General features: G+C 55.7%; 1 protein-coding gene and 1 long non-coding RNA gene across 2 annotated transcripts in view; one reads left to right on the forward strand and one right to left on the reverse strand.

Annotated features, from left to right (window-relative positions):
* Positions 1–7678, reverse strand: part of LOC133766427 (uncharacterized) — a 16385-nt gene extending 8707 nt beyond the window's left edge. The window contains exon 1 of the long non-coding RNA XR_009866707.1: positions 7610–7678. This is a non-coding gene — a long non-coding RNA (uncharacterized LOC133766427). The remainder of the gene's footprint in view (positions 1–7609) is intronic.
* A 4887-nt stretch (positions 7679–12565) lies between these two features.
* EFCC1 (EF-hand and coiled-coil domain containing 1) lies at positions 12566–48454 on the forward strand. The gene is made up of 8 exons (XM_062200548.1): positions 12566–13240; positions 14595–14881; positions 40571–40728; positions 42046–42193; positions 42749–42902; positions 44214–44354; positions 46115–46184; positions 47055–48454. Exons 1-8 carry the CDS (start codon positions 12575–12577, stop codon positions 47189–47191), a joined length of 1761 nt encoding a protein of 586 aa, XP_062056532.1. The 5' UTR covers positions 12566–12574; the 3' UTR covers positions 47192–48454.
* The last annotated feature ends 4159 nt before the right edge of the window (positions 48455–52613 follow it).

Raw genomic sequence — 52613 nt, forward strand, 5'->3', positions numbered from 1 at the left:
GGGTGCCGGATCCTATCCCACTTGTCCCTCTTCCAGGCCAGCTCTCTGCTATGGCCCGGGAAGGCAGTGGAGGATGGCCCAAGTGCTTGGGCCCTGCACCCGCATGGGAGACCAGTAGAAGGACCTGGCTCCTAGCTTCGGATCAGCGCAATGTGCAGCACAGCGGCCATTGGAGGGTGAACCAACGGCAAAAAGGAAGACATTTCTCTTTGTCTCTCTCTCTCACTATCCACTCTGCCTGTCAAAAAAATAAATAAATAAATAAAAAGAATACCCATGCTAATATCAGACAAGATAGTCTTTAACACAAAAACTGTTAAGAGAGACAAAGAAGGGCATTAGGCAGTGATCAAAGGATCAATTCAACAGAAGATGAAACTGTAGTAAATGGATATGCACCCAGTGCCACAGCACCTGGCTATTTAAAATAAATGTGAATGGACGTAAGGGAGATATAGGCTCCAATACACTAAGAGTAGGGACTTAAACACTCCACTTTTATAAATGGACAGATCAGCTAGACCAAAAAATCCGGATCAACAACAACAAACAGAGCTAACCTATACTACAGACCAAATGGGCCTAACTGGCATCTACAGAACATCTCATCCCACAGCTGCACAATGCACATTCTTTTCATTAGTGCGTTGAACTTCCTCGGGATAGACCATATACTAGGACATGAAACAAACCTCTAGATGGACCATATACTAGGACATGAACCAAACCTCTAGATGGACCATATACTAGGACATGAACCAAACCTCTAGATGGACCATATACTAGGACATGAACCAAACCTCTAGATGGACCATATACTAGGACATGAACCAAACCTCTAGATGGACCATATACTAGGACATGAAACAAACCTCTAGATGGACCATATACTAGGACATGAAACAAACCTCTAGATGGACCATATACCAGGACATGAACCAAACCTCTAGATGGACCATATACCAGGACATGAAACAAACCTCTAGATGGACCATATACCAGGACATGAAACAAACCTCTAGATGGACCATATACCAGGACATGAAACAAACCTCTAGATGGACCATATACTAGGACATGAAACAAACCTCTAGATGGACCATATACTAGGACATGAAACAAACCTCAAGTTCACAAAAGCAAAAATCCTACCATGTACATATTCTGACCACAAAGGAATGAAGCCAGGAACTAACTAAAGAAACTCTAGAAGATAAACACATGGAAACTAAACGGTGTGCTCCTGAATGAATAATGTGTCATCGAAGAAATCAAAAGGGAAATTAAAAAAAATTCTGAGAAATGAATAAAGATAGCAGTACAACGTAACACAACTTAGCTGATACAGCAAGAACAGTGTTAAGAGGGAAGTTTATACCAATTAGTGTGTACACCAAGAAATTGGAAAGGAATCAAATAAAGGATCTAACAGTAAACAAACCAAACCAAAAATTAGTAGAGGAAACAAATAGCAAAGAAATTTTAAAAACTGAAACAAAAAATACATAAGATTGGTGAAAAAGTGTTGGTGCTGTGGCATAATGGGTAAAGCTGCCATCTGCAGTGCCGGCCTCCTATATGGGTGCCCATTTGAGTCCCAGTTGCTCCACTTCCAATCCAGCTCTGTTATGGCCTGGGAAAGTAGAAGTAGATGGCCCAAGTCCTTGGGACCCTGCACCTGTGTTAAAGACTCAGAAGCAGCTCCTGGCTCCTGACTTCAAATCGGCCCAGTTCCAGCTATTGCAGTCATTTGAGGGGGTGAACCAACAAATCGAAGACCGACCTCCCTCACTCCCCCATCCCCACTTCTGCCTCTTTGTAACTCTGCCTTTGAAATAAGTAAATCTTTGGGGAAAAAAAAAAAAGACTGGTGAAATGAAGAGCTCATTTCTTGAAAAAACAATATTAATACATCATTGGCCCTACTAACCAAAAAAAAGGGGGTGGGGAGAGAACAAATAAAATGAGAGGTAAAAAAGGAGCTGTTACAACAGATACCACAGAAACAAAAAGCATCGGGAATTATCAAAAATTATATACCAACAAATTGGAAACCGATAACCTATCAAAGGATCATTTACCATGGTCAACAGGGGTTTATCCCAGGGATGCTAGAATGGTTCAACATAGCAAATCAATAAATGTAGCACTTAACATCGACTGAATGAAGGAGCAGCATTACACAATCATCTCAATAGACAGAAAACGCCTTCAATGAAATCCAGCATCCAGTCACAGTAAGAACCCTGAGCAAATTATCTGCTTCAACGTATAAAAGCTATAGACAGCCCACAAACAACATCATATTGAATAGGATGGGACAAACCTGGGAATACTTCCTCTAAGATCTGGAAGCAGCAAGGATGCCCACCCTCATAGCTCTTATTCAATATAGTACTGGAAACATTAGCCAGAACTAGGCAAGAGGAAAAAAGGGCAAATAAATAAGGGAGGAAGTAAAGTTATTCCTTTTTTCAAATGGTATCATTCTATGTATTAAAAAAAAAAAAAAAAAAAGAGAGGGGCCAGCACTGTGGGGCAGCGGGTTAATGCTCTGGCCTGAACCACTAGCAACCCATATGGGCGCCAGTTCGAGTCCTGGCTGCTTCTCTTCCGATCCATCTCTCTGCTGTGGCCTGGGAAAGCAGTAGAAGATGGCCCAAGTCCTTGGGCCCCTGAACCCGCATGGGAAACCCGGAAGAAACTCCTGGCTTCGGATCGGCGCAGCTCCAGCAACTCTGACTCTCAAATAAATCTTTAAAATATAAATAAATAAATAAATAAATAAATAAATACAAATCAACACACAAAAATCAGTAGTACTTTTATATACCACTAACTTGTTGAGAAAGAAATTAGAGTATAATCACATTCAAAAAGACTACAAAAAAATCTAGGAATAAGTTTATTCAAGAACGCAGAAGGCCCTATCATGAAAATTGTAAAACAATGATGAAAAAAGTAGAAAAAAAGACATACAGAAATGGAAAGACCTCCTCCAAGTTCTTGGACTGGAAAAATTAATATTGTTAACATAGCCATACTATCCTCAAATTATTTACAGAGTCATTGCAATCCCCATCAAAACATCACTGGCATTTTTCACAGCACTAGAGAAATTCTAAGGTTCATATGGAAACACAAAAAATCCTTGATAGACAAAGCAATCCTGAACAGAAAGAAGAAAGCTGGAGCTACCACTGAGAGGGAGCGGCTCCTCCCACTTTGTACCCTCCGCACCTTGCTAGCCTCACCCTGGTCCTGCCACCTAGATTAAGAAGATAAAATGGCAGCACAATGAGATCGTGTCACAGAAGCAGGAGCCAGTTTTGAGGTGCAACAGAGACTGCAGGAGTCAACTCTGCCTGGGGAAGATGGGAGAGGCCTCCCGAGGGCCCCTCTGTAGAGTCCTGTGGAGGCCAAGCTGGTCTCCTGTGGAGGCCATGCAGGCAGAGGGCAGAGCCTGGCACACACTCCGGAGTAAGCTGCCCAGCAAGGGGGAATGGGATAACAAGATGCACTGGAGCAGCTCAGGGTTTAGCCAGAGGCCGGGGGCTGCTCCGGAGCTCACACTGAACCCTCCAGGCTGGAGCCTTGCACACAGGAAAGTGTCATAGGAGCACCATCAACAGCGAATCCACATTTCATTCCATGAAAATATCACTATCTCTAAGGCTGTACATTTTTGAAGTTCAAGATTTTTCTTTCACTTGAAAGGCAGAATTATAGAGACAGAGAGAGATAGATCTTCCATCTGCTGGTTCACTCCCCAAATGGCCACAATGGTGGGCTGGGGCTGGGGCTGGGTCAGGAGCTTCATCGGGACCTCCACGTGGGTGGCAGGGGCCCAGGACTTAGGCCATCTTCTGCTGTTTTCCCAGACACATTAGCAGAGAGCTAGACTGGAAGAGGAGCTGGGACTCAAATCGGTGCCTACATGGGATGCTGGCATCGTGGATGGTAGCTTAACCCATTGAGCTACAACGCTGGTCCCAAAAACCAGTATTTTCACACCTGGGGCCACCGTTGTTACACGGTAGGCAGTTGTTGCCTGTGACAATGACATCGCATACGAGTGCTGGTTCGGGTCCTAGCTGCTCCTCTTCCAATCCAGGTCCCTGCTAATGGCCTGGGAAAAGCAACAGAAGATGGCCCAATTGTTTGAGACCCTGCCACCTATGTGGGAGACCCGGATGAAACTCCAGACTCCTGGCTTTGGCCTGACACAGGCCCATTTGGGAAATGAACCAGTGGATGGAAGCTTTCTCTCTCCCTCTAACTCTTTCAAATAAGTAAGTCTTAAAGAAGGTTTAGTCCCTGGTGGGCATCTGCTGCATTCATTGTGTGCTACAGAGACAGACAGGATTTGTGCAGAGTAAGGAATAAAAAGCTCCCGGGGAGGCACTGGAATTTCTCCCAACAGTGCAACTCGCCCACGAAGCCTGCAGCTCTTCATGGGTCTGTGCGCTCAGCCCATCCTAGGTGGGCCAGCAGGCAGGCACACTGGTCTTCTGTCCACAGCAAAGACAACTGTCCTAACCTTTTTGAAGGCATTTGACTGCATTCATCAAAAGGGTTAAATGCATGCCATGGGACTCAGGCTACAGAAGTAGACACACACGCACAAATCAGTACAGGGAGAACGGCAGAACTCCAACAGAAAGCTGGAAACAGCTATCCATCAGGAAGAGGTAGGGCCAATTAGAGACAAGGGAACAGCGCAGAGTTTGAACACAACCAACTGAAAACAAGTAGGTACTCACTTCCATATTGAAGACATCAAAAAAAATTTTAATTTGACAGGTAGAGTTCAGACAGTGAGAGCGAGACAGAAAGAAAGGTCTTCTCTCAGTTGGTTTACTCCCCAAATGGCCACCACGGCCGGCGCTGTGCTGATCCGAAGCCAGGAGCCAGGCGCCCCCTTCTGGTCTCCAATGAGGGTGCAGGGGCCCAAGCAACCGGGCCATCCTCCACTGCCCTCCTGGGCCACAGCAGAGAGCTGGACTGAGGAGCAACTGGGATTAGAACCCGGGGCCCACATGGGATGCCAGTGCCGCAGGTGGAGGATTAACCAAGTGATTCACGGCGCCGGCCCCAAGTCATCAAATTTTTAAAAGGCAACTTGTAGGATGCATAAAATGTCATTTTTGCTAAGTAAGCAATTTATATCAAAAGAGAAAAATTCCTTAGTCCAAATATGTCTAGTAAAATCTGAGTAAAGAACAAGACAAAGCAGGATTCACAAATGGGCAGCTCCCAGAACCAGAGCAGGTCCTGAACCCCAGCCAACAACGTGATCAGACAGCGTGTGTAGGACAAAGAAGATGACATAGAGCAAACAACTCCGCTGACTACAGCCTAGTGATCCAGCCCAGCAGTTACAGCTCAGCTAGGACAAAGATGTACAGAATGACAGGTCACTGGCTCTGGGGCTCTCTCCAGCAGGCCACGCTCGGTCACCACGATTCAACTCTGCTGGGGCCCTGCCCTCATCCACAGTCTCCCACAAGTTCCCGTCAACAGTATCAACACTACTGTTCTATACTTCTACAGCTATCTATAAATATTTGGGTCTTGAAGGCCGCACAATGAGCCTCCACTGTTGTATCCAGCCAAAGCCATTTCGTTCACAGTTTGGCCACACCCAGATCTACACTGCAGATGCGTTTGGAGGCAGCACACAGACAGGAAAAGCAAGTCTGTGAGAGGCAGCAAGAGCCATACGGGCTACAGTTGACCAACGGAGCGCTCGCTTTCCTCCGGTGGGGATTTGCCAGGTGCCTTTTGCCAGGCTCTCTTGCTTGATACCAAGAGACCTGATAAATGAAGCGTCATTATGGCTACAGGTCGTCAGCACACTGCAAGTTCAATTCACCCAGAGGATGGGTCCATTCTAAACAGGCTCTGTATGTACCTAACCAGTAGTCTCCCAAATATCGGAACAAAAGGAGAGAACTACACGGAAAAGTTCCAGTCAGTCACCAAGGTGGGATATTTCAAGGAGATGAAAAAAACTTCATTCTATCAGAAGGTGCAGTGTTTTCCTCTGGCCTTCGTGTTTGGGATTCAACCACATCTCAGCTTTGGCCAAAAAAAATGTTAGCAGATACACCCACCGCAAGACCTAAAGAGCGCTTGTGGGATGGGGCTTGTCTCCATGTCTACCCTTCCAGAAGAAGGCTGGGGGCTGGCCCACGCCAGGATGACAGACACATGAGCCACTGTCCCAGAGCTCGGCCTACCAGAGCGAGCTGCACAGCCAGAACAGGGTCCTCATGGTGGCCTGCGGGGACTACTGCCCAGCATTCTTGTGGCAACAGCAAACCGGTACACCCTCACACATTCAGACTGATTCAATAGACCCGAGACAAGCCAGTAAGATGCTGCACAACCAATGCTTCAGCCTCTCCACGGGTTCTTCCAGACAGAACCTCACCTGCTCCTTAGAGTGACTCAGGCTCAAGCCTCCACTTAAGATGCCCGGCCCAAAGGTGGATCACCTGCAATTGCTTCTCATCACCTGGTTTACTCCCCAAATGGTCCCAGTGAGCCTAAGCTTGGGCCAAAGCCAAGAACCCAAATTCCAACCCAGGAGACCAAACTCTTGAGCCTTCGCTGCTGCCTCTCAGGCTCTACGTTAGCAGGAAGCCACGGCGTGACCAGGTACCCAGCCCAGGCACCCTGGGACACAAAATCCTTACCCGCTAGGCCAGATACCTACTCCCAGCCAATTCTTTCAGAACAGTACTCCTGGCTGGCCTGAACCAACCCACTGGTGTTTGAGGGGCAGGGGCTGAGCATATGTGCCCTGCACTCCTGGGAGCCCCCCCCCCCCAGGGCATCTCCTCTACCTGGTACCTCCCTGATTCAGGGGGGAAGGGCAGCCAGGCTGACTTTCCAGGGAAAGCCATGGGGCACAGAGGAGCTGCAGGTGTAGGTAGGAGGCTCAGCTTAGGGACTTGCTGCGGTCTTGGGGCTGAGTCCAACTCCAGGGCCCCCCACCTGGGCTCTCAGGTCCCCCTCCACGTGACACTGGCGGCCACGGGGGAGGTGCTCCCTGTCCCAGGTGTGCAGGGACCCGCTGCAGGGCGCCCCACCTGCTGCTCTCCTGGCTGCGGGAAGACAAAGGCCGGCACCACCCTCTGCTCCCCCGGGGAGGTCCTGCCTCTCCCAGGAACACTCACCCTCTCCTCCCTCCCCGTCCGGGCCAAGGCCGCATCTCTGCCTGCCTGGCACACGGCAGGGCTCCCGGACGCAGAGGGCGGCGGCGGACGGCGTTCTCGGGCAACAGCAACCCCAGCTGATCCGGCCCAAGCCCAGCTGCTGCTCCTCTCACGACCCGGAGTGGGCGTCCGCGTGCTGCAACGCCTGCCCCAGGTGGGCGCAGTTCCCGGGCAGCACGGGAGGGCGAGGGGCGGGGAGCCGCGGCCACAGCCGTCTGCGGTCTGGGGGAGGGCCCGCAGGCCAGGGCCCCGCCCCTGCACGCCCCAGGCGCGGTCAGGACAAGACGACGGGAAAGGGCCCTGGGGTCAGTGCAGGAGGCCGGGGAGGAAGGGACACCTGGCTGGGCAGCCGGGCTGGGGGCGGGGCTCCCGGGCTCCTGAGCTACCTGCGAGCGGCCGCGCTGGGCGGCGAGGGGCTCGGACCGCGGCGACAACCCCTGGTCCGCTCCGCAGCCGCCTCCGGAGTGAGCGCGGCCCCGAGGCAGCCGTTTAACGGTTGCCGGGAGATGGGCGGGGCTGCGGCTGTGGGCGGGGCTTCTAGTGGGGGCGGGGCTTCCCGCCTCCGCGGCTGCTCTGAACGTCTATCAAGCAGGTGCCTCCAAATTCGGAACCCAGTTGCGTTACCTCGTGCACTCGTTCAACGATTCGGTCTTGCAGCAGCTCCAGCTCTGAACGGCAGCGCCGGCTGTATACGCCCGACCTTGCCCTGCAGCGTGAGGAAGAGGAGTTCGCTGGCTCCCCGCCTCCCTTCTGGGATTCAGCAGGGGAAGGGCTGGGCGCCCCCAAGTCAGATCGCTCACTGCCGCTCTCCTTGGGCTTAATGCTTCTGTCGCTGATGTGCTTAGAGAGGGCCGGAATTCCCGGCATAGAGCATGAGCCCAACTCAGAGAAAGCACACGGCTCAGAGAGGTGAAGCGATGGCCCAGGGCCACACAGCAGCCGCACTGGAGGGGAACCAAGACTGCCTGGCTCCAAGGGCTGGGCTCGCCTGCAGCACCCCCCCACCCGCCACCCACACACACGGAGAGCCCGGCTACTGCTCTGACTCAGAGGAGCACACACAGCAAAGAGCCAAGAGGCTGGGGGGGGGGGGGGAGGGCGGGTGCTGGTTCTCCGGCACAGGTGACTAGAGCCAAAGGTCGGGGTTGCCAGGCAGTGAGGGCCAGAGAAGGCGTACCAGGCAGGGCAACAGCAGGTGCAAAGGCCCGGAGGGAGGAAGCCCAGGGCAAACACAAGGAAGCAATGATGAGGCTGAAGGCGTGGGCCAGGCCCCTGCTACACGGCCCTGGAGGGCAGGCAGCCCGTGGGCACTGGGGAGCTATGGCAAGTTTTCTGTGGAGGGAGAGTGGCCCCACTCGACTCTTGGCTCAGGGTAACAGGAGCTGAGGTTGCACACCCACACGGCTGTGGGGAAAACTGATGCTCTGGGTTCTTACAGGATCCACTCTGGGTCCCAGAGCTCAGTGGTGGAACCCAGGGCCTGAGCCTCCCAGGGACACCTCCCAGGCCCGAGAATGGGACGGCCCCTTCCAGAATCCTGCACACCCGCTGGGGCCTTCCGGTACTCCTCGGGCTTGGCCAGTGTGAAAACCGGGCAGAGAGCAGCTGTGCCAGGACAGCACGTCCCGTGGGAGGGGGCTCGGGCCAGAGACAACCATTGCCACTCACCTACGCCCCAGCCCCAGCAGCCTGGGGACCGCTATCTAGAAACCCAAAGTGCTAAGAGATGCCCATGGAGCATCAACTAGGATGCACCTGCCCCTGGGCCCCTCAGCAAGGGCAGTCAGGGCACCATCGCTAAATATGCAATCACTGTTGTCGGCTCCAGTTCCCTGACCGTGCTACAAAACACCAGAAGTTACTCCTCCTGACCGATTGCATCCCTGTACCCATCAGCCATCGCCCCTCCTCCTCCCTGGCACACTGGACCGGCCAGGCCAGTTCTGTTTCCCCAACACCTACAGGACTTCAGCCTTAAGGATCTTGAATTTCATCTTCAAGGACTGTAGGAGAGGCAGTGCTTCTACCCTTCAATAAACAAAAAGCCAAGCGGGACTAAGATATTTTCTGAATTGTTCGGTTTACTGCAGTCCACGCAAATGCAGGGTAATGAAAAGGAATATAGGAAAAGATAGGGAAAAACAGGTAAGTTATTGGAGCCTCAGAGGGCTAGGGATAAACCAGACACTGAGCACCCATGGAGAAAAGGTGACTCTCCAGGGGTCCAGTGGCCATCCTCCCCCAGTGGTCAAGGAAGGGGCTTCTCACCCCAGCACAGCCTCCAGCAGCCAACACCTTTTCAGGGCAAATTCTTGCAGAGTAGAGTCACAGGGAGATGTGATTGGGTCCAAGTTCCTGTCTAGAATGCAAGAAAGAACTCAAGGATGAGACATAGATGAAGGTCAGCTGAGAAACAAGGTTGATTTGCATGCAAAGCAGAGGCACCCACTCTGGAGTGAGCTTACTCCAGGGTGAGCTGCACTCAGAGGGGGCCCAGGGCCATCTCTTCATAGGACCTGGAGGCACAGAGAGGGGTGTGTGGGCGGGGATTCATTGACTACTCATGGGAGGTGTAGTTTGGGTATTGCCCACTTCCCGGTCCTATTCTGGAAATCTCAGAAGTGTGACGGTGTTAGGTGCAGGAAGAGGGTAGGAGTGTCAGCCGTGGGAACTGTATTATAATAACAACATAATTAGCTAAAGGTCATTGCAGGGACACAGCTGGCAGCCACGTTGGTTAATTTTGGCCAGCACCGGCTCTGAGGGAGTCAGGTTTTGGGAGTGCAGGAAGAGGTACAGTCCGGGGTGGGACTACAGAGAGGGCCTGGAGACCCCCTTGCCACATCAAAACGGCAGCTTGAAGGCACGAGTATTTATTGCCCTGGAAGGTGTACTGTCTTAGCTTCCAGATGTCACCGTGCAGGGAGAAGTCCTAGACCCAAACTGTCTCACTGCACACGGGTGCACGGTTGTCCAGTGGCTAGCAGTCGGCCAGGGGCCGTACCCAGCTTCCTTGTTCTCTGCCAGCCACGTGGCTCAGGGACAGCTTGTGTTACAAGGATAAGCTCAAAATGGATTGAGGGATGTCAAAGGACTAGTCTTAGTACTCATAATTAAAATACCAATTGTCTTGGGTTCCCCAGAGTCACAGCGCAGTGAAAATACACATGGCAGCACCCTCCCCCACTCCACAGCCTCCACTAAGCACCATTGCACTCTCTACTGTAGGATGAGAACTTCTGTAGCTTCCACCAATCAGTGAGGACATGTGGGAAGGCGGATCACCCACTTGGAGACTGCATCATTTGTCTTCGTAGGATTGAGTTGAACAAGTTTATTATCAACTCCAACACAAGTCCTTGATGTGCCATATGTTTTGTAAATGTTTTCTCCCACTAACCTTTTTCTCTTTTCATTTTTTTATTGTCTTAAAAGCTTTATCTCATTTGAAAGGCAGAAAGACAGAGAGAGACAGAGACAGAAACAGAGACAGAGACAGAAACAGAGAGAGAGAGAAAGATATTCCATCCATCCACTGGTTCTCTTCCCAAATGGTTGCAACTGCCAGGGCTGGGCCAGACTGAAGCCAGGAGCCTAGAACTCCATCCAGATCTCCCTCGTAAAAGGCAGGGACCCACGTACTTGGGTCATCTACTGCGGTTTTTCCAGGCACGTTAGCAGGGAACTGGATAGGAAGTAGAGGAGCTGGGATTGGAACCGTCCTCAGATGGGATGCCAGGATTGCAGGTGTTGACTTAACCCACTATGCCACAACACCGGTCCCAGTCTTTTCATATCTTCTCCAGTGTAAAAGTCTTAAATATTGATAATGTCTAATTTAATTCTTTTTTCTCTTTTGGGCCATACAATTGGTGTTGCACCTAACAAATCTTCGCCTAACAGAGGCCCATTTTAATAGAAAGAAGTAAAGCTTCGTGTCTCAACATAAAACAAATCCACTAATCAAGTCTCCCGAACATCCAAAAGCTTGTGACACAGAATAACAGGTCAAGGACATTCCCAGACACATCTGGGGACTGCGTAAAATGATGCAACTTTCAGAAAAACCATCTGGCAGTAGCAAGAGCCTACAAAAAGTCCCCACTCGCAAATCACTCAGGACGTGGAGCAAACAAACGGTCCCAGGGTGGATTTACCTCGGCACCTCCGCGTCCAGCCAGGAGAGGGCGCCGCGGAGCAGCCTCAGGTGCGCGGGCTGCGGAGGTGCTGGCCACCGCGAAGCTGGTTAGGAGCAGAGCTGTGTTGGTTGATGTGACGTTCAGTGCCAGGCACCTGCCACACTGTAAGATCTGCGCCTTTTCCGTGTTTCGGCGGACACAGTCACGTCCCTTCCACCCCAGAAAGGGCATTTGCATCACCGGCAAAGTTCCTTCCTGCCCAAATGCATGGAACAGTCTGGAACCAAACGCACCAGAAGTGCACCGCCGTCCTCTCCAGGTGGCAGGGAGGCGGATTTTTTTTTTTTTTTTAATTTCCCCAGACTCTGGAAACTCTGTGAACACAGCGCGTGGCCCCGCTCCGACCAGACTGAGCAGCCCTGGGCCACTCATTTCCAGCCCCGGGCCCGGACTGTCCCCCTGCACCGGCCGCCTCCCCTCCCCCAGCTCAAACAAAGGACCGCAGGGAGACTTCTGACTTTGCGCGCTCTGAACCTCAAACAAAAACCTCCTGGATCCAGCCGGAATAGTTCCACGGGCGCCTGGTAACAGGCCGGGCGTGCACACGGGCCTGACGGTGCCATTGTCAACCCCGCTGCCCCCGCCAAGCGCGGGCGGCCGAGGCAGCCGGGGGCCCCTAGCGGCGCGCCCTGCCCCCCTCCCCCAGCCCGAGCCACCCAGCCCGAGCCCCGCGCCTGCAGCACCACCCCGACTCGATTGGCGCTGCTGGGCCCGCCTCGAAGGGCTTTCCGAGGGCACGCGAGAAGCGCGAGGGCGCAGCGCACGCACCCCGGCCCCTCCCAGGCCCCGCGTCCCGAGCGCACCCGGCGTCCCAGGCTGTCGGCCCCGAAAGGAGCTGCCCGCGGCGGAGCGGGAGGGAAAAGGCCGATGCGGAGCAAGCTGAGAGCGGACACCAAGGCGGGCTGAGCACGGGCAGGAGCGGAGCCCGGGGGATCCCGAAGACTCCAGAGCCCCCTCTCCCGGCACACCGCACAGAAGCTCGGTGCGAAGCCAGCGGCCCCGGCGCGGCTCCAACCCGACCGCGACTGCTAAAGCCCCTCCTTCCGAGAAGTTCTGGAGCCGCCCCTGGGAGTGGCAGGACGGAGGGCCCGGAGGAGGGACCCGCGGCGCGGCGCGGCGCTGGAGCCGCGCGGTCCCCGCGCGCAGGCCGGCATGGAGGGCCCGGCGGGCGACCCGTACCGGCGGCCGGCGCGGCGCACGCAGTGGCTACTGAGCGCCCTGGCGCACCACTACGGGCTGGACCGCGGCGTGGAGAACGAGATCGTGGTGCTGGCAACCGGCCTGGATCAGTACCTGCAGGAGGTCTTCCACCACCTGGACTGCCGCGGCGCCGGCCGCCTGCCCCGCGCCGACTTCCGCGCGCTCTGCGCGGTGCTGGGGCTGCGCACCGAGGGGTCCCCGGCAGGCTCGGAAGCCGCCGAGGACGCGGCTGGCGGAGGCGCGGACTCTGGGGATGTGAGCGCCGGGGAGGGGGACGCGGACGTGGAGGAGGAGGCGCGGCTGGCGCTGTGTGCCGAGCCGCCCGAGCTCACCTTCCGCCAGTTCCACGCGCGCCTCTGCGGCTACTTCGGCGCCCGGGCGGGGGCCCGGCTGCCCCGCGGCGCCCTCAGCGAGCACATCGAGACGCAGATCCGCCTGCGCCGCCCGCGCCGCCGCCGCCGCGCGTCCCGCGAGCCCGGCCCCGACGGCGGCCCCGGCGGCGGCGCGGACGGCGAGCGCGTGGCGCGCCTGGAGGAGGAGAACGGCAGCCTGCGCGAGCTGGTGGAGGACCTGCGCGCCGCCCTGCAGAGCAGCGACGCGCGCTGCCTGGCGCTGCAGGTGCGCGCCGCCGGCCGCGGGACCGCGTGGTGGGGAAGGCCGGGGTGGGTCGCGGGGGTGCACCTGCGCGGCCCAGATTGGCGGAGGATGGGGAAGGGGGCGCCGAGATCCGCCCTCCGCCATCCCACCCCACTTAGACCCGCTCGTGTGCTGTCCCTGTCCCTCCTTATTCCACGCGGGTGCCCATCTCCCTAGCCTTCTCACCTGTTTCACTTCCTAAAGCCTCGGTCGCACACGGACTGCCATCCCACGCCTTTCTCCCCCGCCCCTCTAGTCTTGCCTCCTCTGACCTCAAGATGGAAGCCATAGGGTGTCTGGGGGGTCCCCACATATTCTGTTATTTAGCAAGCACCCTTGGCTCTACTTCCTGCAGGACTAATAGGGGATTTAGGTTGAAGAAGGCCCCATCCCCACCCTTAACCCAGCCCTACGGAGCTCCCCGTCTGTTGGGGTAGATGGACAGCTCCTTCCGTCATTCCTCAGATGCTTATGGGGCTGCCGTGGGGCCAGAGCTGGAGCCCAACTGGGAAATAGGGTGGCTAACGCTGTGGGTCAGGCAGTCGCTGGCCACCAAGGGCCATAAAGAAGGAGCCCTAAGGGCAGTCTTGGGCCTAGTTCCAGCCCCAGTACCCGGAATCGGCCCACACACACTTGTGCACTATGTCCAGCCACGTGCCCGTGCCGTGCTTTGGCCACGACTCCCGGGAGGCAAGCAACAGCCCTGACCACAGGAGACCCAAGTCCAGGAGGGAGCCGACTGGGTTAGCCCCGTCACCCGGCCCCAGGGGGCAGAGTGCAGAGGGAGGCACGGTGTGATCTTCAGTAGCTGTGAGTGTGGAAGGGGCGCGGGCTGAGGCCAGAAAGTGGCCCCTTGGTGTGGAACGGGAGGTTCCGGGACGTGAGCTGAGATGGTGGTCTGAGATGACGCGCAGGTGTCTCCTGAGCACCGACTGTGTGCCCGGCGTGTTTCAGGCAGCAGGCACCACCTAGCAGCAAGACAAGGAACCAGGGCTGCCCGTGTCCAGTTTGGGACCGAGAAGGCAGGACAGTTGAATGCCCCAGTGCGGGAGGGAGGCTGAGCAGAGCTGTGACGAGTGGGGACCACCGGCACCGTGCAATGAACACGGGAGGGGCGGGATGGGCAAGTGGAAGTCGTGGCTCCTGGCTCCTCAGGGCCACTGCCATGGGTAACTGAGTTTAGACACAGCGGGCCCTGCCCGCAGGTGCGGCTACGGGTGAGCAGAGCGCGCCGTCACCTTGCACCTCTGCTAGCGCGCTCCTGGCTGCGCGGGGAGGGCGGAGCGGCCGCGCCCCTGCCGCTCACCTCCCGCCCCCTGCCGCCCTGTCCCCGCAGGTCGGCCTTTGGAAGAGCCAGGCGGGCGGCCACGAGGAGGGGCTCGGAGGGCCCGAGGCGGCGGCGGCGCGGGAGCTGCGGCAGGCGCGGGGCGCCCTGGCGGCGGCCGAGGCCCGCGCGGGCAGGCTGCGCCGGGGCCAGGCCGAGGTGCGGCGACGCGCGGAGGAGGCCCGGCAGGCGGTGCTGCGCAGCCTGCGGCGCGTGCGTGAGCTGGAGGCGCTGGCGCAACAGGTGCCCGGCCTGCGGCGCTGGGTGCAGCAGCTGGAGGCGGAGCTGCAGCGCTACAGGTGAGCTGCGGCGCGCGGAGCAGGCGGCCCCAGGTGCCCCAAACAGGCGCCGGTTCTCCCAGCCCTCTGGCGCGCGCGCCCTCGCCCACGCGATGTCGTGCCCTGCCGCTTTCAAAAGCTCGTACGCAGGCGGCTCTTCCAGTCCCTAAATCCTTCGTCGACTCCATTGCTTCTTCTCCCACCACCCCACCCATCTGTCCTGTTCGCCCACTAGCGGGTTGCAGTGGAGTGGGCTCATTCCTGCTTACACTTGGCTTTGGTTCTGACGGTCACAGCCGTGTGCAGGCTGGGAGCTGAGTGCTTTTCAAGGCTGACCTCATTTAATCCTCACCACAGCCCTGTGAGGTAGATGCCTTCATGCCTCCTCTTGTACGCTTAAGGAAACGGATTTATAGCGAGCCCCTGCTGCTGGCTCCCCCGGGACAGGAAGCTGGCCTTGGGACGAAGGTTCATCCCCTGGCAGAGTCTCTGATGTGGGAATCTGGGCAAGTTGCTGGCTCTCTGCTCTGGAGTGGAACAGATCGCTACCCCTGCCTGCCAGAGCCGCTGCCTGCCCGGTACACGCCCACTCCCAAATCGCATAGCACCTGTGCCTGCCCGCACCCGGGCAAGGCTCCAGGGATGTGACCATGACCAAGACAGGCCACCAGCGAGTGCGCCGGTAGGGTGGGCAGATGGGGCCCTCCTCATGCTTGCACCAGGCTCAGCCTGCCCCTGAAGAAGCCACTGCGACGGCGAGAGCTGAGGATGGGAGGTCGCCCGGCGAGAGGAGCCGGGGGGCCTTCTAGAACAGGGGAGCAGTATGGGCCAAGCCCTGAGAGAGGACCTGAAAGGAGGCGGCAGCTGGAAAGGCTGGCAAAGGCCGGTCCTTAGTTTAGGGCCGGGAAGAGGCGGCAAGGAGCTCAGTCCAGCCCTGGAGAGAAGCCGAGGCCATGGAAAAGCACGGAGCAAAGGGGGCCGCAGGGCGATTTACATCTCAATAAAGAATTACCCGGCTCCCGCGGGGACTGAGAGACGCAGGAGGGGGAGGGGCCCGGGAGGGGCCGCCGCCAGCCTCTCCCAGCGGGGGTTGGCAGCCAGAGGGGCGGCTTGGACCCCTGTCCTCAGAGGCTGGCCTGCCCTTGACTTCTGAGGTGCTCACAGCTGGCAGATGACAGGGAACCAAGCTGCAGGGAGACCGGCCCTGGCCCAGCCTCCTGCCGCTGCAGATGTTTGGACAGTCACTTCCTGTTTGCATAGCTGACCGGCCAGGGAGTGGGGCTGGCTAGCGCGAGTCCCGCGGCCGGCTTGGAACTTTGTCCAGGAGGAGAAATAAAGGGTCTCTTCTCTGTTCGGCCCTAAAGTGACCACTGGTACAGTCGGTAGAGCAGCTGCAGACCCTAGGCAGCTGGTTACCCTGGGGGAAGTGGGGTCTTATCCAGGCACCACTCAGTCCTCACAAGGCGAGCAAGGTCAGGGCTTGATCCCCATTTTAAAGACTGCAGGAGGTCAGCTCTGAGAAGTCAAGTAACATCCCCGAGGCCACACAGCCAGAAAGTGGTAAAGAAGTCTGCCTGCCCACACAGCCTGTATTCTTTCTTTCTTTTCACTTTGCCTTTGTTGTTGATTCATGGTGGCAACAGGGTTGCTGCCCCTCCAGGCCTTGCAGCTGCTGTTCAGGCATAAGAAGTCAGAGGGGCAACATCGGAGGTGGGGAGGATTTTCCCTCTGTGGTCCCCACCAGGGCTCACACCTGCATCTCACTGGCCAGAGGGGATCTGGTCACACTGGTCTGTCTCCAACAAAATGGGCTCTACTAGTCAAGACAAACAGGGAGCAGCTATGGCAGGTACTCCCGAGCTGACGCCCAGAGAATGAGGCATGGGCAAGGACCACACAGTGATAAGATTTTACATGTCGCTTGCTCCCCGACCCTAAAAAAAAACGCGCCCCAAAACCTTGCCCAGACCTCCTCTGCGTGTGTCCTTCTTCTAATTAATCGTTATTTATTTTTATCTCATTTGAAAGGCAGAGAGGCAGATCTTCCACCCACTGGTTCAGCTCCCAGGTGCTTGCAACAGCCAGGGCTGGGCCAGTCCAAGTGAGGAGGCAGGTGCTCCATCTGGGGCTGCTGCCTAGGTGGCAGGGACCCAGGCTCTTGAGCCATCTCCTGCTGCCTCCCATTAGCATTAGCAGGAAGCTGGCTCAGAAGTGGAGGTAGGACCCAAACTTGGGCTCTCTGGGACGGGCATCCCAAGTGGCAACTTAACCTCTGTGCCAAACGCCTGCCCCCTGCTCTGCCCATTTTCCCTGGCCAGGGTTTGCAGGTTCATGGACGACTTAGCCCAAAGCCCTCGCTCTTTGAGGGCAGAGACGGGGAAGAGACAGAGCGGCCATGGCATTTACCGAGCATGCACTGTGTTCCAGGTGTGATGCCACGCACTTTTCCCATTAGCTCCTAGGAAGCCCGAGAGGAAAGTAGCACCTGCAGGCCTCGGAGGAGAAAAGCAAGGCCGGGGAGAAGCAGCGTGCAGCACAGCGAGCAGCGAGGGAGGGTTCGCAGCTCAGCGGCACATCCCCCAGCGAGGGAGGGTTCGCAGCTCAGCGGCACATCCCCCAGGCTGGGTTTGGCGACACGCACGGGGTCGCCTCTGCTGTTGCCTGGCAAGGGTTAGGAGCTCCCATGTCCTGGGAGTGTTGCGGGGACCTGCAGGCCTGCAGTCGGGAGGAGGAGAGGGTCCCACACCGAAACTTGGAGCCCCGTGGCTCCCTCTGTGTGACCGCGCTGTGCAGTGCCTCCAGGTGCTCAGCAGATGTGTGTGTGTTGGGGGTGGGAGGGGGAGGTGCTGTGGTGGAATTCCTGTCCCTGCCCCAGGAACTGACAGCTTGAAGCCATCTGGTTGGAACGAATGACCCGGCTCACACGTTCCCAGCCTCTAAGCACAGTTCAAAGCTTCTTTTCAAAGCCCTTTCCCAGACACCGACTTTGTGACCTCCTAATCCTGCCCACTCTGAGGGTGACGGCGTGTCACCTGCCGGGGCAGGGGCTTTCACCCAGCCCCTGGACGTCAACTGCACGGGGACTCGGGTGGAGCACCCCAGCTCTGAGCCAGACTCTGCCTCCTCCCGACACAGCCGTCTCAGCTCCGTGTTCTGCTCTAGGACGTCTGTTTAGCTCTGGGTCAAACCTGCTGAGTCCCTGGCCTGTGCATTCCAGCCCATGCTTAGCTCTTTAAAATTTAACTACAACCAGCCCTCGGCATCCACCGGCTTAGCTTCTGTGGATCCAACCACCATGAAAATACTGGAGAAACCAAAAACGTCTGTACTGGACATACACAGACCAACACAACACAGCGACCACTTGTATTGGGCATTACAAGTCAACCAGAGCTGGTCTAAAGTATACAGGAGAGCGTGTGTGGGTGGAACCTGACTTTGGTGTGGCTATGGAGGGACGGCTGTCCTTACTGCAGAGCCCCTGTTGCACTTCGCAGTATCTGAGCTCCCTGTGTTTTCTATCAGCTGTCTGCCGTGATGACGATGATGATGGTGGTGGTGGTGGTGGTGGCCATGACCCTGAGAGTCCCCCTGAGACGCAGGGCTGCGGCGCTGTCTCAGACCAGACATGTCCACTGCCTTCAGAGGGGGCTCCTGGACCCGAGGGGCGCTGGCCATGAGCGCGTTGTTAGGGCTCAGATGTGCAGGGTGCAGAGGGATCACAAAGGAGCTACTGCTACTTTCACGCTCGCAGGAGGGAGAAGCGCCCCAGGCGCCAAAAGGAAGCCTCAGGCCCCTGAGAGCTCGGGGACAAGGGGAGACCCTGGCGCTCACCTGGCCCAGCCCTGCCCTCCCGGGAGGTAGTCCAGGCCAGTCAGAGCCGAGGCAGCCTCTGAGGCCTGCTTCCCCGCAGCTGGTCTCTGCCTCACACCGCCTCATCTGAGACAAGAAACGCCGCGTCTTCTCATCCCACCAAACAGTCCCTCCCCACAGCAGCCTCTGCTGACGGGCCAAGGGGGAGGTATGTTGCAGTTCTGCTCACCTGCATAACTGCACCAGCTCATTTGAATATCATACATCTCATTTAATCCCTGCTCAACCAACATCTCTCGCTGGCACATCTCCCAACTTTGGCCCCAGGCCACTCTCCACTTTTCTAGCCTCTGTCTTCTCTTTCTTTTCTTCCTCTCCTTCAGCCAGGTCTCTGAGCTCAGTGGCTTAAAGCCCCAGTCAAACTGGCTTGGGTGAAAAAGAAACCGGTTCTTTAAGAAGGCTGGTCATGTCCAGCTTCAGGCCTGGCTGTATCCAGGAACTCCAGCAATGTCACCAGGACATTCAGAATTGCATTTTCACTCTCAGGCAGGTTCTCTCTCCCAGTGCCCCCTGGGGCGCCTAGTGAACCTCACCAAAGCTCTAAGTCCAGGAGAAAGGCCACCTCCTGTCTGAGCCATGCCACTGAAGCCAGGGACCTGAGCCTCACTGGGCCAATCAGAACACTGTCATCCCTGAACCTGTCATGGCGTCCAGGACACTCTGATGCTCTGACCTCAGCCACGCACCCACCAATGGTGCCAGAGCGAGGCCTGTCAACCCCTGGAACCCGGGCCCTCCCAGGAGAATGGGGGGGGGGGTCCTCCTGGGTGTGTTGATATACACCCCTCGCTACTCCGTGGGAGCTGGCCACCCTTCTTGTCCTGCAGGCCTAGGAAGGAAACCCGGCTCGGCATGGGCTAGGCTTGTCTCCAAGTCTGCTATTCCCGGCTGCCGAATGCCTCCGGGTCATTTGGCGGACTCTGTCCCCGCACCAGGCCTTGCTGCTGAGGCACTGTGGTACTTGCTGGGGAGAAAGAGCTCTCCCTCCCCACCCCCTCACCCCTGGTTCCTTCTCTAGGCCCGAGCCTCGCCCCCTCCCCAGGAGGAAGTACCACACACAGCCTGTGGCCCAGCCCACGGCAGAGCGGGACACCTGCTGAGGCTGTCATGGACAGAGGAGGGACAAGTGTGCCTTCAGAAGGTTGCTGGCCACCAAAACATCTGGGCAGAAGGGGCCCTGGCGCTTCAGATCCCTGAGTGGCCCGAGGATGTGGCTTCTTTTTTAAAAACTGATTTTTAAATTTGTTGAGAGAGAGAGATCGTCCACCTGCTGGTGCACTGCCCACATGCCCACAATAGCAGGACTGAACCAGGGCGAATCCAGGAGCTCAGAAGACAATCCGGGTCTCCCACATGGGTGGCAGCGACCCGAGTGTTTGTACCATCCTCTGCTGCCCTCCCAGGGTGCATGTTAGCAAGGGAGCTGGATCAGAAGCAGAGGGGCCCGGACGTGAACCCAGACACCCCAATATGGGATGCAAGCTCCCTCAGCGACAACTTAACCCCTGTGCCCAACGCCCACCCATGTTCCTGAGAAGCAATCCCCTTGTCCCTGGGTGGGAGGTCTCTGGGGGGTTCCTGCAGCTCCTCCATCTCTTGAAGCTTGCCATGTCTCAGCCGCCTCCCTGTCCTGGGCCAGGGTTCAGCTGGCCCCCTTGGCGGGACCCTCAGAGGCACCTGAGCAGGCAGCCTCAAACAGCGAGGACAGAGGACCGAGCTCAGCTCAGCTCAGCTGCAGCGGGAGGCGGGCGCCAAGCCGGCCTCTGTGGCTTTGTTGTGGGGAGGATGAAAAGGCAGGAGGGGAGAAGGGAAGGGTGGAGGGAGGGAGGCGGAGGGCCGTTTATTCTGCCGGCCACCAAGGAGGGGACACAAAGGCAAGGCCGCCCAAGGGCCACCTCGCCTGGCCCCGGGGGACTGATGTTAGCAGGTCAGGAGAGGGGGGTGCAAGGGCAGGGGAGGGGGGAGGCAGGCAAGGCAAGGCAGGCACAAAGCACCATCTGGAGCTGGGAGGCCCCGGATTCCATCAACCCTGGAGACGGGCGTGTGGGTGGCCGGTGGCGAGAGCAGATGCCCCTCTCCCAGGGACAATACCCAGAGCTCACAAAGGCAGGCCAGCTGGGCACCCACCCCAGACCCCAGGCCCAGGCCTTGGGATGCAAAGACGGGAACAGTGTACCGGGCCCTGGCTCAGAAGGCCCAGCCTGACCTGGACTGGAATCGGAGCTTTTCCACACTTCAATTCTGGGACTCTGGGATCCACCTCTGTGAATCTGGGATTCCTGGTCCACAGAGTGGGTGTGGTATTCTGTTCCTCTGCTTCTTGGTACAAACACAAGGAAGCAGGGTGGGCAGTGGGGTGGAGCTCTAGGGCCATGACCCACAGCAAGTGCGTCTCACCTCCGTGAGCCTCAGCTTCCTTGGCTGCGTGACGGGATGATAATAGAGTATTTGGAGGCTGGCGCTGTGGCAGAGCGGGTTAAACCTCTGCCTGCGACACTGCCATCCCATATGGGGCCAGTTCGAGTCCCGACTGCTCCACTTCCAATCCAGCTCCCTGCCAATAAGCCTGGGAAAGCAGCAGAGGATGGCCCAAGTCCTTGGGCCCCTATACCCACGTGGGAGACCCAGAAGAAGCTCCTGGCTCCTGGCTTTGCCCTGGCACAGCCCCAGCAACTGCAGCTATTGGGGGAGTGAACCAGCTGATGGAAGATTCTCTCTCTCTCTCTCTCTACCCCCTCCTCCTCCTCTCTCTAACTCTGTCTTTCAAATAAATAGAAACTGAATCTTCTAAAAAAAATAGAGTATTTGAAGATTCAAAATGCTCATATGTAAAAAGCACTTTGCTTATTGTTTAGCACTGAGAAAATGCTCAATAAATATTGGAAATCATCATTATTTATCCTTTATCGTGGTCCCCACCATATAAATAAATCATGGTGGTGGGGCTGATAGACACGAACAGCCCCCCTCCCCCAGGAAGCCCCCACCTATGGGTGCTACCAGCAAGCAATCAGACAGTCTCCGGGGGTGGCAGGGCCCTAACACAATGTGGGCAAGTACTGAGGGGAGCCGGCTGGGGCTCTGGGCATCTCTTGGGGGAGGTGGGTTTTGAAGTATGAGTAGGAGCTTTCTCAGGCACTGCAGATACTGGTTCCTGTAAGTGCACATATTCAGAAGTGTGAAAGGCCTCAGCGTCTCCTGGGAGAAGGGGGCTTTCATTGTGGCTGGAGCATCGGAAGCAGTGATCTCTAGCCATACCACCTGAGGGTGCCCAGCCTCCTCGGAAGTGGACGATGGCAGGGGCAGCAGCCCGAGGAGATGGGGAAGAGGCATGGGTGGCAAAGGCCTTCACCCCAGGGAACAGGGAGACTGAACAGAGTTTGAAGCAGGGACAGTGGGGATCGGGCCTGGCTGCATGTGGAGGGCCCTCTGGGGAAGAGGCTGTTGCCGGGTCCAGGGAGAGAGGACAAGGCCTGACCTCCAATGCCTACGAAGGGTGGACCTCAGCCCCATGCCTGGAGGCCTCTCCTGGAGCAGGGGAGGGGGCTTGGAACCCCAGCCCTGCCATCTCCATCCAAGGAGAGAGCCTCCATGCCACGGGTGAAACAGAACCCAGAGCAGACCCTGCAGCAGGGGGCCACAAAGACCACCATCCTGTGTGTGCAGGAGCCAGCAGGGGCCGCCCAGAGCCAGTCCTGAGTTCTCACTTCAGGCTGGGCCAGGCTGGGTCAAACTCAGTTTCCGTGGGGGCTTCGTGGTATGCTGGACCTCAGAGGGCGGTGACAATGGGCACTGTGCCTCTGGCGTCTAACGGGTCCCAGAGACAGGGACACACTCCAGGAAGCCCACTTGACCCCCTGGCACTGGCCGGGGAGGTGTGTGTTTGGTGAACAAGTCTCTCCTCAAGAAGCCCCCCCCCCCGCCCCCCATGGCCCTGCAATTGCTAAATTCAAGCCTCAGCGACAATTCCTCCTGATAGCCCCGCCCTCCTGTGGCACTGAGGACGGGCGTCACCCGTGGGCAGTCAGACTGCACTGGGGTGGGCTTATTGGTGAGCAGTGTCCTGCTGAGGGCGGGATCTGCCCACGGTCACCCAGGAAGTCGGGGGCGCTGCCCGGGCCACCTTCTCGTCTTGCACAAGCCCAAAGATCTGTGGCGCTTTCTGCCGTTTCCCACAGGTGGTCTGCAAACAAGCGTCAGCCTTGTCAGGCTGGGGATGGCCACACGGGGCCTGGGCTGGCCTCTGGCGCCACATCGGTCACCTCTGGCCATGGCCCCCGCCCACTCACCTCAGGAGGCCACACGTCTGCCCCTGGTGCCTCTGGACACTGCTCAGCAAGCTCGCGCTTGACCTGCCTGTGCCTGGGGAGTGTCCTCATCCAGAGAATGGGGCTCGTGTCAGTGCCTTCACCCTAGGGCGAGAATTAAAGCTCTCAGAACTGTGCCTGGGACACAGCGAGCACTCAGTCAATGTCACTGCCATCTGGCCACGGTGCATGGCGAGGGTTTCCCTCACGTCCAAGGGGAGGAACTGAGCCTCCTCGCCCGTGTACCGCCAGCAGATGCCGGGAGGAAAGGCCAGTTCCTGGGTGGGGCCTGGTGTTATGGGCAGGGCTCTGGCCAGGGGGAGTGGGAGCTGCCCCGATGCAGCCTGGGACAGCGACAGCAAGGTGCTCTCCTGCCCAGGAAGAGTGGATACTTTCTTTGGGTGGAGGCCAGATTAAAGGGGCGGGTGATTATCAACAAGAAGTCTGCAGAACTTAGCGGCAGGAAGGACCCGGCCCAGGAGCTCAGGCCATGGGACCCGGAGTCCCTCCCGCTCCGTCTCGCCTCTGCTGTCCTTCGTGCACTCTGCTTTTGGACAGTCTTCCCGTGAGGTAGCAAGACCCCACCCCCACCCCCACCCCCACCGGAAAGGTCTGCTTTTCCCCTGTGGCTCTTTGCATTAACTCTGACTTCCCTGGCACGGGCCAGGGGCATGGGGTGTGCTGATTGGCCAGGCTGGGGTCATGTGCGTGCTTTGGACCAATCCTAGCCACTCTGGGCAGCCCTGGGTCACATGGCCACCTGTGGCCCTGCCAGTGATGGCACCCAGTGCCCCTCTTCTGTCCCCACAACCACCGAGCCTGGCAGGAAAGGCTGGTGACTTGGTCAAGAATCGGCCGGCGCACAGGCCATCAGAAACTTGCCTTGCAAACTGGATCAGGGCTTCTGCGAGGATTCAGGCTCCGTGGAGAACCTGGGGGCCCCCCAGAACCAGAGACCCTGTGGACAGGGACAGAGATACTCCATGTCAGAATAGTTCCTGGTTTTCCGTCAGAAATAATCGTCGCCTTTTCTTTTTTTATCCAGCTTTGGTAGAGTGCGGGTATGGCTTGAACACGGCTGGCCTGCACTGAGACCCTACTTCCTAGCTGCTGCGTTGGGAGGCGGGGCCTAGTGGGAGGGGTTGGGGCCACAGGGGCGGGGCCCTCCTGCAGGACCAGATTGAGGCTTCCTGCAGGTGGGCGTAGGGTGAGGGCAAGCGGCCACCTGCTCTTCCAGTATTTCTCCTGCTACATTGTCAGCCCTGCACCAGGCCCAGCCTCCCAATCCAGGACCATGAGCTACAATAAACCTCTTCTCTTTATCAACTGTCCAGACCCAGGCACTCTGTTTTACCAAAATGGACTAAAGCTCCCAGAAGGTGCTCACCCTGCACTGGGGAGAGGGGAGGCAAAGGCTCCCCAGCCCAGGCGGGCTCGCACCCCAGTGGCAGGGAAGGTTGGCCACCATCACAACGGGCAGTGGAGGGGAGGGGAGGGGATGGGGCGTGGCCACTGTGACGCACGGCACAGACTGGTGCCTGGAACCGCAGACTGTCCTTGCAGTCCTGGGGGCCGGAAGTCCCTGACCCACCGAGGCAACCAGGCTGGTTTCTTCTGAGGCCTGGCTCCTAAATGGCTGTCCTCCCTCTGTGTGTGTCTATCTCTGTGGCCGGATGTCCCCCATCAGTCACACTGGAACAGAGCCACACTAAGGACCTCATTCTAACTGGAGGACCTACAGGCACTGCCTGCAGAGTGTGAGCGGGTGGGAACAGGACAGCCGCCCAAGGCAGGGACAGGCCAAGAGCTCTGGATGTCCCTTCCCCAAGGGTCCCCGGAGTCCTGCTGAGCGTCAGCCTCGCATACCTCAGACTCAGCTGCACGCCTCTGGGTGGCCGTCCTGGCTCTGACCAGGGGGCAGATGGCTCCCCCGGCTGCCTCAGCCTGCTGTGCGCTCATTCACTTCTTCAGAGCCCCATCCCACTCACCACCTGCCCCGTGAACGGTCACAGCCCCTGTCTTTTTCTGTCGTTAACTGATTTTTGTGACAACTTCACGGAGGTCCCTGTCCCCAGGAGAAGGCAAGTGGTATGGGGTTAGCTGTGGCTGCCATCAGTGCTGCCAATGGCACCAGCTGCATAACTCACCTGCCAGCCAGGTCACAAAGCAGAGTGGACAGAGCAGGCAGGCCGGGCCTTGGAGGACGCTCAGCCCTGCCAGGTATCCCTGAGTGGTGGGTGCTGGGGTCGGCTCAGACCCTCCCATTGCACCTAAGCCCACACCCCTACTTGGTGAAGGCAGTGGTTCCCGTGTCTCAGTGGGGACGAGAGGACCCCCAGGACTGCCCCCCGCCCTCTGCTCTTCCCCCATCCCCCTCCTTCCTCCTGTTGTTCTCTTGTTTGCACATCCAGGTTCCCATTTCCTGCAAGGCCTCTTTGCTCAGGAAATGCCATGCAGCAAAGGAAGCCACTGTGCCGGGACCTGCAGGACCTCCTGGGACAGGTTCAGCAGAGTGGCCGCAGCCGGACAGCCCATGCCTGCCTCTCGGGCCCTGGCTGTCTCGGGGGGTCCTGGAGCCCTGTGGCTTCCTAGAGTTTTCTGCAGGGTGGAGAGGGTTGGAGGCAGAGAGAGAAAACAAACACCAGTGACACCCATGCCAGAAACAGCAGAGCCCGGGGGTGTGACGGTCCTTTGATGGGACACGAGGAAGTGGGCCTTGCTTACAGTCCCATCTATCCGGGGCGGACTCTCGTCTGTGGTTACTGTGCTGGTCATTTGCGGAGGTGGCCAAGCCTGTGGGTAGCTGAGTTTAAGGAAGGGAGGTGATCAGGTGGACTGGGTGGGGTCTCGAGAGCCAGGCTGAGGCCTCCAAGTAAAGGAGCAGCAGCTTCGCCCAGAAACCTCATGTGCTCCGTGGACAGAGCTTCTGCCGTGCCTGTGGGAGCCAGCCCCACAGTCAGAGGCCTCTGCCTTGTAATAAGCTCTTGAGAGGGAGCTAGGGCCACGTGTGTGGCGATAGACGGAGTCACCTGCTTCTCTCATTGAACCCTGAGAGGCACAGGGGTGGAGGCAGGAGGGGCAGTGACACAGGAACAGAAGCGGACATTTCTAAGTGTCTGCAGGGCACGGGGCACTGCACTAAGGACTTGATCCCTACATTCATCTCACCGTGAACACTTTATCCACCACGATGCTTTAGGCTGCCTCACCAGCATTTATGATCTCATGCGGGGGCTCCAGGGGAGGCAGCTCTTGGCAACTCAATAATGTTTTCACGAACCCAGTTCTCCGCCGCCGTCCTCAGCTCACCAGTTTGGCTGCCAGCAAGGCCCCTCATGGTCACACGATGGCTGCCACAGTCAAGGGCATTGCTGCCACGTCCAGAGACGGGGCAGCATCTGCTCCTCTTTGGTCTTCCCTTTCTGCAGAAACCCTCCTGGGAGATGTCCCCGAATCTCTCCTTGGCCACAGTCACGTCACAGGCCTGTTCCTGAGCCAGTCCCTGGCAAGGGAAGGAATCAGCACTGTTGGCTGAGAGCTTCAGTGACGTCTCCTGCCCCGGAGCTCCCAGCCACTTGGTGCCCGAGGAGTCCCGGAGGCTGTGCCGAGAGCTCAGATAGGGTGTGACTGTTTAGATGATTGTATTTGGTTTCTATCACAACCGTTACAAATTACCACCAATTCAGCAGCTTGAAACCACACCACGAGTGATCTCACGATTCTCCAGGCCAAAGTCAAGGTGTCACTGGCGGGTCTGGAGGCTCTGGGGAAGACTCTGCTCCCAAGGTCATTCGGCCCCCCCGTGGCTGCAGGACCGGACCCAGACTCCTGCTTTCCTGCGGGCTGGGAGCGGGGGTGGCTCTCTGGGTTCCATCCTCTGCAACGCCTTCTCCTTCCAGGCAGCAGCAACTGGACACAGTCTCTCTGACACCCCAGATGTCTCTGACTTCCTCTCCGCCAGCCGAGAAAGTTCTGTGCTTTCTCAGGGCCTTGTGTGATGGGACAGGGATGACCTCCCTCTGTTGCAGTTGGCTTTGCCGTGGAACATCACACACGTGGGGCGAGAGCTCGGCTCCTCCACAGGCTCCAGGAAGCGGGGTGTGGAGTATGGGGGCCGTTCCTAGAAACTGTGCCTGCCCCAGCAGGAACCATGGAGCCCGTCCCAGTGAGTAGAGGAGAGAAGCTCAGAGAAGCAGCTGAGAAGCGGCAGTGACATTCTAAGCTTCGAAGTCTGAGAGGTCTACTATCTCTGCCCTTACAGACAAGCGGGCCAAGCTCTGAGTTGGATGGCAATGACCTTCCTCAAAGCCCTGAGTTAGATGGTAACGTCCTCGCTCAAGCTCAGAGCAGCCAAGGGTTCATGGTTGTAAACAACAGAAATCAATGCTGCTCGTTGGCTGTCCAGTAGCTACCATTTGATGGGTAGGCAGCTGCCACAGGAGCAGTTCACTGAAGGACCCGCCTGCTGTCCCAGTGGTGTCACCGCTGTCACACGCCCCATGACATCCAGCTCTACAGATGAGCCCAACATGAGCCTGCAAGTGTGTGTGGACGTGTGTCCTACAGACTGTCACCCACCTCATCTCCTTAGCACGACATCTGAAAGCAACAGTCCTCCCTCCTAGTTACCCAGATGGCTCCCTGTCCTAGGGTGATCTTCCTACCCCCAGCCATGTAACCTCACCCAGTGCTCTTTCTCATGCAGAAAGTGTGGCTCACCTTGGGGGTAAAGGCGAGACCTCGGCTCTCCTGCATGGTCAAGTATGTCTTCTTTGGACTAAACACCTTCCAGAGAGGGCAGAAGTCATTAGTCGAATCAGGGGCTAGCAGCCTACGGCCCCTGGGCCAAATCCAACCCCATGCCCATTTTTGTATGATCCACAAACCAAGATAATTCTTACATATTTAAATGGTTGAGAACTCCCAAGGGGGTGTTTCATGACACATGAAAAGTTCATGAAATTCAAATTTTTGTGTCCATAAGTGAGGTTGCACTGGCATGCAGCCATGTTTGTGTAGTATCTGCTTTTGTGCTACACCAGCAGAGCTGACAAGTGGCAGTAACGCTCTGGGCTTCAAAGTCTAAGAGATTCACTCTGACCTCTTGCAGACAGAGTCGGCCAGGCCCTAGGTTAGATGGTAATGACTGCTATGCTGGTCATGGGTGGCCACTAATTCTGATATTGGGGTACTACCTCATGTTTCTGAGACTGACTTATTTATTTGAAAGGCTGAGTTAGAGCGAGAGAAACAGAGAGATTCTTCTGTTAATTCAGTACCCCCGTCAACTGCAACAGCCAGGGCTGGGCCAGGCCAGCAGCCAGGAACTTCTTCCAGGTCTCCCACATGGGTGGAGGGGGCCCAAGGACTTGGGCCACCCTTTGCTGCTTTTCCCAGATGCATTAGCGGGAAGTAGGGTTGGCAGTGGAGCAGCCAGGATCTGAACTGGCACCCATGTGGGATGCAGGCATCGCAGGCAGCAGCTTTACCAGCTACGCTCTGACTACCTCATGTGTTCTTTTTTTAATGTATTTATCTATTTCAGAGGTAGAGTTACAGACAGTGAGAGGGAGAGACAGAGAGAAAGGTCTTTTGTCCGCTGGTTCCCTCCCCAGATGGCCATAACAGCCAGAGCTGCACCGATCTGAAGCCAGGAGCCAGGAGCTTCTTTCGGGTCTCCCATGTGAGTACAGGGGCCCAAGGACTTGGGCTATCTTCTACTGCTTTCCCAGGCCATAGCAGAGAGCTGGATGGGAAGAGGAGCAGCCAGGACTAGAACCGGTGCCCATATGGGATGGCGGCGCTGCAGACAAAGGATTACCCTACTGAGCCACAGTGCCAGCCCCTGCCTCATGTATTCTAATCAGGAAATTTGGATTTGGGTAGGTGAAGGAATGGGTGTCTTCACCTCTTGTTCCTGTTACCCTTCCTGCTCTACAGGCAACTGTTTTCATATGATTTCTGTGTACAGTAGACCCTCCTTATGTTTTACTCACCCACAGTCAAGAATGGTCCCAAAATATTAAATGGAAAATTCCAGAAATAATTCCTAAGTTTTGAATAATGTGCCATTCTAGGTAGCGTGATGAAACTTCAGGCCATCGTGCTCCGTCTCACACAGGACGTGGATTATCTCTTTAACAGATGGATCCATGCTGTATATGTTACCCTCCTGTTGGTCACTTCTGGGTTATCAGATCTACAGTCATGGTATCACAGAGCTTGCAGAGTTCAAATAACCCTTACTTTACATAGACATCAAGTGTTCTATTTTGTTATTGCTGTTAATCTCTTACTGTACCTAAGTTAGAAATAAACTTGCTCATGGCTAAGTACGTGTAGGAGAAACATAATGCATACAGGATTCAGTACCATCTGTGGTTTCACACATCCACCTGGGGTCTGGGAATGCCTTGTCTGTTGATAAGGGGACTGCTGTGTCCACCTGTGTTGATCTAAGTGTCTGCAAATGGGTATTTTTGGTGTCTATTTCCATTTACAGAAATGGCACTGTTTCCTCTCCCTCTCCCTCTCCCTCTCCCTCTCCTTCCTCTTTTCACTCAGTTCTGGGTTTTCACATCCACGGTGTTGCTGTGTGTCCACCTGCCCGCTGAATGTCCCCTGAGTGAGCATCCTCTCCAGGTGTGCGTGCTCCCTGGAGGAGTAGCCGCTCTGCCATGAGGAGGCCTGTACCCAGTCTGGCCAGTGGATGCCAGCCAGCTCCAATGAATCTACTGAATCAAGTTTCCCAAATTGTTTTTACCCTGTGACTTTTGCTTTTGAAGTTTTGAGTTATCCTCCATGCCTAGTTCACACAGCTATTCTGTTGTATGTTCTAAGCTTTTCATTCCAATTTCCATGAAACTTTTTTAAACATTTTTTTGTTAGAGGCACAGAGTGAGCCCCAGCCCAGGATGGCCGAGGCTGGGCCAAGGCTGAAACTGGGAGCTAAAACTCAGTGCAGGAACCCCACCTGGTGGCAGGGACCCAAGTGCTTGAACCACCACAGCTGCCGCTCAGGGTGTACAGTTACGGGAAGCTGGATCAGGAGCCAAGCACTTCAGCCCGGGCCACAGCGTCCCAGTTGGAGCACAACTGCTGGGCTGAACGCCCTCCTTGCCCTTCTATTTTAACTGTGTCCCTTACACTGACGACTGCAATCTACACAGAGTCCATCCTTTCAGGAGGTATGGGCGGGAACCGGGTTTAGTCTCCTCCAGGTAGCAAGGGGTGGCGCTCTTCATTCACGAGGGATTTCAAAGCCCTGTCACACTGTGATTAGTGTTCCTCCTCGTGGTTTGCTCACCAAGGATCTGTGACCACATTAGGAACCTCACTTGAGATCACAGGAACACCAGAGTCAGTTTCTAGGTTTAGAACATGGAGGATCTTTGCACGGCACAAACATAATAGTGAAAGGAACCAAAGGTTTACAAAGGAGAATTACAGTTTTGGGCAAAATGACTGTCAACTATTTAACTTTATCCTAAGCTCTAGATCCACTGCCCACTGTTGGGCAGTGCTGGTCTAACTTTCTGTAATGATGGAATGCTTTCTTGGTCCACGATGGCTGGCCGCAGGCCATGCGGGGCCACTGAGCACTTGAAGTGTGGCTGGTGAAATTGAGGCACTTTCCCTTTTATTGAAGATAATTTACATTTAAGTAGCCACATGTGACTGATTCTGCCATACTGGACAGTGGAGGTCAGATAAGAGCTGTGGGATTGCCACTGCCGAGATGAAAAACTTGAGAAAAGCTCATGTTGGAGGTTTTGGGGGGAAAATGAGCAATGGAGAAGGAAGGTGGACAAGAGCAGAGGATGGGAGCCCGGTGCGTGTAGTCCTCACCTCACCCCAACCCTAATCCTATAGGCTGGGGTGGCCCCTTCTCCGTTAAAAGATGGCCGAGCTGGGTGGGCATTTGGCCTTGGGGTTAAGATGCTGCATGGGAGGCCTGCAGATACGGGAGTGCCTGGATTCAAGTCCCAGCTCTACTCCCAGTTCCAGCTTCCTGGCGATGGCCCTGGTGACTGGGTCTATGTCACCCACATGCGACATCTGGATTCAGTCCCCGCTCTTGGCTTTGGCCTCATCCAGTCCCGGCCATTGCAGGCATTGGGGGCAGGGGGAGGGGGTGAAGCAGTGAGAGCACTGGCTTTCTCTCTGCCTCCCAAATTAAATACATAAATAAACATGGGCAAGATGAGTCTGAGGGAGGTGAAGGACTTGGTGAAGGTGCCCTTGCTGCAGAGCCTGGCCCAGGATAAAACAGACACAAGCCAGATCCTCGATCCTGCTAGGCCGGGCAAGCCTGCAGGCTCCCTGGGGAGGAGGTCAGGACGGCTACAGGCCAGGCTGTCGCCAGCAGAGACCCCAGATGCCTCCTTCCGAGGACACGTGCAAGGCCCAGTTGGCTGACCCAGAAGCCTTCAATTCCAAGTCCACAGGGGTGGGCACCTTGTGGTCCCAGAATAAGGCAGCCAGTGGGGAATGAGGTCAAGGTCAGGGAGGGGTCTGGGACAGTAGCGTCTGCTCAGGGATGGTCTGAACGTTTAGGGGGCAGGAGAGAGCGGCCTTGGCGACTGGGTGGGGGAGGGTGCTCCTGACACTTGGTCCAGGCCCCCAGGCAGGTTCTGCGCGGCCCAGCCTGGCCCCACATCCGGCTTGTGCTGAACGGGCTTGCACAGTCATTATCTGACATGAGAGTCCAACTCTGCCGTACGTGTAAACATAACATTTTTGCACAGTTTTCATATACAAAGAATTTCCCAAGAATTCGAGGCTGCGTGAGTTGAGGGAAGGTTGTACTGTGTCTCATCTGGAATTTTCCAAGAGCTGCTCCTCATCTCCATACCACATCACAGCCAGGACAACCAGCCATTGGGGAGTGCCTGTACCCTGGGGCAGTGGCCCTGGGAATCTCAGTGTCCCACGGCCTATCTGCAGATCCATCCGTGACTTAAAGAAGCTTATGGAGAGGTGGAAACGTTTGATAACAAAAACCTGAAATCTGTACACACACATAGTCCTCAAAGAGTTCATGGAAACACAAATTATGAAAAACTACACAAGGGGACCGGCATTGTGGCTTGTTGGGTTAAGCTGCTGCCTGCAATGCCGGCATCCCGTATGAGCTCCGGTTAGAGTTGTGGCTGCTCCACCTCCAATCCAGCTCCCTGAAATGTACCTTGGAAAGCAGCATAAGATGGCCCAGGTGCTTGGCTCCTGTACCCACGTGGGAGACCCAGATGGAATTCCTGGCTCCTGGCTTCGGTCTGGACCAGCCCTGGCCATTGTAGCCATTTGGAGAGTGAACCAGTATGTGAAAGATTCTCTCTCTCTCTCTCTCTCTCTCTCTCTCTCTCTCTCTCTCTCTCTCTCTATATATATATATATATATATATATATATATATATATATATTTCAAACAGATAAATCTTTAAAAAAGTATGCACGGATTTCAATTCTTTACACAAAAACAACCTATGTTTTTAAATATCATAAAATTTATTTTCACTTTATTGGAAAGGCAGAGAGACAGAGACAGACAGAAAGATCTTCCATCCATCTATTGGGTTCATTCTCCAAGTGCTCACAACAGCCAGGACTGGGCCAGGTCAAAGCCAGGAGCCCAGAACTCAATCCAGGTCTCCCCCAGGGAGGCACGGACCCAAGTACTTGAGCCTTCACCCACTTCTTCCCAGGGCCTGCCTTAGCAGAGCTGGGACTTCACCCCGGCCCCTCAGGAGGGGGTGTCAGTATTGCAGGCAGAGTCTTAACCACTGCACCACACACACACACCCATCTCTCAATCCCATTCTCCACAGACTTTCAAAGTACCCTCGTACTTGTCTGTCTACCCATCTATCTTTTCTACCTGGATTTATTTTCTTCCCTTTTTCAAAATACCATACATAGGAAAAAGGTAACAGCATTCAATGGCTATTACGTTGTCCCTCTCAAATTTAAATTTATCCATTCTAAGTAGGGTTATGTCCCTGAAAACCTCATTATGTCTACAGTGCTTTTCCTTTATTTCTTCTTCTTCTTTTTCTTTTTCTTTTTCTTTTTTTTTTTTTTTTAGATTTTATTTATCTATTTGAGAGGTAGAGTTACAGAGAGAGGGAGAAACAGCGAGAAAGGTCTTCCATCCACTGGTTTACTCCCCAAAAGGCCACAATGGGCTGATCTGAAGCCAGGATCCAGGAGCTTCTTCCAGGTCCCCCACACAGGTGCACTTCCAATGCGGGTTCACTCCCAAGCACTTGGGCCATCTTCCACTGCTTTCCTGGGCTATTAGCAGGGAGCTGGACCAGAAGAGGAGCAGCCAGGACAAGAACCGGAGCCCAGACAGGATGCTGGCACTGCAGGCAGAGGCTTAGCCTACTATGCCACAGCTTTGGCCTTTCTTTTTCCTTTAAACTGCTGATATCTCATCACCTTACTTTTTCCAAATCACGTTAAAACAGGGTGCTTTCTCCATGCAGCTCATTTGAGGGTGGTGCTGGGAGCTTCCAAACACTCATCATAAAAGAGGGTGTCAGTGTGCAAGGCGGAGGGGAGCTCAGCTCCAGCGGGGCCCAGAGCTTCCTGTGCACCCACGTCTAAGTGTCCACCACCCGCACACATCCGCCTCGGACCGCTGTCATTTTTTTGTCACATCACCTATGTTGTTTACTTGATCTTTTCCTTCATTCAGCTCCCTTAGTGCACTTAAGAATTTTACAAGGAAGTTGGATCACTGTCATAAATGTGAAGCTTGAAGTGTTTGATGTGTTCGCTAGTATATATTATATATATATATATATATATATATATATATATATTTTTGACGGGCAGAGTGGACAGTGAGAGAGAGACAGAGAGAAAGGTCTTCCTTTTGCCATTGGTTCACCCTCCAATGGCCGCCGCAGTAGGCGTGCTGCGGCCGGCGCACCGCACTGATCCGATGGCAGGAGCCAGGTGCTTCTCCTGGTCTCCCACACGGGTGCAGGGCCCAAGGACTTGGGCCATTCTCCACTGCACTCCCTAGCCACAGCAGAGAGCTGGCCTGGAAGAGGGGCAACTGGGACAGGATCGGTGCCCCGACCGGTATTAGAACCCGGTGTGCCGATGCCGCAAGGTAGAGGATTAGCCTACTGAGCTGCGGCGCCGGCCTATATTCTTAACTATTTCATGCACACGCTCACACACACACACACACCGCTGTTGACCCGAGTGCCACCCCAAGTCATCTCAGACGTTAGTGGAGGAAGGAACTCCACGTGTTCAGAAGCGCCTGGTCATTTCACCTCATGCCACAGAACCCCACGGCAGAGCCCCCATCCCTGCTGAATGAACCAGGGAAATGAAAGAGCAGCCCAGAGAGGGAGAGGGAGCTGTGGGGGTCACACAGTGGGACCCTGGCGTGGCGGCTCCTGAGACCCCCTCCGTATCATAGAGCCGAGGGAAGAGCTGTGCAGGTAGGGACCAGTGCCAGAGCTGTGGGGGCAGGGGGGAGGGAGGGAGAGCAACATCTGGCCCGCGTCAGATGGGGGCAGCCAGATGTGGCCCTGGGCCTGTAGCAGGAGGAAGACAGCAGAGGCTCACTGGTGGCTCCGGGAGGCAAGCAGATGTGCGCAGCTGGAGTGAACGCCCAACCGCACATGAGGGCTCCGGGCTGTGCCGGGAAGCGAGGAGATGAGGGAGGAGCTCCCCAGAACCAGGAGGCAATCTGTGGTACGTGCTGGGGGACAGGCGGCTCTGCAGCCCACAGAAGCCCCCTGCCCTGTGCCCATTCCCCTCATGGCTCCCATAGAACAGGGGTCCAGAGACGCGATGGGGTGGATGTGGGGGTCACAGGCCAGGGCATTGCGGGTCATGCTTGGTTGGGAGCTGGTCCATCTCTGACACCTGCTGACGGACACTACCTCCTTTTTAACAGACAGAACAGTCTTGGATTCAGGATGCTTTGCACAAAGAATGATTAAGGCATGGGTGGGGCAGCACTCAGAGCCAGGGGAGGTTTGGCGAGCTTGCTGTGTGCAGCATGAACCAACAGCTGTGATCGGCCACACAGGAAGCATCACCCAGCTGGCTACCACCAAGCCAGGGCCTTATCCAGACGCAGTGTGCCTGGTTCCGGCAGCCTGCGATCGGTGGAGGGTTTGTGCTATGACCTGGGTATGGTTTGTCCCCTCTGAAAGTCATAGGTTTCAAAGTTTATTTATTTGAAAGGCAGAGTAAAGACAGAGAGGGGTGGGGGAACTGTCCATCAATTGGTTCCCTCCTCAAATGCCTGCAACAGCTAAGTCTGGGCCATGCTGAAGTCAGGGGCCAGGAACTCCATCTGGGTCTCCCACGAGGGTGGCAGGAACCCAAGTTCTTGAGCCATCACCTGCTGCCTCCCTATACTACAATGTGGGATGTGACGGTCCCTACTCCACAACACCCACCTCTCCCTTGGAAAGTCCCATCACAATGTAATTGCTAGGTTGTGCTGGTGGCCTGTTAGGGGCCATTAGGCAATTAGGAGGACAGCTGGTTCTCTCGGAACAGGATTAGGCACCACGGAGGAGACTGCTACAAAGTGGAGCTGGGGATTGCTCTACTTCTGATCCAGCAGCAGCAGATGGCCCAAGTCCTTGAGCCCCTGCACCCATCTGGGAGACCAAGACGATGCTCCTGGCTCCTGGCTTCAGCCCAGTCCAGTTCTGGTCGTTGTGGCCACGTGGGGAGTGAACTCGCAGATGGAAAACTTCTCTCTCTCTCTGCCTCTGCCTCTCTGTAACTCAAATAAAAATTAATTTGAAAATAAAAATCAGGGCCGCCCCCACGTTCTGTCTCTATGGCACACACCACCTGGCACATCGCGACACAGCGCAAGGTCCTCGCAGTCACCAAGCAGACATCGGTGCTGTGCGCTTGGACCCCCAGAGCATGAGCTACATGAAGTTCCCTTTACAATCACCCCACTCTCGGGTATTCTGTTACAGCAACAGGAAACAGAAAACACTTGGCTGTTTGTGATCGGCTGCAACCCAGCTATTTCTTAGAAAAGCACACTCCTGAATTAGGTTTTGGGATGTTTACCTACTAAGTTCCACTACAGCGGTTTGCTACCAGGAACTCCAAGCCTGGGAACAGCTGCAGGCTGCAGGCTTCCGGTTACTGAATTAATGAGGGATGCTTTCTGGGGCAGGAGATGCCGGCTTCTCACCACTGCTGCTAGTGTTTACTACTAAAAGCAGCACCCATTCGTCAGTAAAAGGACCAAGGGGCAAACACACCTGCTGCTGGGGAAAGGCTCACCGTCTCCCTTAGGGCCACCCCCCCCCCCAAGGTTGCCCACAAACAGGCTGACCGGAGCTAGGACCAACTCAGGTCTTGCAGGCCCATATCCAGTGCTCCTTCCTCTCTGTTTTCTGGAACAATCTCAGAGCAGAAGGAGACAGGAAGAACTTGGGGCGCCTCCTGCCTTAGTCTGCTCTCTCTGCCATCAGAGTACCTTAGCCTGGGTGACTTAGGGAGAAGAGAGGTTTATCTGGGCTCACGGTGATGGAGGCTGGCAGGCCCGACAGAGTGTGGGGCCAGCACCTGCTCGGCTGCGGTGACGGCCTCGTGATGGACCTCAGTGTGGTGGAAAAGCAGAGGGCTCTTGGGCACACTCAGAAGCCTCCACACACCAGGCAGGGCCTCCCCCTGCAGCCTGCACATGCCGTGGCTAACCCAGGAGGACGAGAACTCACTGCCAAGAGAATTCATCCTGCTGGAGCCGAGAGCATCATTAATTCCTCCCAACGCCATTACACGGGGACCAAACTGCACCTTTCAACGTGAGGCGGGAAGGAGAGAAAGCTGAGCCCCTACCTGGGCTCTAGGCCTGGCCCAGGCCTGGCCCAGGCCTGCCCTGTCTTGCTCCTTCTCCCCTAAATTGCCGAATATGTCACTCATTCTTTCACTCCCTCGTTCGTTCACTCAGTTCCTGAACTGAACACCCTCCAGGAAATGCCAGTCTGAGGGGGGAGGCAAGTCATGCCCCACCATAGGCGAAGGAGCAGTGAAGTCTGAGCCAGTGGTGTTTGTGTCAAGGCGGGGAGGCGAAGGGGGCATGCACGTTGCAGGCAGGGGGTCTGCGTGGTCTAGGACTTGGTCACTGGATGAGACCCCGCACTCAGGACCACATGTGGCACACACAATGCTCTCTGTGGGCCTTGGCTGTGGTTCTGATCACATGCAGAGGCCCCCGGGGCAAAGCACAGGAAGTTCAATGGCTGCTCTGTGCCCGGGGTTCACAGCCAGGGAAGAGGCTGCAGGGATGGACCGGCTCAGACCAGAAGGACCCTCAGCACGGTGCTCAGGACCTCGGAGTTTCTTCCATCAGCCAGGGGGAGGCTGGAGCACCTGAGAGCTGCCTTGGAGCCCTAGCAGCAAGCAGGGCAGAGACAGGGGCAGGGAGGATGCAGGTGCTAGAGGACTTCTTCCCGCCCAAGGGCCCTCTTGAAAAACGGTCTTTGCTTTGTACCTTCAGAATCCCCCAGGTGGAAGGGGGGATCTGAGGGGTCTGCGTGTCTCCGTGGGCCATGGGAGGCTGCAGCAGGGTTTCTAAGACGGAAATGCAGGGGGGTGCAGGGAGTGTGGAAATCCAGAGCGCCCGCGTCAGCCTGGGCTCGGAAACCGCGTCCCTGCACCTCGTGGTCCCTGCGGAAGCCCTTACATAACTGCGGGTGGGGGTGGGAGCAGCATTAGGTAATCCTTGGTCTGCAACCCTTGCGGATTAGTCACAGTTTTGTCTCTCTAACAAAATACCTCCCACAAGCTACTCAGGGAGGAACCAGACCGATTTTGGCTCCTGGTTTTGGAGTTCACAGCACAAGGTCAGACAAGCTCCATCGGGTCAGCAGCCAGTGAGGCTGGAGACTGGCAGTGGCCATGGCAGAGGCAAGGTCACATGGCGAGCCAGGAAGCAGAGAGGGGCCCAGGTCCAGCTCCATGTTGACACCCGACCCTCTTAGGAGAACGCCCTTCAGAGGCATCCCCAGGGACCCGTGGCTTCCCACTTGACCCGCCTCCTAAACACCGTGATTGGATTACACTCCCACCTCCTGGTACCACCAACCCATGACCTCAGGGCTGAAGTGTCTTTAATTTTGGGAGCCAAATCCTGTCCGAACTCAGTACCCTGAGAAAACTTTTCCAGCAGTGGGCTGACATCGCCCCCCACCCCACCCGAGACGGGACAGCTCTGCTCTCTGCCCCTGTGCAATCCTCTCCCTGCCCCAGTGACCTCATATCCTTGTGTCTTCTCCTCTCTAGGCTGTGGTAGGGCGGGACCGTCAGCTCCGGCTTAGACCTCAGCTAGAAGGATCTGTGCTCTAGCCACTAGGTCATCCCTTGCAACCAGAATCCCCAGTCAGGGGTCTGACTCTGGCCGTAGCTAAGCATCATCCCTGGTCCCGGCTTTCCCCGGGGGAGCCTGAACCCGGGCCTTCATGAGGAAGGGTTATGGGCTCATAAATCACAAAACGTGCAGGTTGACCCTGGCTGTATCCAAAGCCTGACCCAGCAACTCAGACGTCACCAAGGACCCCATTACCCTTAGGCTCTACCCATAATCTCAGTGTCTCAAGGTTGTCCCCTGGAAGCCACCAAAGGCTCTCAGTTCCTGACCCCAGGCCCAGGGCTCTGGCCAGCAGAGAGGGAAGAAGCTTGTGGTGCCCAGAAGCCCAGTCAACGACTTTTTGTTTCTCACTGGCTCCCTGTGCAGCATTGTCCAATCACGGTGGCCAGGGGTGGGATTATGCTGATTAGTTTGAGGAGGAGCCGTGGGCTGGGTCAGGGCTCACCTGTGGCTTAAAGAGTGCCACATGGCTGCCTGGCAGCTCCCGTGTACAGCTCCCTAGCTGTCCTCGGCTGGGCTCAGAGGGCTGTCCTGGCTCCCACAGCCCTCTGGAGGCTGAGTCCACCTGACACAGTCCTGGTCTCCAGCACCCAGGGCCCACACCAGGCTTCCTGCCCTGCCCTGCTCGGTCCTGCGTGGCTTCCACCTTTACAACGGGTCATGCAGAGGCCCAGGCTCTGCCAGTGATGGCACCTAGCTGAGCACTGGAGTCCTCGTTGCCCAGACTCGATCCTTGGAAACCCTGTAAGTGAATCCACTTCAAATGGATCCACAGGCAGTGAGACGTAACACGAAGATTTATTAAAGTGAGTCGACTGGGCTATCTGTTTACTAAAACCGGGTAATAGTATCAACCATTCATTCATTCCTGTTCAAAATTAATCTTCACGGCTGAAATACGGCACTGGGGCTCTGAGACCCAATGTAGGCTAACGGGCTGGTCACGGCTTTGGGAGCAGTGTTTGCCACATCTCTGGGGGGTAGAGCATCCTTTGTGGTGTTTTATTGTGCATCTATATCAGGAGGAATGTCTGCTTTGCGAAAATGCTGGAGGCCTTGGTTGGTTGCTGTTGTGCTGGGCTCTGCTGTCTGCAGTTGGGGAGAGGCTGAGGGACAGGACTCTGAGGGGCCAGCGCTGTGGCGCAGGGGGTGAAGCTGCCACTGGCGACCCGGCATCCCATGTCAGAGCACCTGTTCAAGTCCCCGCTGCCTCTCTCCGGTACCGGCACCCTGCCAAGGTGCCTGGGAAGGCAGCACAAGATGACAAGTACCTGGGGCCCCTGCCACCCCCGTGGGAGACACAGATAGAGCTCCTGGCTTCAGCCTGGCCAGCCCTGCCCATTGCAGCCAAGCCTTTGGGGAGTGAACCAGCAGACGGAAGATCCCTCGCTCTCTCTTCTTAAAAAGAAGAAGATGAAGAGGTGAAGAGGGGGACCAGGGCCATGTGCCGGTGTCGGGTGGAAGCTGGGGGGTGACTGGTTTCCTAAGAGTTCGGTCTGTTGGTGGATATTTTCCTGTAATGACAGATCTTTCTTCCCGACCTCATAACTGCAAGTGCATGACTATTCAAATGAGTATTCAAATGAGGACCTTGGAATATCAAGAAGGGATTGAAGGACCCAGGGGTAAAATAGGTTCTCCAAAGCCCGGAGAGGGGAAGATGCTCCAGTTCAGGGTTTTCAAAGGCAAAGAGTAGAATGTAACGAAAAGTAGATGAAAATGTGGATTTTTAAAATTTCATCTATAGTAAGTGGTTAACTCAGCCCCTAAAAGATGGCAGGGTTCTTGTTCAACTCAGTAATTCCTGCATTTCCTCAAGGACACAAGATGGCTGCTACAGCTCCAAACATTGCATCCTCACATGACAATGTTCAAAGACAGGAAGGAAGGGGTGTTTTCTTTCCTGGGCCTCTTATAAAAATAAGAATGAAAAATCTGGTCCCTTGGTTCCTCAGATTTCACCTTGAGTCTCAGCTGGCTGAAACTGAGTTACCTGCCTGTGCCCTCGCCACGAGAGAGGCTGGATCTGCAGTATGTGGTACCTCCTCCTGTACTGAGGGAGGCTGCCTCCACCAGGACAGCGCCTGGGGACTGCAGGTGGGGCCACACCCACGCTCTTCTTAACCCTTGTCTCTCTGGCTGTGTCTGCAGGTCAGAAGGCCCCCAGCTCCCAACACCCCCAAGAGCCAGCCCAGAGCCAGGAGACAGGAGTGACAACTTTGAGGATGGTGGGACCAGAGACGCAGACGCTGCCCCGAAGGGAGCCTGGTCGTCGGACAGCAGCTCCGGGAGCAGAGCCCTGGATGAAGGTTTGGCCCTGCGTGCTGGCTGCACCCCGGCCCCGCGCCCAGGGACTGTCTGTTTGGCCTCCACATGGAAGCTGCTCCCCTTACTGCTCAGGCTGGGCTCCCGGCCCCTGGGCCCTCCTCCCGGGCCCTCCTCCCGAGCCCTCCTCCCGGGCCCTCCTCCCGGGCCCTCCTCCCGGGCCCTCCTCCTGGGCGTGTTTTCTTAGGAACGCTGATCTCAAGGATCTGGTGGGCATGGCACCACCAGGAGGTACCCAGCTGGCTCTGCCAGGGACAGGTTCTGTGACTCCGGCACTGACAGCCATACTCAACACCCAGCTCCTGCCCCGGCCTGGGACAACTGAGCTATGCTATGATTGGGACAAGCAAAGACATGTGGGGTGGGCGTCGTGGCCAAGCAGGTTAAGCCTTAGCTTGGGACCCCACACCCCATAGCAGAGCGCCTGGGGCCGAGTCCCACCTCAGATGATGACCAAGTCCTCGGGGTCCTGTCACCCCCAGGGGACACCTGGTGAGGGTTCCAGGCTCCTGGCTTCAGCCTGGGCCAGCCCTGGCTAATGTGGGCATTTGGGGAGCCAACCACTGGATGGAAGTTCTCTCTCTCTCTGCTCTACCTTTGAAATAAAAAGACCTTTAAAAATTAATAATAACCACACACACAGGCACAGCACCAGGAAATTTCCAGAAGATGAACCAAAAAGATCAGTATTGGAAACACATTCACACAATCAACAAGTCACGAAACACGGAGCTGGCACTGTAGCGTAGTGAGTTAAGCTGCTGCCTGCAACACCAGCATTCCATTAAGAGCGCTGGCTTATCCCATCTGGGCACCGGTTCAAGTCCTGGCTGCTCCACTTCCAATCCAGCTCCTGCTAATGTACCTGGGAAAGCAGTGGAAGACGGCCCAGGTGCTTGAGCCCCTGCACCCATGTGGGAGACCCAAATGGAATTTCAGGCTCCAGGCTTTGGCCTGGCCCAGCTGTGGCAGCTGCAGCCATCTGGGCAGTGAACCAGCAGGGGGATGATCTCTCCACCCTGCCTTTCAAAACGAGAAAACTGGTGCCATCCTCCCTGCACCCTGTGCAAGACCCCAGGGAGCAACGCTGACCAGCCAGCGTCACGGCTGGACCAGTGACGTGGGGGTGGGCACAGCCCTGGCCTTCCTGGGCAGCCTTGCCTTGCACGGGGACTGTGCAGCAGCCATCCAGAGGAGAGGAGAGGCCCAGGGGCCTGCCCTCTGCCGTCGCCGCCTTGTTCCCGGTGCTGCCCGGCTCCCTCCCTCTGCCCCGTGTCCCTCAGCCTGTGTTTCTCCAACAGTGGGTGAGCAGCTGTTCCGCTCCGTGGAGGGCCAGGCTGCCTCGGACGAGGAAGAAGAGGAGGAGGAGGAGGAGGAGAAGTGGCGGGAAACGCAGAAGCCCCCAGCGGCCGAGGCCCTGCTGGCTCGGCCCTCCAGCTGCGGCAGTGGGTGAGCGTGGGACCCACGCCGTGCCCTAGGCCCCTCCAAACAGTGATGGGGCTTCAACTCGGGAGGCTCGTTGTCCGGGTTCAAGCCAGGTCTAGTCACCTCCCAGCCCCTCTAAGGCTCTGTCCCCTTGGCCGGAATGAGACAAGGTCACCCCTGTCCCGTGCAGGACCAACAAGATGACCTTGGGGGTGGCTCTAATCCCCATTGCTTTTCTCTCACTCCCTTGACCACTGCTCCCAGACCCCAGTGTCCTTCTCGGCCTGTGCCCTGACCCCGTGTCCATGCAGCACGCTGTCCCCAGCCGCTCTAGTCACTGGCCCAATCCTCACCGCGCCCCCAGTGTGGAGCAAGGATGAGCCAGGATGCCGGGGGTCTTGCCTGGTGTCTCTGAGCACCAGGCACATTTGAGGAAAACAGCCATCAAACAGCCCAGTGGGGCCCTCCTGCCCTGTCCCCTGTTCGGTGCCATGCCGGCTCTGGTTTCAGGAGACAGGCCGTCGGGAGGCGGGGCTGCAGTGCCCCCCCCACCCCACCCCACGCTCTGCTCTGCCGCAGGTGTGATGACCAGACGGCCAAGAAGCTCACGACCTACTGCAGCCACCTGGGCGCTGCCGACTGCACCTGTGTCCCGGGGGCGCTGGAGGCCCACGTCGCCAGGCCGGGGACCCAGGGCTGCGGCGGGAAGGCCCTGGGGACGCCGGCGGAGGAGGTCGGTAGAGCCCCCAGGACCTGGGGGAGCACAGCCGAGTCCTGTGTCCTGGTCACAGACAAGGAAACCAAGACACAGATGTGATTTCCTTTGATTCCAATTTTTTAAAAAACTTTTTAAAAATTTATTCGAAAGGCCAAGACAGAAATAGAAAAGAAAAGGTTGTCTATCTGCTGGTTTACCCCTCTAAACGCCCACAACAGCTGGGGCTGGAACCGGCTGAAGCCAGGAGCCAGGAGCTCCATGGGTGCCCCGGATCCAAGTACCTGGTCTGCCTCCCAGGGTGTGAGCGCATGTACAGGCAGACGCATCAGAAGCAGAGCAGGGACTCAAAGCCAGAGGCGCCAACACAGGACGCAGGCATCCCCAGCAGCATCTTGGTCCCGCACTTGATTTACAGTTACTGAAAAATCTCAGGGTTGCAAGTTACAAGAGCCCGTCTCAGATGGTATCTCAGAATGCAATACAGGAGTTTACTGGAATGTGGAGCTGAGGATGGGGGTCGTAGGAGCTTCAGGCACAGCTGGATCCAGGATCCTGCACTAGATTGTCCCCACCAGTCTGCTCTGTGTCTCTCTAGTGCTGGCCTCGCTTTCCCCTACTCCACATGGTGCGGGAAGGGCAGGCGGGGCCGCAGACAGCACAGGGCTTCCAGGTAAGAAACCCCAGAGGGAGACTGAGCCTCCCCCCCTTCCCTCTCAGGGAGGAAGTGCAGTTGGCCCGGCCTGGGGGTGGGGTCTGGGACTGGCATCTCCATCCCTGCAGAACAAGCGGGGGAGGGGCGCCCAGCCGTCTGCGCCTCAGTAAGGGCCCTGGACAGCCGCCCGCCAGTCTCCTCCTCGTCCCTTGGTAACCTCTCTGTTCCACAGCAGCCAGAGGTGCCGTGAGGCTGAAAGTCGCTTCACGGAGCCCGAGCCCACAGCACTTTCGCAAGCTACGATTTTGATACAACACAGCTTTATGTTCCTACATCTGAAATGCTCATTTTGTCCTGTTTATGTGCATCTGAGGGGTCCATGCAGTCCTGGCTCCTTACATAATCATTTAAAATGATGGTGGCTGACAGGTACAACGCGCCAAAGGAGCACCAGGCACGGACATGCTGTGTCCCCCCCGCCCCGGGTTGGGGAGGGCATTTGGCACAGGGGTTAAAGACGCCACTGGGGACACCCAGATCCCACATCCACGCGCCTGGTTCCACTCCCGGCTCCCCTACTTCTGCTCAGGCTTCCTGTGGCCTGTGAGCATGGGCCAGGGTCCGGGTCCCAGCAGGGGGGTGCAGTGGGGGAGCACTCGGCCCTCTCCCCGCAGGCAGAGCTGCAGCGCAGGGTGGAGGAGAGTGAGCACCTGAGGCTGGAGCTGCAGATGGTGGAGACGGAGCGGGTGCGGCTGGCCCTGCTGGAGGAGAAGCTGGTGGACGTGCTGCAGCTGCTGCAGAGGCTCCGGGACCTGGTAGGCGCCCGGGAGCCGGCACACGCGGTGATGAGGCCAGGCGCTCCTGCGTGGAAGCCTGGCCTATGTTGGGTACCGGGCTCGGGGCTCTCCTCACACTCGGCAAGTGTTGTCCTATTTCACAGATGCAATGGTGGAGGCTCAGAAGAGCCAACTAACCAAAGGGCGGGAGCCTCCCTAAGTCATCTTATGAAACTAATGTAACTAGAATCTCAAAACTGGAGGAGCGTAAATACAAGAAGGGGTAATTATACCCTAACACCACATTTAGACATGGGAAATTAAAAATGCAATACCGGTAAATAAAATCCTAGCAAATCAGACGTGGCAGTGATTGAAGAAATGTAGCATGCCCCCGTTGGATTTATCCAAGGAATTCAAGGATGATGGCCACGTCAAAATGTGTCACCATAACTAATACGGCACAAGGCAGGTTAAAGGAGAAAAGCCACACGATCATCCCATTAGATCAACGATACTCTGTGTGCTTCTATTTTTGAAGCGTTTGGCAAATTCAAACCAAGAGGGACCCTCCTTAGACAAGGGGTCTCCACCAAACACAGGCAAACCTCACCCCCCTCGCTGAATGGCTGGGAGAATCCTTCTGAAATGAGGCTCGAGCTGAGGACGCCAGCTTCCATGTGAACTAGAGGTGCCGGCCAGGGCAGCGAGTCCAGAATGGACGGGCGGCCGGCTTAGAAAGAAAGAAGCAAACCTCTTACACTCTGGGGTCACATTCCTCTACACTCCCTAAGAGCAGAGAGGCAAAGCGCTGGCATTCCTTGGCGAGGTGGCCGAGAAAAAAACCCACAACACAGAAATCACCAGCAAACCATTTGAAAAAGAAAAGATATAAATGAATGAATGAATGAATGAATGTAAGAGGCTGGTTAAGTTATCCAGGATCATTCACCCAGTATGGGGTGGAAGCAGGATGGGCACCCAGGTCGGCAGGGCTCCGAGGGGGCCCCTCCCTGTGCATCAGGCCCCCGGCCTGGGACTCCGCAGGCCACACAGCCTGGGCGAGCAGCCGGGGCACATGGCCTGTTCTTCCCCAGCACAGCTGGGAGCCTTGGTCAAGTGGTGCATAATGAAATAAACACCATATACACCAAATGAGCCAACCACGCTTAAACACACCCCTTTAGCCATGGCTGCCTCCCAGGTGCCCCCAGGGCCGGAAGCCCTTCAACATGGTCCACCCTAAAATACAGTCCCCCCACCCCGGCACATTGGAAATTGGTTCCAGGACCCCCTGCAGATCCCAAATGCTGAAGACACCAAGTCCCTTATATAAAAGGGCATCACACTTGCTTGTAAGCGACACACATCCTTCCCTTTGTTTGACATCATCTCTAGCAAGCTTACGATACTTACAACAATGTCAACGCTATGGAAGTGGTCGTTAGGCCTCATTGTTTAGGAAATGGTGGCAAAATAGAAGTCTGTACGTGGTCAGGACAGAGGCAGGGTTTCCCCCCTCCCCTAAATACTTCTCACCTGTGCTGGATGAATCCTTGGGTGCAGAACCCGCTGAGTGCCTGTGACCTTTGACAGGCAATGCACACAACACCTTGCACCCACCAAGTGGCTCTGAGAAGCCCATTGTGGCCAGCCTGGGGTAGGGGGCCAGGAAGAGATGGAAAGGGGCCTGATCAGTTGCCAGGGGGCTGCACAAAAGCCCCTGGAGCCCACCAGGTCCCACCCATCAGATCCAGCAATCACCGTCTGACCCAGCCCTGCCTTCGTTTCTTTTTCAGAACATATCAAAAAGGGCCCTGGGGAAGACACTGCTGAGTGCCCTGGATGCCTGCAGGGACCCCGCCCAAGGTAGGGGAGCACCCTGGGTTTCAGAGCTTGAATTTGGCTGGGAGGCAGGCTCTCGGGGTGAGGGCGTGGTGTCCTGACCAGGAAACCCCAGCACTCACTGTCCTCAGAGTGTGGTCTACAGAGTGACCTCCTTGTCCACCCTGAACACTGCAGAGGGCGTGGCCCTGCTCCGGCTTCCGGCAGGTGGAAGTGCAGGAAGCCATGCTACAAAGAAGCCAGCAGGGTCAAACCCAGGCGAGGACATGGCCAGGGCCTGGGAGTGGCCACTCCGGGGCTCAGTGCAGCCCAGCAGGGGAACATCTCCAGTGTTTCCATCCCCCTGGGTCCTTACAACAGCCCTGTAAGGAAGGGGCTGTTATCCCCACTCCACAGATGCAGAGACTGAGGCACAGAGGGCCTAGTGCTGGCAGCATGTTAGCCCTGCAGCCCCCGTGGTCTAGAGGGTGGGGAACACGCAGCCCGTGGGCTGTGCAGGCCCATGACGTCATCTGCTCTGGCCCTGCCAAGGCAACTGCCAGCAGGACTTGAACCTCAATTAATCTACAGCAGGCTGATTTTTCAGTCTGAGCGTTGTATATGGCCCACAATGCCATTATAAACACAGAGATGGCCTTTGGCAGGACAAGAGGGTTCCTAGCACAGCCGGGAGGAGCAGAGCCTGCTCGGCTCACCAGGGTGACAGGCCGGCGGGGATCGGGGATGTGCAGGGCCCTGGCATCAAGGAGGAGAGGGGGAATGACCTGCTAGAAGTCCCTGCTTGGAGGTCCTCAATGAGATGGGGACACATGGGGCAGCTGGCCGGGCAGGGAGCAGCTCTGTGGACCAGCGTGAGCAGACTGACTGTGCCCTCTGCCCACTGCCTCCCTCTAGAGGGAAGATCTGGCCCCTCAGCCACCCTGGACGCCCTGCACCAAGCCTTGGCCAGCTGCCAGCTCTTGCGGAGACAGCCCCCAGCCCCAGCCCCCGCAACTCCTGTGCTCCCCAATCCTCTCCTCATCTCCTGCTGAGGCCACTGGCCCTGCTGTACCACCATCAGACCAGCCTCCATGGTCAGCTGACCACAGTCAGACTGCCCCCAAGACCAGCCTGACCTCCGCCGTCAGACCACCACCACGTCACCTGAACTCAGGAGGCCCCGTATTCTTGCCACCAACATCCACGCCAGAAGCCGGCGGCTGCTGGCTCAGCCTGCTGCCCAGAGGTGCCCGCCTTGCCGCCCAGCCTGGCTTGGAATCTCTTCCCTCAGGTCCCAGGATCTCCTCTCTCCAGCACTGTCCTGTCCCTTGCACCAGCGTGTTGCTGTAAGGGAGGCCTAGCCCAACCTTGGGGACACATCTGACCCCCGGGAAAAACCGGTGGAATTCCAAGGAGGGAGTGATCACGGTGGGCTGCCTGGTGGAAGCTGGCCTTGAGCTAGCTCCAGAAGACAAGCAGGGCCAAGAGAGGGGAAGGAAGAGATTGAATCTAAGGAACAGCAAGAGCAAAAGTGTGATCTCAGCAAACCGCGCCCCCACCCCTGCTAATACAGTGCCCAGGGCCCCTCTTTCCTGAACACGCCTCTCATCTAAAATCGCACAGGACAGGAAGCTGTGTGTGACACCAGTGCTAACCTGAGGCAAGATAAGACGAGCCCCATCAAGAGGGGTTTGTCTGAGCCAGGAGTGTGAGTGCACTACATGGGTACAGCTGGGAAAGGGGGACACCCAGTCCGCGAGGTCTGCGCCATGAGGAAGGGGCAGGGGCAGGCCATGGGGGCTTCAGTGGCAAGTGAGGATCCCAGAGTTGATTTCACAGGCAACAGGGAGCCACTGAAGGCTTGCAGCAGGCACTGGAGACAGGGGGAGGAGTGAAGGGGCAGCCACAGAAGTGTGGGTGCAAAGGACCAAGGCGTAGCCTAGTCAACTGCAGAAAATCAAAGATAAAACATCCCGAAAGATGCCAGAGGGGAAAATAAGCCCTTAAAGGGGGAGGAACCACATCAGAATCGCATCCAACTCACCCACAGAAACTGTGCAAACACCAAGAGACAGACAAAGCCACACCAACCTACAATTCTATATCCTAGGAAATCACCCTTCAAACGTGAAGAGGAAATAAAGACTTTCTCACATAAACAGATAAGTAGGAAACTGCTTGCGTGAAATTCAAAACAAGTCCTTCAGAGAGAAGGAAAATTACACGAGGTAAAAAACTCAGACCCTCATAAAGAAAGGGAGATCGTTAAAAAAGGAACAAGTGAAGGTAAAATAAACTTTTAGTTTTCTTATTTCTTACTGGATCCAACAGCCAGTAGCTTGTTCAAAACACGAACAGCGGCAGCACGTGTGCTGATCATGGTTTCCGTGTAGGGGAGAGGAGCCCCAGTAGTGCCATGAGGGCTGAGAGGGAGTTCAGACTGGTATGTTATTTAAGGTACTCAAACCGGCCGAGAAGCAGTATAGGGCTATTTGTAAGTGGGTTAGTTGTAAAAGTATGTTGCAAACGTTAGGGCAACCACTAAAAAAAAAAAAAAGTTTTAAAAATAAATAATTGATAACACTAAGAAAGGGGAGAAAATGGAATCATTTAAAATGCTTGGTTAAAGCCACAAAAGGCACAAGAAGAGAGAAAGACAAAAACAGGACAATAAAGGCAACGAACAGCAAACAGCAATAAACATGGCAGATGTTAACCCAGGAGATCAAGAGTCCCTTTGAACGTCAATGTTTTAGATACACCGAAGACAAGACAAAGATCGTCAGAGTGCATCACCCAGAGTGCATCATGGGTGAGCTCAGTTGTCCGACTGTAGGCCAACTGTAGCAGCAGCCACGTGACCTGCAGACCAAGCAGGCTGCAGGACGAGGGCTATGAGCAGGGTTGACAAGGGGTCACTTTCCTAAGGCAACACAACAGTGTGCACCGACAACAGCGTGGCACAGAAAGCGAGGCAGAAACTGACAGTGCTGCAGAGAGAAACCAGACAGGTGCACCTGGAGACTGCAACTCCCCTCAGGAAGGAGAGTGACACTCCAAGACGCCATCTGCCAACTGGTGGACCCCATCGCCTGTCTCATGCGACTGCCGCATGACCACCAACACAGACCAATGTCCTCACTACAAAACCACCAACCAAGTATAAAAGAATGGGAATTGGGGCTGCCGCCTGCAGTACCGGGATCCCATATGGGCGCTGGTTCAAGTCCCAGCTGCTCCATGTCCAATCCAGTTCTCTGCTGTGGCCTGGGAGAACAGCGGAAGATGGTCCAAGTCCTTGGGCCCCAGCATCCGCACGGGAGACTAGGAGGAAGCTCCTGGCTCCTGGCTTCGGATTGACCCAACTCCAGCCATTGCAGCCATTTGGGGAGTAAACCAACAGATGGAAGACTTTTCTCTCTCTCTCTCTCTGCCTCTGCTTCTCTGTAACTCTGCCTTTGAAAGAAATAAATAAATAAATCTTAAGGTGGGGAAAAAAAAAAAGAATGGGTGTTATACGGTGTTCCCAGATGGCAATGAGATTAAACTGGAAATGAGTAACCCAAAGATGGCTGGAAAATCCCCCAAATACTTGGAGTTTAAGCAGCACACGTCTAAGCGATACATGGTTCAACAAAGAAATCTCAAGAGAAATGTTAAAATACTTTGAACTAAATGAAAATACAGTGTATAAAACTTGTGTGAAATCCCAAAAGAAGACTTAGAGGGAAATCCATAGCGTTGAATGCATGTATTTAAAAAGAAAAACAGCTCTAAAATCAATCATCTCGGCTTTCATCTCAGGAAATTATAAAAAGAAGAGGAAATTTTAACTCCAAAGCACATGAGAAGAAATCAAAATTAAAGCAGAAATCAATAACATCGAACACGGGAACCAAGGAGAGAAAAATCAACAAATCCAAAATCTGATTCTTTGAGAAGATCAATAGAATTATTTCCACCCAGCATAATTAAAGAAATCACAAATTATTAATATCAGAAATGAAAGAGGACATTACTACCTGTACCACGGACATCAAAAGGGTATCACCACAAAAGTGATCCATTTCTTGAAAGACGGAATCTGCCAGAACCCATTCAAGAAGAAACACACAGCCACGAGAGGTCAACGTGCGTCCTGGGGAGAGCTGGGCCCGGTCCAGAGGAGGGCAGTCAAGAGTCACACAGATTCTCCCAGTGCATCTGAAAGTCACGTTTACCCTTCAGTCAGTTAAGTGTAAATAGCACTGTGTGTAAAAAAGTGTACATACCTTAACCACCTATTACTTAAACACATTACGGCTAAAACGTGCCAGTGATCATCCGAGCCTCCAGCAAGTCATCACGTCGCAACACTGACAGCTGGTGACGGATCAGGTGGCTGAAGGCTGGGGTGGCTGTGGCCACTTGTTCAGATGAGATGACAATACACTTTGCCACATCAACCTGCCCTTTTTCTCAAGAGTGATTTCTTTGTAGCACTGGCTTGTTGTTGTTTCCATATTTTTGTCTTTGTATGTTTGTTTGTTTTTGAATGGCAGGCAGACAGAAAATGAGATCTTCTATCCAGGAGTTCACTCCCCAAAAGCCCTCAGCAGCCAAGGCTGAGCCAGGCCAAAGCCAGGAGCCCAAGTCTTTTTTTTTTTTTTAAAGGTAGAGTTACAGAGATAGAGAGAGAGGGAGAGACAAAGAGAGATCTTCCATCCTCTGGTTCACTCCCCAAGTGGCTGCAATGGCCAGAGCTGGGCCTGTCTGAAGCCAGGAGCTTCTTCTGGGTCTCCCACATGGGTGCAGGAGTCCAAGCACTTGGGCCATCTTCTGCTGCTTTCCCAGGTGCATAAGCAGAGAGCAGGATTGAAAGTGGAGCAGCCAGGACTCAAACCAGCACCCATATGGGATGCCAGAATGGCAGGTAGCGGCTTTACCCACCCCAATGAACCTGGACCCTGCCTCTTAAAGTCTCCACACTGGGGACCAAGTCTCCAACACAGGAACCCTCAGGGACACACCGCATCCACGGCATGGAACAGCTTAACTCCTTTGTTGCCTTTTTATTTTAGATTTATTTTTCTTTATTTATATTTCCTTTATTTGAAAGGCAGAGAGTTACAGAGGGAGAGAAAGAGCCAGAACCAGAGCCAAAGCCAGAGCCAGAGCCAAAGAGATCTTTAATCTACTGGTTCACTCCACAAACAGCTACAACAGCCAGGGATGAGCCAGTCTGAAGCAGAAGCCAGGAGCTTCTTCTGGGGCTCCCACATAGATGCAGGGGTCCAAACACTTGGGCCATCTTCTGCTGCTTTTCCAGGTGCATTAGCAGGGAGCTGGATCAGAAGTGGAGCAGCCAAGTCTCAGGCCGTTGTCCGTGTGGGATGTCAGTGTCGCAATGGCAATCTCTTCCACTATGCCACTGCGGCAGCCCCCTTTGTCATCATCTCAACACCGTTCACAGCATCTAGATTCTATCTCAATAAACCACTCTGCTCTGTGTGCCCATGAGAAGCAACTCTTCACCCAGTACAGCTTTATCCTGAGCCCACAGCGGTTCAGGTGTGTGGCCAAACTCCACGTCTCAGTGAAGTTCTCTTACTGTTCCAACACACCTGCCGTCACCTCCTCCCTGGTCATCAACGAGAGCTGAATCCACTTCTTCCAAATTTCCATTCCTGGTAGTATTCTGACCTCCTCCCACAAAGCACATGTATTCTACAAGGCATCTAGAGTGGTGACTCCTTTCTAGAAGTTCTTCAACTTACCTTCCCTATATCCATCAGAGGACCCATACTCTAAGCAGCCAAGTCTTAGGAAACTGATTTCCGCAGTAATAAGATCGACTGGGTAACACTTGATGCCTGGGCTGCAGAATGGATGCTGTGTTGGCAGGCGTGAGAACACCGCGTCTCATCGCAGCCCACGGGGTGACCAGATCCACGGGCAGTGAGCAGCGACAGTCTGGAAAGAATCTCCTTCTCTGGGCGCAGGCTTATAGCGTTCAACAAGCCGCCGCGTGAGCAGATGCACCGTCGTCCAGGCCCCGCTCCATTCAGAGTGCAGGCAGCACACCCCTCGCTCGCTGCTCCGGGTCCCAGGATTTTCCAAGCAGTGAATGTGGCTCCAGCTTACTGTTGCCAGCTGCACTGGCCCCAGATGGGAGAATCAGCCTGGCCTTCGAAGCTCGGAAGCTTTGAATCCAGCGCTGAGTTTTCCTCTCCGGCTGTGGAAGCCTGCTCTGCCCGCATTGAGTATCTGACGCTCACTGAAGCCTGCTTTGTCCAGTCTCAGGGCCAGGTCTGCCCCGCCCCCCCGGCACGGCTCCCCTCGCCCTTCCATGCTGTGATGGCGGCTTTGTTCCTTAAACCTCGTGAGCCAACCTCTGCTAGCCTCAAACTTGGCTTCTGCAGGGTCCTCACCTCTGGGCCGTCACAGAATTGCAGAGTTAGGGCCCTGTTCCACATGGGGCTGGATCCTCACCTC

This window comes from Lepus europaeus, chromosome 9 (genome assembly GCF_033115175.1).
Source record: "Lepus europaeus isolate LE1 chromosome 9, mLepTim1.pri, whole genome shotgun sequence".
NCBI classification, from domain to species: Eukaryota; Metazoa; Chordata; class Mammalia; order Lagomorpha; family Leporidae; genus Lepus; species Lepus europaeus.

Bases quoted from the DNA above. Each gene is read 5' to 3' on its own strand.
- EFCC1 (XM_062200548.1), top strand. From the start codon at position 12,575: ATGGAGGGCCCGGCGGGCGACCCGTACCGGCGGCCGGCGCGGCGCACG. The intron at 42,194-42,748 runs GTGAGCGTGGGA...GCTCTGCCGCAG, and splicing joins CCCTCCAGCTGCGGCAGTGG to GTGTGATGACCAGACGGCCA. The intron at 42,903-44,213 runs GTCGGTAGAGCC...CTCTCCCCGCAG, and splicing joins TGGGGACGCCGGCGGAGGAG to GCAGAGCTGCAGCGCAGGGT.